This window comes from Triturus cristatus, chromosome 8, assembly GCF_964204655.1.
Source record: "Triturus cristatus chromosome 8, aTriCri1.1, whole genome shotgun sequence".
Taxonomy (NCBI): Eukaryota; Metazoa; Chordata; class Amphibia; order Caudata; family Salamandridae; genus Triturus; species Triturus cristatus.
The window spans coordinates 1,384,797,692-1,384,869,780 of NC_140591.1; the positions used below are offsets into that span (position 1 = coordinate 1,384,797,692).

General features: G+C 46.4%; 1 protein-coding gene across 1 annotated transcript; it reads right to left on the bottom strand.

Moving 5' to 3' along the window:
- Positions 1–8,836: 8,836 nt before the first annotated feature.
- Positions 8,837–11,340, bottom strand: LOC146805798 (claudin-8-like). The gene has a single exon (XM_085620549.1). The coding sequence runs from the start codon at positions 11,186–11,188 to the stop codon at positions 10,472–10,474; it is 717 nt and encodes a 238-aa protein (XP_085476675.1). The 5' UTR covers positions 11,189–11,340; the 3' UTR covers positions 8,837–10,471.
- Between the last annotated feature and the right edge of the window lie 60,749 nt (positions 11,341–72,089).

Below are 72,089 nucleotides of genomic sequence, written 5' to 3' on the forward strand. Positions count from 1 at the left end.
CTTCGAGCAGTAGCCACCGCTGCTGTCTCTATCCGACAAAGTGAGGGGATCGTGCTCTCGAACCCCCTCACGGTATTGGTACCCCATGCTGTTGACACCCTCCTGAACCAAACCAAGACTCAACACCTGACTAGCGCACGACTGACTGGTTATGAACTGACTCTGCTTGCACCCCACATCACATTGAAACGATGCACCACTCTGAATCCAGCTACACTACTGCCTCTCCCTGACGCTGACCCCAATGCATCCCCTATACATGATTGCGTGACCCTCACCGACGAACAAACCAAGAGTAGGGTTGACCTCCGGGATACTGCCTTCCCGGACCCTGACGGAGAACTGTGGGTGGATGGCTCATGCATCAAGCTCCCCGATGGCACCACCTCAGCTGCCTATGCAGTCACCACAGCCCGAACAGTTGTTGAGACAGCCCGCATCACACAGCGATCCGCACAGGCGGCGGAACTAATTGCTCTTACACGAGCCTGCATCCTGGCAGCAGGGACAACCGCAAACATTTACACAGACAGTCAGTACGCCTTCGGGGTAGTTCACCACTTTGGGCTCTTATGGAAAGAGAGGGGATTCTTGACTTCTCATGGCACACCCATCCTGCATGGAGATCTAGTCTCTGCCCTGACCGAAGCAGTCCTCCTCCCCACACGGTTAGCTGTGATCAAATGCCAGGCACACAAGAAGGTGACAGACATTATAGGACAGGGAAATGCACTGGCTGACATTACTGCCCGAACCACAGCCGAGAATAGGTCCACGACCCGTATGTACGTGACCAGGTCACAAACTGAGAAATGGAAGGATGCTAGGGAAACAATTAGGGATATCCAACTAGCCAGCACACCACACGAGTTAACTGAATGGGCCCGGGTGGGATTGAAGGACGATGACGGTTGCTGGCGAACCAAAGACTTGAACAAATGGTTGTTACCAGATTCATACTTGATCCCCATGCTGACCATGGCACACTCCCCCGCACACATAGGGTCTGCCCCCATGATCGAACTCATCTCTAAAGTCTGGCACAACGACAAAATACCAGACTCAGCCAAACGTCTAGTCCAACAATGCCTAGCATGCCTCCAACACAACCCTGGGAAAGGAACTGCTGTACCCCGGGGAGGGTTTGGGGTCCCCAATCACCCCTTTGAAGTCCTACAAATGGACTATGTCCAGCTAGAAAGGTGCCAAGGTTTGAAGTATGTACTTGTCATTGTGTGTGCCTTCAGCAAGTGGGTGGAAGCCTACCCAACCCATGACACCGCTATGACTACCGCAAAAGTACTACTGAAGGAATTCTTCCCCCGATACGGCCTTTGTCGAATTTTGTGGAGCGACAATGGCCCCCACTTCGTAGCCGAAGTTATCCAACTCATCTTAAAAGGGTTGGGTGTAAAACAGAAGTTCCATGCGGTCTTCCATCCCCAATCTGCAGGCCTGGTTGAGCGACACAATGCCACATTGAAGCTTAAGATAGCTAAAATAGTCGCCACCACAGGGCTAAGATGGCCAGACGCTCTCCCACCAAACACCACTTAACCCCCTACGAGGTCGTCTTCGGGCGGCCCATGAACCTTTGGACTGCACCAAAACCGACATCCATCCACGACGTCCCGGACGTCCTCATGTCTGATTATCTGTACAATCTAACTAAAACGTTGTCTATCATCCATCAGCAGGTGCTGCACGCCATTCCCGATGTTTCCAGGGGCCCCGGGCACGACATCCAACCTGGTGACTTCGTCTTAGTGCGTAACTTCCAGCGCACCAAGAGTCTGGAGCCCCGGTGGACGGGCCCCCTGCAAGTCCTGATCACCACCCGAACAGCTCTTCGAGTGGAGGGGAAACGCAATTGGCTGCATGCACACCACTGCAAGAAGGTATCACCGACCCTGACAACCACGGACAACGTCACCGCCCAAGAGGAACTTCTGGACAAAGACCGACCATCCCTGAGCCGCTGCCCGGATACAGAGACACTTGAATTGATTGAATATCCCGATCCCACTGTGCCATCCAAAGAAGGGTATAACTTGCGACGAAAGGAGAGGACTTCGGCTAAGCAGACCACAGGCTAAGTGGAAATCTCAGAGCGGTAGCCTAGTCACCTCAAAGGCCACCAGGAGAGAAACTAAGCAAAGTCTGTGGTTCTGCCCGCTACCGAGTCTCTCGAAGGTGATGGAAGCGCCCGACATGAAGGTGATGGAAGCAACCGGACGTCCGAAGATCCCCTACAAAAACCCAAAGACTGACCGAATGCACAGCTTTAAGACTATAACACTTTTTATTACCCTTCTCTTTTGCCTTTTCCTCATGGTCACCTTCTGGATCATGGAGGAGAACACACCCGCTCATAAGACATTGCTGACCACCGTTCAACCTACCACCACGAAGGAGCACCATCTGATCTCACTTTCACCCCAACTCCGAGAAAGGCGTAAGGAGTTCTGGAATAACTCTTTTGTGCAGTTGCTCCACCAACACAATCTTGCCACCAACGCCACTAACTGCTGGATCTGTGGATTGCTACCACATGCCACTGGGCACTCAATCCCTTTCATCCCTTCACCTTTTTCTGTCCATGGTTCCTGCCTCGCCTGGCTGATCCTTCTGCAGGAGAGCTACAAGGACAATGCCACTTCCGGCAGAACCATGTCACACTTCTACCATGGGTTCTGGATGAACAAAACTGGTAGAACTTCCGCCCTCTTCTGCCCTCTGAGATCGAACGCTTCCTTTCACATGGACATCCCTGCCAAAGAACGAGTTGAAAGGCAAGTGTTCAACAATCCAGCCAGACCCACCTTCTCTTACCTCCGAAAACGGACGGCCGCCACCCTAACAGTGGCCCTGTCCGTCATCAACATCACTGGATCTGTATGCCTCGAAGGCCTGGGGACACAGCTGGTGGGCCACAGCTCCTGCCTCATCACCCGAACATTGGATTCAGTTGACCCACCCTCCTTTGTTGCCTCCCCGAATATGTACTTCGTCTGTGGTACTAAGGCCTACACCTGGCTCCCGAAAGGTTGGGGAGGCACCTGCTACATCGCCTTTGTCCTTCCTCCGACGTATGTGGCTCCAGCAAACCATCACCGACAGAAACGGGCCAAAGACATTGTGCAGGCCGACTCCACCGGAGCACAGTTCATGGACGCAGTCAAAGGCCTTGTTCCACTCTGGGGCCCAATGGCAAACAGCCGTGCCATCCGCCACTTAACCCAGGCAGTCGAAACGGCAATGAACATTACGGCTGGCGCCCTCGCCAACAACACCGCCGAGCTCCAGGCCGTCCGCTTAGTGGCCCTTCAGAACCGCCTCGTTCTAGATGTGGTTCTGGCTGATCGTGGAGGAGCATGCCGCATCATTGGGTCCAGCTGTTGTACCTACGTACCAGACAACTCACCCTCAGTCTACAAAGCAATTGAACACCTCCACAGACTGTCCACAGAGGTCCATCAAGAGCAAGAAGAATGGTCGCTGGGGAGTTGGTTTTGGGACGCTATTAAAAGTTGGGGATGGAGGCTGTTTTCATTTATCCTAATACCGATTGTGATACTATGTGGATGTTGCTTGGAGATTCAGTGTCTGCCACCTTTATGTTCGCTTTTTATGAACTGCATCTGCCCTAAGACTTTGAACTTTGAAACAGAGCGGATGAAAGCCCTTTATGAGGTGGAGGTCCGTAGTATTATGGGGATAAATCCGAACTAGACAAGCTGGCGAGATATGTTAAAAGGGAGGACTGTGGAAATTTAGCTTGCAAACTGAACATTATCTGCGCCATCTTGCCTCTCCCCAGCGCCACGCACAGCGAATGCACGGCCGCCATTTTAGGCACCCCACTCTCTCCCCGCTCATTGTCAATCGCCAGCGCGGTCCCCTTGGCGCTGCGAGCATCCCCCGCGCGCTGGCCACCCCCACTCTCTCATACAGGCCATAAACCCTCTCTTTCTGCGCGACCCTGCTACGGAACCACTTCCGACCGACATCCCATACATGGTCATGCCTCTCCTTTGATAACCCCCTTCCTCTGCGCCCCATTGTCTGAATTGGTCCCAGGCCATCACCTAGCCCTGCGGATGCAGTTTATTGCCCCTACTGTAAGGGAAACACCCCACATCAAAGGGATTACAGTAGATCAAAGCCCCTACTCCCTGAGACCCGACCGGTCACACACACCCCCCAGGAATTGGCGGAATACCCTACTGCGCAATAGCCATCTCCTACTGTGGGTGGGGTGGGAACTTCTACTGTATCTATGTGTGGGATCGGATCTGAACCGGGGCTTCAGGGGATATTCCCCCATGCATCAAGGGAATCTCAAGAATGTACTATGTGTAATAAAGCAATAAACCAGTGTATAAGAGACTAGGTCTCAGAGATGCAGTTAGAGCACCTCGTGACGATACCTTGCTGTCTGATCTGATGTGTTCTGCTCCGACGGAATAAAACTTTGTTTCCTGCCTTCCAGTCTCCGGCGCCTGCCTCTTTCATTGGTAAATTATCGAGTGGTATAAGAGGCGATTACCGCCGGGCAAATACTTGAAAGGTTATCGACTGAAACTGCCGCTACCAATTAACATCGCGATCTAAGTTTTGGGGTCAGGAGAACAGTGGAACCATAAGGACACGCAGAGTTAATTTCTGAGATTTCACCTGCTGTGAACTCTGCGATGGTCTATGAATATAAGTAAAGAGCGACAGTAGTGCACACTGACATTCGTCCTGAAAACCCACTGGAAGGAAAGGATAAAGTCTCAGTTCTAGAGTAGAACAAGCATTTACAACGCAATAGGTCTCACAATGAAATTATTTTGAGCTATTGACATTGTGTATGGCAATGCCGTTAAAAAAATTAAAAGGCATTGTTATTTACAATACCAAAAGTAACACCTATTGCATTGCATAGCCAGGGCTGGACTGGGAACAGAAACAGGCCCTGGCAAACTGTTCAGCCGGCTCTCCCTGGGGTGAGAGGGAGGGCAGCCGAGCAGTTTGTGAGGGCCTGTTTTGGCTGATTTTGTTACAGGGGGCCAATATTGCCGGCCCCCGGTAACATAAACAGCCCCCCAGGCACCCAAAACCGGCCCCCATTCTAGCGGCCTACCGGGGAAACGCCCGGTGCCCGCAATGGCCAGTCCAGCCCTGTGCATAGCGCGGTGTCCATGAAGACGGCGCCGCGCTTATTAAAGTAAAAAAAAAAAAGAGTGTGTTGGGGGCAGAGAGAGAGGAAGAAATGACGAGACTTGTGAGATGGGGAAATAAGGCACGGAAAAGACAGTACGAGGAAGGTCTCAAAATCTGGCAACACTGCACAACAGGTACACAGTTTCACCCTGCACCCCCCTGCTGCCCAGAATGACCCATCCGAGTCCTCCTTCGTCCACACCTCACTCCGGGGTACTCACTGAGGCACACCAGATGCCCTGCCACTCCATAGGATAGTCGGGAAATGCAGCACCGCTGCCAAGCACTATGATGACACACAATAAGGGTGGTGTTAATTTGTTAACCACCATCAACAGGTACCTAAAAATATGACTCCATGTTTGCTTGCATCTTTCCGGTAGGTGCCAAAACCCACTGACGTGCTTCCAGTGTGCAAGAAGTGGAGAAGCAAGGGAATGTGCCAAGATGGAGGGGAACAAAGTTAAAATGCTTACTTCAGGGGCAGAGGACATGAACGTATAATTAAAAATGTTGACAGAATGGATCCCTCTCATCCTCAAGAAGACTTCAAAGTGCGCCACCAAAAAAAAAAAAGTATTGCAGAAAGCTCCCGCTCCCGCCCCAGCGGTGATTGCTTGTGCACTTGATAGTTCTTTGTTTGATCTCTTGCATGAACTCCCAATCTCCCGTTTGGACTTTGGCCACCCCAGTGATTAAATGTAATAATTTAATTACACAAATGGCTGCTCAATTGCAATCTGCACCTTAGCGCGGCGAGATGAAATGCATGAGTCAGCCAGGCCAGGCCTGGCAGCAGGGCCACTCAGGTTGGAACAGGCCTCCACGGCCAGCAGGGCTCGGCGCATGCCGTGCAGACTTCTACAAGCCCAGAACATGAGCTGGGCCTCCGGCTTCACCGAAATCCTCAGTCCATGTTGTCGAATTCAGAGCCACAGATTCAGGGCTTCGGGATAAAACTGATAAATGGCATGGGTGTGGGTGAAAGCGGGCCGGATTGGCCTATATGGCAATCTTTACAGGTACGATTTGCTGACCCATTCCATTGCCTGCCTTTGCATACAAGTACTTGTAGGTCCGAAAGGGGACTGATTGTATTCCAGCCCCACTAACCTGGCAAAGATTGCCCTGTGAAATACTGTGTGCACATTAATGAATTTTTGTTAGTATTAGCCTGTTCACACAGCTTGGCCTTGAATCTCGGCTACTTTTTTTGAGTTCTCAACTGAATGCAACTTTGCTCCCAGTTTCTTACTCCACCTCCATCTTAAGACACTGGTCATAAAAACTTGAAACTGTCGGACCAAATGACGTTCCAGGACTCCACGACTTTCCTTATCAGAAATCAGCGCTGTCATAGACGTTAAAACAAACAAACCCCCTCCTAATTTCAACTCTTTCGTATCTTCCCAGACAAGTTTAAAGTGCCAATTATATACGGAACTGCCCTCAAGGTGCTTGGGAGGAATCAGAATGTGAATTTGACTATAACATGCCTAGAAGGGTGAAGTTTACTGTCCATGGACATTCGTTCTTGGGCTTTATGGGGGCTGGCAACAGAGGTGCACATTGTAATTGTCGATCACTTACAGCATTTGGAACAAGCTGTCGCTACGCAATGGAATCAGAAAGTGAAAGCGCGCCATGCACGTTGTGCCTGCCTGCAGCCCTTCCTCCTTTTGGGACGGCCCATCTGGACTGGATCCTTTGCTTCACGGCTTGTTTAGATAACACGCCTCCTTTAGATAAGAAATTGCTTCACGACAGCTGTGAAGCAAACGATCCAGTTCGCATGGGCCGTCCCAAAAGGAGAAAGGGCGGTAACAAAGAAGCCTCATTTACAATGGGAAGCCACCGTTTACCAAAAACGATGATGCCATCCAATGAAAATGAGGGGCGGGGCTTCAAACCCCCTTCTGAAATCTCCTCTCTCACAATATGTCTCGCAGAGCGGGCAGCGCATGCGCGCTGCAACGCTAAGCGAGACCTAAAAAATAGTGACCTTTACAAACCTATCTACAGTGAAGTTGTACAAAGCCAATCTGATCTGGGGGAGTGTTGGTTGCATAATTTCAGGTGATAGCTACTGTTACGGATTAAAGTCCTCAAAAACACATATGGCTCAAAAGAATTTTGTTTTCTGTGTTAAACCTCCAAGCCCCATCACACTGAATGCACTTGCGAGTCATTCTAATTTTGGCCCTGTATCAGGTCAAATAAACCACAGAAATGCCTTTATATTTTCCCGATTCTTCCACTATTTGTAATAAACCTGTATTGCTTTCTGCTGATGCTTATGGTAACGATTACCCGCATTGAAGTTATTTTGAAATGGTTAAATGTATGCTTCCGGTGTATTAATCGTTAGTTTCTCTCATATTTTTGTGGTAGCCAGATAATACATGTTTGCATTTTCTTTCCCTTTGCTTGTTTTAAAGGGCGTTTTGACTATTTGAACGTTCAGTTAAATCTGAGGTCACGTTATAACTTTAAATATGGATGTATTCTAAGTGATTTTGAGATAGCGTTTCTATATTTTGGTTCCCCACTACCGATTCTTCTAATGTCTGCTGCCACCTTCTTATTCATTAGATATTCAAGTCACAGAATCCTTCTTTGGGCCCTTATGCTAAAAACAAGCCTGGGTGAAACTTCAATTATGCCGGAAAATGTCCTGGAATTTATTAACTTCATGTAACGTGAAAATCGCTAATTTCCTTGAAATGTCACATTACATGATTTTGAGAAACTTTTGCACCTCACTTAAAAAAGCAGACTCAAAAGACTCCAGCAGGAGACTGGTTTATTAAGCTCAAAGCTGTATCCTGCTTGTGGCCGGTAGAGCGTTTTTTCTTCGCAAGATGCTTAGGGTAAAAAAAGTGACACAAGATAAAGGCAAACCACATGTTGCTTCATAAGAGTGAATGCACGCAATTTCCATGGATTTTTAAACAATTTCACCCCCTTCCCCCTCCCAAAAAAAACTACACGATTTCAAACACACAAGATGAAAAAAAGAGAAATGTAAGACTAGGATGGAAAATGTAGGTGGAGAACAGGCAATAGATGGACAAGATAGAAGAGAGAAGTGAAATAAAGTATGAGAAACTGGAATGGCAATGAGAATTGTATGAGTGGAGGCAGGCCGAGAGAAAGGAATGAAAGACAGTGAAGAGGGGAAAACTTGAAGGTTAACCTCACCTTGACTTTTAAGTTGTGGAACTTCCACCGTCGAGTACTTTCTCTTTCCTATGTCAACCTGTATGGAACACCAGGTTCCCAAATGAATAAATGTCTCACTGTCCTGTGATCTCAACTCGTTTTTCACTCTCAAGCATGAAGCATTCATCACTGCCTACCTTTGAAGGTTCCTTAATCTGTCACTCTGAAGATGCCACGTGGCGTGGGGTAGTGAGGGGGTTTCTTCACATTCGCCGAGAATTCTGTTTTCACAGAAAACTCCAAATCTCTGTCTTCCTAAACAAACAAGCACTGCTGACAAGAAGGGTAACTCAAAATATGGTTTTCCAAAAATATAATGTTTGGAACAGGACTGCAGGCTATCTGAAAAGGTACTGCAGTCTTAAATCAGACCAGAGAAAGTGTCAAACATGAACGGACACATCAATGAATGCAAACATTTTAATGCAGTTTATTTCAAAAACGTAAAATATATATAAACGATTCGATCGATAAGAGAAAACATTCCCAAAATAATTTTTTCACTTGTTCACACTCTTCAGAATAACACAGTTAACTTATTTGCCAGTCAATAAAAATAAACATACATGTGTAATATTTTAAGGCTTACAGTACATATATATTCTGCGAAACATTGTAAACATGTGTTCCTGAGCACTGAACTCACAATTACGAGACAAAGCATCGTTTGAAATTAAGTCGATAGTAAAAAAAAATGCCAGTGTTTTCCCAACACTAAAGTTCACAGTTTTGAAATCAGTCACAAAAATTTACATACTAGATTTGGCAAATGAGCCATTGCCTACATTTTACATTTGAAAGAATGAACAGAAAATATGTTGTTCGAAACAAATGTGTCCTTACATAACATTATATTCTCCTATCCTATTGCAATTTTTAGAATGAAAAAGCAATTTGAAATGTATACTGTACGCTGCTTTTGGTCAGGGCCACTGGAATCATGTAATTGTGCAGCGAATTTTGGAGAAGTGTAGCTCACTGGTTAGAGGAGGCATACCCTGAAGCAGAGGTCAGACCCGGGACCAGGGTTCAATTCCCGACGCGGCAGGGTCCGGAGCCCAATTGTCCACGGACTCGATAATTCTCGCTTTGGTGCCCGAGTTCACACTATGCAGCTCTGGGCAACAAGCTTGCTTAATCTCCACAACGGCCCCCACGCGGCGGGATGCCTGGCTTTCCCCTTGGGGATGCCCAGTAGGGTTATCTCACAGGGAAAAACCAGGACGGGTTCCCAATGCAAGCGCCAAGATGCCCAAGGGTGAGTTGAGCGCTATATAAGAACTAATAATAATAATTTCACATAATAAGAGATGTGACGCATGTGCTACTTAATTCATCATCTGCCACATAATCTGCATATTTTAACAAAAAAATTGTTTCTAGCTCAAATGGTTAAAACTGTTTCTACAAATTCAGTAAAATGTGTTGCAGTTCAGTAAAAGGCCCTTTGCAAAGGTTGACTAGTTATATTTTTTGTTTCTTATTGCTATATTTGGGTGTTAAACTGCTACTAATGAGGTACAACCAATGCCCAGATAATGTTAACAAGTATGAAAATCACATAATAATGAAGTAATACCATCACAAAATGTGCCGCATGATGCTGCATAATTTGGCTTTTCTTGCCACATAATTTACACAATCCTTACTCATAATTGGCCCTCCCCTGTCGCATAATACTAGTGGCCCTGCTTATGGTTATTGAAATGCATCTCATGTGGTACCCAAGTACCCATTAAATTGAGGTAAGCTGTTGTGTGGTACCCAAGTACCCATTAAATTGAGGTGAGCTGTTATGTGGTACCCAAGTACCCTTGAGGTAAGCTGTTGTAAAATTCATTAGGCACTTTGTGAAATGGAAGAACAATATTCATAGTATATTTATCGTGTACTGTCTCTTTAAATCAATGGCTGCCCCTTAGAGCATTATTATTTCTTCTCACAGAAGGAGATTGGTCCCCACTACCAGACAGCACCTACCCATTTAAATCACTGCACTCAGGGGTCAGAGGCAGACCGTGGTGCCAACACATAAGTTCATCTAGATGTACTCCTCTTTGAGGTAGTTGATTGGTTCCTTTCTCTTCAGTGGGCGCAGTTCATAATCTTTCTCAGGCTGATACGGTTGTGGTTTGGAGAATGCGTTTTCTTCGTTGCTTTCACTGACTGTGTGGGGAAAAAACCAGCACAATATGGAGCCAGCTATGCAAAGAGACAGTGCCGTTGGCCAACCGAGGAACAAGGCCTCCCCCATCTCCTGTCGCTGAACTCTGCTGCACGATTCGCTGCAGGCTTGTCTGATGATGTTGGCCGCCGTCCAGGTCACAGGGATGAACACAAGAACCCCAGAGAGGATGTAGGCGATTCCCGCTATCAGAAGTAAGCAGTTCTTACCCACTTCGCTGTCACCATACCATCGCCTGAATAGCATGCCCACCATGGCGATGATGAAGGCACTGACGGAAAGCCCTACAGCGAATGACATCAGTATCCTCCCAGCCTTCAGGTCGGTGGTGATCGACACCATGGAGTTGTAGCTTTCACACTGCGTCACGATGTTGGCCTGTCGGACGCAGGTTGTCCAGAGTCCATCCCAGCGGCTCAACCAGTGTCCATCGATGCGCTTTTCAGAATTCAGTCCATCGTTTTCCACCAGTATGGATATCCTCCACTGGGACATCATTGTGAGGATGAAGGTGAGGAGCATCCCCAGAAACCCCAGGATCAGTCCGATCAGCTGAACGATGAGGGTCAGCATGCTGCTCACAGGTGCAGCGTGGAGTCCCAACTGGGGGTTCAGCCACAGGGTACCACACCGCGGTCAATGCACCTCTCTGCTGTCTCAGGAAGGGCAGGACTTCTGTCCTGGCAGGGGCACTGCTTGTTTTATATGCCTCTGGTTACAACTGTCCCGACAGCTGTCTGGAGGGAGGGACCTGCCCTCAGTGGGGCCCCAGGTACAATGGTGGCATTCTGATTGGAAGAGGTGAATTTATATATCCGTGCACGTGTGGCGACATGCACAGTACTGCGGGTGACAATTGCCACGTTCGTGCCCGAGGCTGCGTGGAAACGCGTGCTGGACACACTCCAAGTGCACGTCAGAGCAAAGGAATGGTTGTTGTACTCAGTGCCTGGCCCTGCTCGCCTGAAAACAAAGCATGCTGCCTTCCCCCGCCCAGAGCTGAACAAAGTAGCAACAGATGACAAACTAACACCTTCCACCTGCTCCCTGGGCCTGGGTGGAGAGAAATCTTTACGGATTCGCTCCACTCAGTTCATTCGGGCTTCCGTTGCTGTGTCCAGCCAGAGCCACGAACATGGAGGGAAAACACGCCACATAAGGAATAGCCTTTGTGCGAATTGTTTGCCATTCATTCAACTTTCTTGTCTATTGCACATGAAAGGATTGAAGTAAGTCATCTGTTCACCTATTGTGACCCACTTCTGAGAAAATATTCCACACATTTGACACGACCCGGAGATTCTGCACCAACTGCGTCTTGACCCATGAGGATAGATCCGTGGGTTAATCGCTTGCCGCAGAGGGCTGTCTGCAGCCTACATGTCACAAATAGCTGTTACTTACAGTACTGCGAAACTTCTAATAACATGCGTCAGGATCCTAGTATGAAAAACACATACATAAATCAGTTATCGACTATGGGTTCATATGTGATAATACTTTGAAGCGCTTTTCCGTCTGTAAATGCAGAGAAAATAAGTCTGATCAGAAAACACGTTTGACTGCTGCTGTTTTATGTCCTTGGCGGAAAGGTAAGGGTGTGCTTCGTGCTAACACCTTTTATCACTGAATTATGTAAGCAGGATTTTGTAAATCGTTAAGGTGGTTTGATGTATTCTTTTGGTATTTTTGCTACTGTGTTATTGCACTGCATGTAATGTGTTTCACTGTGTTTGTGGTGTAGCGTTGTTTTGGCCGTATTTGTTTTGCTTTGCACTGTTATGGTTTAGTTGTGTGGATATAGTGATGTTTATGTGTATATGTTATGGAGTTATGTTCTGATGTTTAATTTAGACATCTCAACAAATGCTGTAACATTTCCAGCCAAAAGCAGCACCTGGCTTTAAAGTTCGTGTGATAAGAAACCATTCACCGATGCCTCAAATTACTTAGGACATCAGCCACCCCAAACTTGAGGCAGGGTCTGTGTCTTAAATGAGCGCTCATAGTAATCCATTTAAAAGATATGTCCCAAGAGAACTAAACTCTTACCACAGTCACATGCTGAGCCTTGAAGAGCTCTCATTAGTTAGTAAGTCCCCATAAAAACAAATGAGGTAATTCTCCACCTGAAATTACAGATACTGCTGGTTAGGGATAAAGTCCACCTGCATTTCACTGGCAAAATATGTCTAGAAAAAAATCACTAGATGTGAGTTCTACTCTGACATTTGGGCAGAAACTCCTGTTTCCAAATCAAAAGTACCTCAACTGTTGAAAGACATGGCCCTAGTCTCAAATTTGAGTACCAGAAAGGCTTACTCAGCCGGATATTCTTCAGGTCATTAAATTGTCAACCTTTAAATTAGTAAATAGCAACTGTTGCTATATTCTAGGGGTCTCAAGCTGTGCATTTAAGTGGTATTAAAAATAGATTATTGCATCAATATTTCATTAACATTTTCTTTATTGTATCTGTACATACAGTCACAAGCCAGCTATTTATCATTCTTTCTTGTGTTATATAATGTACTGTAGAATTTTATAACAAAGTCACTGTTGTTTCCTATATTGTGAATCATCTTACTCATGTCTCTGAGCCTATTATTTGATGCAATCATTTCCATGATCGAACTCTTGCCACATTCACATGGTGTTCTCACTTCTGAGGAAGTGTCACTGTTGTGTAACATGATTCTGGCTTTCTTGCATCACTTAGAGCCTGATTACAAGTTGCACAGTACTGACGGGGTAATAAATCCACATGTGAAATGTATAATACAGAGCATTACCACCTCTCCAGTTCCATCCTTGCAATAGCTGAACCTCAGGAATACATGAATTAGAGCTTGATTATGACTCTGGCAAAAACGAGGACTGCCAAACTTGTGGTGGCGCATCAGTGGCGTTCCAGCCACCGACGAACCAGTGATTCGATCGCCCCATTAGGACTTGGGTGCTGCGACCGCCGTGAGATCACTGCCACCACCAGGAAACCACGTTCCCTGGTGGTGGCGCGGCAGTCTTGAGGCCACAATATTCTTGGCGGGACCGCCTCAGTCCCATAAAGCATATTATTAGTTTCCTTTCCGCCACAGTTTCTGTGGCTGTTCCACCGCCATGAAATCCGTGGCAGAGATGAAATAAAGGGGGCCCTACAGAGCCCCCTGGTGCCTGACACCATGTGGATGCCCACCGGGGGGCACAGCATGTGCCCCGCTGTGTGCATGCACCCCAGTTCCTGCACGGCATGCACGTTACAGTCCATGTCGTACAGGAACCTTGTGTGGTGTTCCCATTTTGGTGCCTTTTTCAAAGGCACTGCCACCTTTGAAAGAGGCACCGCCGCGGGACCGCCATGATACCTGTACACCAGACCACTTTTTAGTCATAATCTGGCAGACGGCAGTGAGTCTCGGCGGTGTGGGAGTGTGGCGGTGGCTCCCCACCTACTCCCGCACGTCTGAAACTCATTATTTTGCCCTTACTGTGTGGAACTGGATTTAACAGTCATCAAACCACAAGGAATTCTAAATGTCATGGGGTTTAAGACATACAATTACTACCTGTTCTGAGCAGGGATTAAATGTATAATCTATGGCTGAGGGGAACACAGAATGCTTCTTCTTGTCAGAAAAAATAAATTAGGAGACAAGGCTTGGCTGGTGCTGCTGCCAAAAATCCAATGCCATTTACAGGGTGGAATTACCACACATAAAACTGGAAACATAGTTACAACACCGAGGCGAACCAGGTGTGGGGCATCAGATCAAGCATGATCAGTGGGAGTTGAATTCCATATGATAATTCCACTCCACCCAACTCATAATCAAGGCTTATCACTTTGACATTTTACAGTGAAAGAACATGTTCTAGAACAACAGACACATTGGCCCTGGTTTGATCGTGATAGACTCCTTAGAGATGCTGATAAAGGCAGAAATCTTCTAAATCCCTGGGGCATAGCAAACTTTGTAAGCAACGTGGAATCTAGTATTAATGGAAGACCAGGCAGGTGTCATCAGTCTTTATTCATTGCTTAAATGGGTAAATGAATGAACAAACAACGATGTTCTGTGGACAAATAAAGGAGTGTACTCATAAAGTAAACTTCTGCAAACAGAAACTCTGTAAAGGGATTTATATCTTGAAGATGCATGTAGGATTTGAATTTTATCGTAAAGGAAAGTTCAAAGAGAACACACTCCATTGCTCATTTTCATGGGTTCAGAAGCACCTTCTTCCTTTTCAACTACAGTGCAATCAGACTATGGAGTGGTGGTCTCAGTGAGATGCACTCAAGAAGCTTCCTAGGGTTGTTTCTTTTTGCTCTTGCATTACCTTGTAAATTTCCCATTCATACATCTGTAGTCTGGGCAGTGGTTTTGAAGAGCCAGTGTAGGGTGGAATGGAAGGAGGGAGTGTGGAGAGTAGAGGAGGGGAAGGAGAGATAAGGTCTGGCTAAGGGGAACACAGAATTCTCCCACCACCAGAAAACAATTCAGGGGACAAAGCTTGGCTGTTGCTGCAGTCAAAGACCCATGCGATTTTAACAGGCGGAATTACCATCCGTAAAAGTGGATTCACATTTCCAACACCTAGGAAAACCAAAGCCTTTTGAACCACATAGTTGTTGAAAAATGAGTGTTTAGTGACCAGCTGATCTCTCTATTAATGGGCGCATATCATGTTCTTATATTTTGACATCAGGAAGTGCCCCTAATAAAAAGTAATGTTCTGGTACCAGTCCAACTCAAACTGCCAGTTTGACAGTGGTCCGCCACCCTTCCGCAACTGCACCCAAGGGAAGAAGTAGCCCTCTAGGACTTTTCTGCTTGCAGCAGGATGGTTGCGCATGCCGGCAGTAGACAAGCCACCTGCTGCAGGATTTTAGCAAGAACAAGGGCTAGGCAGGAGAAGGACAACACAGGTAGCTGTGCCCATCTTCCACTCACAGACTTTCACTGATGTGACAGTCACAACAGGGGAGGTTGGGCAAACCTTAGCAGAAAAATATCAGTGGGTTTGCCAGTTCTTGTACGTAAGAGAAAGACTAGAGGTTACGTTTTGTGTCTCACTCACCAGAACTGTGGCCTTAGAGTTGAAAATATATTGGGCACAGCCAGTTTAAAAAAGGAACAGTATATCCTGGCTCACCCCACCATCATTCCAAGTGACTGGACAGGGCCTACATTCACCTGACCAGGATTTCTCCCCCAAACTGAAGCAGACCTGAAGCTAAGGTCACCTGGCTACTAGAATTAACTTTCCCAATAGGCACAAGTCACCTGACTAGTTTGGTTTGGGCTCCCATTGGTCCTTGGAATTAGGACTGCCATGGGATCCAGGTCACCTGACAGCTAGGGTTTTACTTTATCTCCATCTTAAAAATAACTTTTGAGCATCAAGGCAGGCATACAGGTTAAACAAAAGCTGTCTTTTCAACCTTTTAGTGCCTGTAAAGGACCTAGAGCCAGAACCCTGCCACTGCTCCTGCACATATCCAGGTAAGCAAACACTCACTGCCACAGGGAACAGCTGGTAATGGTAGTAGAGTTCATGGGTAGAAACCTCATATGCATCTATAGGGTGAAGAAAACTATTACTGATCTCTAGGGAATAACTTAACTATCTAAGGGCTGGGAACAGTAGCGGCCCGTGGAGGGAGTTCGGTGGGGCAGTGAGGCGGGGCGGGGGAGGGGCAGGGTGGGGAAATGTAAACACCGGAATATGGATGAACGGAGGTAAGTACACATTTAAATAAATAAAACAAATTTAGTTGCGCGCGCTGCATCGCATTTTTCTGTTGCTTTTGGTGGAGTGGGAATAGTAAGTCTGACGCCTCCAAGTCCCGCACTTTGCCTATCATTGTTCAGGCGGAAGTCGGAGTAGTAAACTTTACTTCTCCAAGTCTATTTTTTTTAATTTTATTTCATTTAAAACTGTTTTAATATATATCATTTTGTTTTGAATTTAAATGTATTATTTATTACTATTTTACTGTTCATTTATTTTCTTGTCTTGTCATTGTATATTTTTTTACTTTTTTGTTTTAAAATTTTTGATAATATAATTTATTTTATTTGTATCTGTTTATTATTGATGTTTAAATAATTTTTATGTTATATTTATTATTTTTGCAATATTATTAAGTGTATATTTTTATTTTATGTTTGTAGTTTATACATATTTTAACTATGTTTTATATTCTAAGTATATTTTCAAACCTTTTAATGTTAATATATGTTTTAAACGTATTATAGCCTATAATGTTTAAAATTAAATAAATAATTACCCTTTCCTAGATAATATTATGGTCCTCTATATTTTTGTTGCCCATAATTTTGAGTTTACATGCAAAGCACATAAATTCACTATTTGTGTCCTTGATATTTGAGTGATATTTGTGTTGCCACTTCTTTTGATGGTGATATGTTGGTGATATGTCATCGGGCAAGACCCAACCCTCACCCCAGATCCCGGATCGCTTCTTCCCGCTACACCTACCCTCACCCCATCCAACCCACGATATAGCCCCACCCCTAATCCTAGGGTTCTGTAACCCACAAGCCAAACCTCTATTCTTACCTCAGGCTACAACCAGAGCAGACGATCATTTAACTCCTACCCATACCCCCATATCCTTTGTCCTCCTTCTACAGTGGCTTTCCTAGTCCACTAGTTCACTCACCAATTGCACCTAATACTAGAACAAAAAAAGTCTGCCCTTTGACCCTTGCCCATAGCTCCAATGCCCTCCCTTTCTCCTTCCACACCAGGGTTCCCCAAGCCTACAAGCCCAGACACCAATGCCACCAGAGAAGCCCACCCTTGAACATCTCCCATGGGTTGGTGGTCTATGGTTAACCTTAGACAGAACATCCCATTCTAGAGTGAGTTTAACACTTTACAATGTGAGCAGAGTCTTTCCTATTTATTTATGGGTTGATATTTCATAACCCAACAAGTGACATGATATGTTATGATCAAACAGTCCTGATGGTTGTGGAGCATGATTCTACCTATGCCTCATTATGACTCATCACAAGTCATTGTACTATTTTAAATTGAAATCTGTAAGTATATAATTTGAAAATTGCTTTGAAATGTATGTGACACTCAGATGTTTTCTCTAAACCACAAAAGACAGTCTTAAAGTTCAGTTTGGTTTGTTGCTGGTGCTGAAATAGCATATTACACCCTGCTCCTTAGAAAAAGGGTCCCATCCAGCATGGAGTGCCAAGCACTAAAGGACAGACCACAGTACTATTGGATTCACCCTTTGTTAAAAAGTGTTCATTGTGGTGAGGCCCCGATCATTGGCACTTACAGGGAGTGGTTCACTAGTCATTGTGGTTGGGGGTTTAGATAGTTTATAATCCCTAGCAGAGACCATCTTTAGTTTCTTTGTTCCTGTCTTTCTACAGTCACCTCTGGCACTTTGATCCTGCCATTTCTCTCTGTGTGGGGTCTATGGATGGCAAGTGGTGTGCTTTTTTCCCTCCCATCCTTTTCAGTTTTTAGGCAGTAGGAGAGACGTATTTTCAACCTAGGGGTAGTTTGTGTCCAATATTAGCTGGTGTGTATAGTCTACTATCAAAGTAGGTGTTATCTTTGTTGCATCTCAAACTAGGCAATTATTTGCTAAATTTAGTTTTCAGTCACATCATGGGGTGGAGCAAAAAAGACACATGATTGGTAGTGCCTGACCGATAATTACTAAATTGATTTTTCCCCAGGTGTGGGTTAAGAGATCCCAATGCTGGTCACAATTTATACACCATATTCCACCCTCAGTCCTTTGGGTTGCAGGATATTGTTCTCGGTCAGGTGCTGGCTCGCTTGCCCGCAGTCATACCCAAGTTCCTCCCCCCAAAGGTAGCAAGGAAAGGGGATCCCGTTGGCACTTTAGTCCACATGGACTGTGTAACCCGCTTTGTGGTACAACACATTGAGAATGTTCTTTAAATTACAGTTGGGTAGTTCATAACCTGACAGGTGTCATGGTATATGATGATCAGATAAGTTTGATGGTTATTGAACTTGGTTCTACTAATAGTTCATAATGACTCATTAATAATTGTAATATATTGAAGTCAATTCTGACAATGCTTAAAATGAAAATTGATGTTTATGTCTAAATCACAAATGGTTGCATGCTGAGATGTCTTGCTCTGGTACCGTCAGTGCTCACTGCATCCGGCTCCTGTCCACAGAGGAAAAGTCCAGGCAAAACATAGCCTGAAACCTGATGATCACTGTAATAGGTGACATGGCAAAGTTTGCAGGGGACTATATATGTGTGTGTGTGTAGGCAGAAGAAAACCAACCTGCGAGGCGAAGAATGAAATACTCACAATGCATGAAAGGAATACTGTTAGTAAAGACATTAAAACAAGTCTGCTGTGAGGATGAAAGAAGAGGTAGATGGTTGAACACCCCACGGCTGGGAAGTGATTGCATGTGCGGGAATTGAGGACACAAAGCAACAATGCGATAGGGGAGATTAAATATCTACTTTTTCGTTTTAATTATTCAATGAAGACATACCCCTGCAATGTACAAACAAATTGTCACTATGAAATCCATGCCTTTTTTTATTCATCCAGTTCCTTTTAAAGACATCAGTTAAGCCACATAAGTACATAAGTAGCCACATAATTTTCAGTATGAATTCAAAACTGTGATATTTTGCCTGAGGAGTATTATCTCCTTACTTTGAATGTTGTTATGAATAGTGTGACGTCTATGAAGGCTTTGTAGTAAGTCATCACAGTCTCATGGTAAAAGAAGCATTGCAAAGCCAGTATGTCTTACCTATTTAACCTATTGGCTTTGACAACTGTGTTTGCCAATGCTGTACAGCATCTGCAAAATCAAATGGTATTTCCCAGTGCTGTGTTGCATTGCCAAAAAAACTTCCGCATGTGCAAATACACATGACACTGCTAGCTGGTGTTTCATTTCATATGTGGTGATGCTAGCGCATGCATACAGTATGGCACAAGAGCCATTTTATTTATACATATATCTACCAATCCAAGATGGCGGGTTCCAGTTGTAGCAGTAATCATAAAAATGAATTTTTACGTGTAAGCATTTATTTTAAAAAGGGAGTGACTCAGTAACAAAGGCCAGCTGATGAGCTCTTGAAAAAATTTAACAAAATAAAGTGTGCAGCAGGATGAAAAGGATGGGGGAGCAGTGGAAGAGTGGATGGTGTGAGCTGCGGTGAGAAGTAGATGAGGGGTGCAAGTAAAGGAAAGTGGGCAGAGGTGCAACAGGAGAATTTGAAGTGGGCGGAGGGGGAAATAAAAGAGCATGCATAGGTGAATTAATGGATGAGCTTGGAGCATGGGGACTGGGCAAAATGAGGGGCGCCACCCCATGTAAGGGGCGTGGCGCCTTTAGTGGCATCAAAGCGCCCTAGAAAGCGTAGGAACCCCTTACGGGTCGCGAGACCCGGAAGGGGAAGGACACGAGCAAAGTGACCGGAAGTGCGCAGGCAGGAAGAGTCTTAGTTCGACCCAGGAAGCAATTAGTTTATGGCGGGGGGTTTAAAAGTGGAAGGGGGGGGGCGTGGCCAAGATGGCGGGGTGAGCGGACGCTTCCTCCCGTAGCTCCTCCGGCCCGGCCAAGCTAAAGCCCTTTTCTTATGCTTCTCTCCCCCCGCTGAGGCTCAGCGCGGGAGAGGAGCGTGGCGGAACATCAGGGGCATACACCGGTGCTGTTTTGGTCCGGATCGCCCCGGGGGAACCCCCCCAAAAGTTCGCCCGAGAGGAGCCTGGCGGGAAGGGGCCCGACGGTGTGGAAGGCTTGGGACGGGTGCCCCGGCACTCGGACTGGTGATGGCGACACCTTGCACTGCGGAAGCCCTGACCCCTAGCCGAGGTACGGCGGACTCTCTGATGGGGTCGGATCATCTGGCCCCCTGTGCGTGACAATCGGGGGCCGGTGGTGGAACTTATTTTACTGCGGGGTGCCTCGGAGGCCCCGGAGGTGTCGCCGGGCCTAGTCGTTTTGGCTTGCTCCGCCCGGCCGCCATTTTGTCCCCGAAGGAGCAGTGGTGGCGGCCTCCGCTGGAGTCCTGGCTGGTGGCGGCCTCCCGCTATTGCTGGATTGACTACCGGAGGGATGAGCTGCTGGGACCCCTCCGCTGCGGCCCCCTTGGTTGTCTCACGCTAGCTCTTGCGGCTGACGGTGACCGGACTAGGCCGCCATTTTGTCACCTGTGACGCAGCGACCTCACTTGTGGGGGATACCCGGGCCGAGTGCTTGCCGGCGGCTGAGCATCCCTGGGGCGCCTGGATCGGTGCCCGACTGCGGAGCTGGCGATGTCTGGAAAAGGAGGCCCGAAGAAAGGGGACCGTACTCTGCCGGACATGCTTGGCAGGGCCCAGCACCTGCGGGACAGGACACAGCCCTCACCGGGGCCCTCCCGGGCTCCGGCAGATGTGACTGGAGGGGAGCCACCTGTCACAAGGGCCTTTATGGAGGAACTGTTTAGCTCCCTCAGGGAGGACTTCCAGACACTGAAGCGGGAGGTGGCCAGCGAGGTCCGAGAAGTGCGAAGAGAGGTGGAGGGCCTAGGTGAGCGTGTGGAAGCGGCGGAGACGGAGGGCCAACAGCGAGCGGAGGAGATAGTCCATCTCCAGCAGGACGTTCTTCGCCTCCGGGAACAGTGTGTGGAGCTCCAGGCCCACTCTGAGGACCTTGAGAACAGATCTCGGAGGAACAACATCCGAGTGCGTGGCGTGCCGACTGCGGATGAGGGGTCCGATCTGGGGGGCTACCTGCGGGCCCTGTTCCGAGAGATCCTGGGGGAGGCCACGGACTTTCCCATCAGCATCGACAGGGCGCATAGGGTTGGCCGTCAGCGCCAGCCATCGGCACCCCCACCGGACATTCTGGCCTTCCTGCCCGACTTTCCACTAAAGGAGCGTATCATGGCTGAAGCCCGCAGGAAACAGCCCCTGACCTTTCGGGATCGGCCGGTGGCGCTTTACCAGGACCTCTCCGCCATCACTCTGCAGAAACGCAGGTCCTTTAGGATTGCCACTGACTTTTTGCGCGAGCATGAGACGCCGTACTCTTGGGGTCACCCCTTCCGCCTGATTTTTCGGTGGAACGGAGTATTACACCAGCTACGCTCCTTGCAAGACATTTGTGGTGTCCTGGGGCTCACGGCAGCGGAGGAGGAGGGAGCTACGCCGTCGTGGAGGTCCTCGGAAGGACGGAATCGGCGGAGGTCAACGAGGCGGCGCTCAGCGACCAGCGCAGGGCGCCCGGACTCCCCTACCATTAGGGCGGACAGGGCTGACGCCCTGAGGGCGGCGGCCGGGGACTCGACCGGCTCCTCTAGCGTGGCCTTGATGGCCTAACACACACTCCGGGGGGAGATGTCTTTAGCTTCTTAACATGCTTGGCACGGGGCGGGGGGGTTGGGGGGAGCGGGTGGAGGTGAGTGGCTGGACGTCCACTTTGCTCTTTTCTACGGACTTGCCCGTTTTGGGGCTTGACTGAGACTATGGGGTGTTTGAGTTTGGGGATGGCTAGTTGCCGAGGTTGTGTTTTGGGTGGGGGAGGGGGTTGTTTTGGGGTTGGGAAGGTCCCGTCCGATGTTGTCTACGCCCGCTTTGTTTTGGCTTGTCCCGCGCTGCGGCCCCGCGCGCCCCACCCGCTGATTCCCTACCCATTGCATGGCGCTCCCGATCCCTGCGAGGAATGCCGGGCCTAAAGGTAGTGACCCTTAATGTTCAGGGTCTGAATAACCCGGTGAAGCGCAGAGCGATCCTGTCGTTGCTGGAGGGGACGCAGGCGGACATTTGCCTTTTGCAGGAGACACACTTATTGCCCCGAGACTGCCATAGGATGCGCTCTGCTAAGTTCCCCACCCAGTTCTTTTCCTCGGCAGCGAACAAGACGGCGGGGGTGGCCATTCTCCTAGCGAGCTCCTTTCGGGGGGAGGTGTTGCATAAGTGTGCTGAACAGAAGGGGAGGCTCCTTGCGTATCGCCTGCGCCTGGGAGGCATAGCATTTACGGTTGGCTCCGTTTATAGCCCAAACGAGCATCAAGAGCGCTTCCTAGATTCCGCGCTGGTGGATGTCACTGCTTCCCCAGACCGACACATTATCTTGGGCGGAGACCTCAACATTGTCTTTGACTCTGGGATGGACAGATCGGCGCAGCGCTTTCCGCAGACGGGGGAACTGTCCCAGGCTGGGAAGGCCCGGATTGCGGAAATGGACTTGCACGATCTCTGGCGCTCCCTGCACCCCACGGATAGGGACTACTCTTTCTTCTCGCACGCACACCGCACCTACTCACGGCTGGACTACCTCCTGGTGAGTGGACCGATGCGTGCCGCTGCCACGGCGGCGGACATCGGGGTCCTGACCCTGTCTGACCACTCTCCAGTCACCGGCGTTTTCCGGTGGCCGGCGGCCTCCCCCTCTCGGGGGGCGTGGCGCCTCCGGGACACACTTCTACACAAAAAATCGGTGGTACAACGCGTCGGGGAGGTCATACAGGACTATCTCACTCACAACAGCAACACTGACACTTCGCAGGCGACACAGTGGGCGGCACTGAAGGCCGTCTTACGGGGGGAATTCATCTCTATCTCTGCAGCCGAGAATAAGGAGCGGCAACTGAAGAGGGATGAGTTGACAGCTCAAGTCCGGGAGCTTGAGCAGGTCCACCGCCGTACGGGAGCGCCGAGGGTATGGAGGCAGTTGAAGGCAGCGAGGAAGCTCCTCTCCGCTCTGGATCTTGATAGGGCGGAGTACGCCGCCTTACGCTTGAAACATGCCTACTACACTGGGGGGGACAGATGTGGCAAGCTCCTAGCACACCGGCTCCGGGTCGCGCAACAGCGCAGCGTGGTGAAAGAACTGGTGGGTGCGGACAGGGGGGTTGTCTCCGGGGACGCGGAGGTAGCGGAGACTTTCCGCGGCTTCTACGAGGCGCTGTATGCTGAGGAGCCCTCCTCGCCACGGGATGCCGATAGCTATTTGGAGTCGGTGACCCTCCCGGTGCTGGACCCGGCTCAGGCTGACCACCTGGAGCGGGACATCCATGTGGAGGAAGTGATTTCGGCTATCGCGCGGCTGAAACATGGCAAGGCCCCGGGCCCGGACGGGTACACGTCGCTATTCTACAAGACTTTTTGCACGACCGTGGCCCCTGTTCTTACGCGGCTGTTTAACTCTTTCTCCGAACCGGGAGCCATCCCTCCGGATCTCCTGAGGGCGACGGTCGCGGTAATCCCGAAGCCTGGGAAGGACCGGGCCCTCTGCGGCTCGTACCGGCCCATCTCGCTCCTAAATGTCGACCTCAAGTTGTACACGGGGATTCTCGCATCCAGGCTGGGTCCACACCTCCCCGACCTGGTGGAGGCGGACCAGGCTGGTTTTGTGCCCGGTAGACAGACGGTTGACAACACCAAGAGGGTGACGCATGTTCTGGAGAAGGCCTCAAGGATCTCGGGGGAGCGGATGTTGTTGTCCGTTGATGCGGAGAAGGCCTTCGACAGAGTTCACTGGCCGTATCTTGAGCGGGTCCTCAAAAAACTGGGAATCGGCGATAAGTTCCGCACCATGGTATTTAATTGCTATAAGCATCCTTCAGCGTCGGTGCGGGTAAACGGGTGTAGCTCTGGTGGCTTCGCCATCGAGCGCGGCACGCGGCAGGGCTGCCCTCTCTCGCCGCTCCTGTTTGCCCTCTACATGGAGCCGTTTGCTCAGAGGATCCGTAATAATCCGGATGCTGTCGGGGTCCGGGTGGGCCAGTACGTCCACACCGTCAGTCTCTACGCGGATGATGTCCTGCTGACTTTGGACGACCCTAGGAGGTCGCTGCCTGCTTGCCTCCGAGAGTTGGACGCCTTTGCGGGGGTGGCCGGCTTCAAAATGAATATGAGCAAGTCGATGGCATTAGACGTGTCCCTGGCTGCGGAAACCAGGAGGGATCTTCAACGGCTCTTCCCCATGCAGTGGTCCTCGTCCACGGTGCCGTATCTGGGGATTCTGCTGGCGCCTACATTATCGGAGATGGTTACGGCCAATTATGCCTCCCTCAGCAGGAAGATCAAGGACGAGCTTGGCCGATGGAACAAAGGCCTGCTGTCCTGGCTGGGGCGAATCGCGGCGGTCAAAATGACGGTGCTGCCCCAGATACTATATCTTTTCCGAGCCCTTCCGCTCCAACCCCCGGTGGGCTGGATCCGACAAATGCAGGCTGACATCTCCCGCTTTGTCTGGCAGGGCCGCAGGCCACGCATGAAGAGGGTCCTCTCCACGCTTGCTCCGGAAGCGGGGGGTCTCGGCATTCCGGACCTCCGTAAGTACTTTCAGGCGGCACAGCTTCGCTATCTGGTGGAGTGGAGCAGGTGGGAGTCCGACAAACATTGGCTCTTCCAAGACCAGGCAGTGGCGGGCCGCACCTTACAAGAGGTTCCATTCTTGCGCCGCACGCATCGCCCCCCTAATCTTTACGCTTCCTTTGTTACGCGGGTCCCCCTGCGTGTGTGGGACGCGGTCTGCGAGACCCGGGGCCTTACCACCTTCCCTTCGCCGCTCACGCCCATTACGGGCAACCCGGACTTCTCCCCAGGGATGGAGCCGGGGGTTTTCTCCCACTGGGTACGGGCGGGCTGCAGGGCACTCTTCCAGATCTATGGCCCGGAAGGCGTGGTTCCTTTTCAGCAACTCCGCCAGGAGTTCGGCCTGACGGAGCTGGACAGATTGCGCTACATGCAAGTTCGGCATTGGGCCCTCCAGCCTCAGGTGCGTGCCACCGCTGCCCGTCCAATTACACCGTACGAGCGGTGGTTGGCTACTCGGACCTCCGACGCTAAACTGATCACTGATCTGTACAAACACCTACAACCCCCGCCGTTTCACTACTACAACCCGGGGAGGGAGCGCTGGCACAGGGAATTGGGTAGGACACTCAGCCACAAGGAATGGGACAAAATTGCGTATCGGGCTCGGCACTCTGCATATCACACGGGCCTTACGGAGACATTCACTAAGGTGTCCACATACTGGTACTACACCCCGGAGAGACTGTATGAAATGCATAAACACACTGACAAGGGGTGCTGGCGGAGCTGCGGGCAGGAAGGTACCCTTACACACATTCTATGGGATTGCCCAGTGCTGACCGCCTACTGGAAAGAAGTCTTGGACGAGGTGGATGAGCACTTTGGGATAGAGCTGCCGCGACTCCCGGCGTATGTCCTGCTGGGCCTCCCCAATGACCTAATGTACCCACTGAAGTCCCGCAGGGGTAGGCAGATTGCAATAGCGCTGGGGTCTGCGGTTCAGAACATTCTAATCCACTGGCGCACATCCACCGTCCCCTCCATCACCGGTTGGTTGCATAGGCTCTGGCATGTGCTGGGGATGGAGAAGCTGTCGCTTACGGTTGCGGGGGAGATAGACCAATTTGAAGAGCTATGGCAACCCTTTCTAGCGCTGCTGTCCACTGAATTCCGGGAGCTCACCTGCCCGAGGTACCTTAGGCTTCTCAGGCTGAGGCCGCCGGTGACCCCGGCGGACTAGCTTACATGTGAGATGGGGACCCCCGGGGAGGGGGGGGGGAGCGGGGCTTCCTGGTTAGGGCTACTTTGATGCGGGACCATAGGACGGGGGGGAGGGGGGAGTGTTGTTGTTTTGTTACTGGGAGGAGGGGGGATGGGAGGGGGGGGATTGTGTTCTGTTGAGGTGTTGATGGGGGGGGATGCTCTTGCTCAGCTTTGGGGTGTCGGATACGCGCGTGGGACTCCACAGCTTGTAATTCTAGCGTTCAGTTACTGTGTTCTTCCCTCTGAGCCACCGCGCCACCTATTGCCAACCCTCTGGAGATGCATCCCTTCTTCTTTGACTGTATTCCATGTATCCTGCCTCCTATCCCCCTCCCCCATGGTTTGTTTTGTCTCAATAAAAAACGTTTTAAACATAAAAGTGGAAGGGGCGTGATCTTCGCCCTCTTTGTCCGCGATCCTGCTAGGTGGTCGGAGGTCGCGTCGGAGTTGCGGAGGTCGCGTCGGAGTTACGGAGTGGACGGCGACGTAGGCAACGAGAAAGGCGGCCGGAGCCCGATCGGCAGGTAAGCGGGCCTCACAGTGTGCAGTATAGTATTGTGATATCGTGTGCGAGCAAGGGACACGCGGGGCACGACTTTGAGCAAATGGGAGGCGCTAGGTAGAGGGTCAGGAGAAAGCGTGCCCGTTTTAAAAGCTCAAGCATGCGCTAGCAAGAGCGAACGAAAGCGAATGAATAGAGATAGGTTTCAGCGAGCCCATCGTAAGTCGGGGGCAGCGATCGATGAATCGATGCAAGTACCCCAAAGTTTAAAAGAGCGAAAACGCTTCTTTACGCATAGCGGATATAAGGGTCCCGGGTGGCGGCAATTATGGGGAGATTAGAGTAGCGCGCTGCGGAGTTCGAGAGCAACTAAATGAAAGCAGCTATCGGAAGGCAGCCTCTAAGGGAGCAAAGGCAGAGGGGCGAGCCATGTAATGATGTGAGCATCTAACGAAGGCTGGACATGCTTCAGCACGAAGGATAAGCATTAACGATGTGAGGTCACAGGGTTAGCTGGCAGAACACAACCTAGTCAGTAGTAGGTGGGGCAAATAAAGGGATGCAAAGAAGGGCGATAAATGCATGAAAGCGAAAGAAAGGGTGCGAACAGAAAGGAAGTGAGGAATTCCTTGGAACCCAACCCACGGGGGAATGAATAGTAAGAACATATGGTAACAAAATTTTGTCTCTTAAGTGCAGAATGCCTCCACGACGGGCGCAGAAAGGGAAAGGAGCTAAAGCGGCAAAGGACGAATACCTGGCATTGACTGAGCTGTTGGAGTTCACCAAAGAGAGGGGAGTCGATTGGGCTCTAAAGACTCTGAAAGAAGGGGCCGGTACAGGTACACAAGAACAAGCAGTGCGAGGCAAGCGGACGAGGCGTACACCGGAGAGGTTCAAAGATGCGCCAATGGACAAACGCAATAGAACAAATGACGCTCAAGACACATCCTCAGGTGAGGTAGAAGTTGTCGAAACAACAAGTTTGGGATCGAACGCTGCACAAGTAGGGACCGCGAAAGGGGGAGACGACAATATAAACAATGTGGCACAGGGGGCGAAGATACCGGCATTAATGGTGGAAGCGCCCAAAGAGCAAATGGTCCCTCAAAATACACCATCAGTGATCGCACAGCCAGGCAGTGGAATAGCGCAGGTATGGGTTCACTCAGGGGGCGTAGCGCAATCCCCAGGCGTAATAGCGGCAACGTCACAGGGACAGGCACTGAGTAATTGCGCCGTAGGTTCAATGATTCCCGCAATGGCTTATCCGGGGGGGTCAGGGCTAGTAGCTATGGGGCAATCCCCAATGGTAGTAACAGCGCCCGCACAAGGACAAATGCTCAGCAATGGCGCAGGAGCCACAGCAGGACCCTTCCCAGGCGCATTGGGGACAGGCGTGACTGGGCAACCATCGTTAGCATACAACCCTCTAATGTATGGATCTGCGTCCATGGCGTTATCGCCTTCGGCCGGGATCACATGGCATGTGCCGATAGAGACCAAAGAAAAGATTTTGAAAGGAGAATATATAGACGTTTTTGATCTCATAAATGCCGGGGTGGTGCCAGGAAAAGGCAGAGCAGGAAAGGAAGGCGACTATAGGCAGAAGAAGGTATGGGTAGATTGGTGTATAAAAAATTGGATTACGGGCTTTGCAAGTTACGCGGCTATTATTGCTGAGAAGTGCCCGGCAGTAGCTCCTCAATTAATCAGCTACATATCCTTAATACATGGGGCGGCGTCCGAATTCCCAGGGACAGGATGGCTCCAATACGACACCAAGTTCAGGCAGATGAAGGCAGTGCACCCAGGGATGGCATGGGATCAGCGGGAAATTAATGTATGGCACACAGTATTTTACTCAACATTAGCAGGGAATAAGTCCAATCAAACCTTTCCCAACCAGTCCTTTCGTGGGGACAAGGGTGCGGGAGACAAAAAACAGGCCTGCTGGCAGTTTAACAAGAATGAATGCAATCGGGGCACATCATGCAGATTCAAACACTGTTGCGCCTTCTGTGGAGTGCCAGGACACGCAGAAATTAGATGTTATAAGAAATTGGGAAAGCCGAAAGAACAACCTGCCCCCACACAACCTAAAGGTCGGCCCCCACAGTCCCCCTAAGGGCTTGCCGACACCTATCAAATTGCACGTGCTATCATACCTCCTTAGCAAATATGACAAATTACAAGATGCACAGTTTTTACATGATGGATTTCGTCTTGGATTTCGCATCCCATCTACGGCCACACCAACCGCCAATCCCCCACGCAACCAACGCTCCGTGCTTCAAAACATAGAGGTGACTAAGCAAAAAATCGCAAATGAGGTGGCGCTGGGGAGGGTGGCGGGACCATTCAAGCAATTACCTAAGCCTGACCTGGTATGTTCGCCATTGGGGTTGATTCCAAAGAAGGAGGCAGGGAAATTCCGTCTAATTCACAACTTATCAAGCCCCCCAGGGTTATCCGTCAATGACAAACTTGACCCAGACCTCTGCACTGTGCGCTACACCACTTTTGACACCGCAATTCAGAAATTGCAGAGGCTAGGCGAGGGAGCATTGATGGCTAAATCAGACATTGAGGCAGCCTTTCGGCTACTGCCGGTACATCCAGAAGACACCAAGTTCTTAGGTTTCACTTTCAGCGAGGAGTATTTCTTTGATCTATGCATGCCAATGGGGTGTTCGATCGCGTGCGCTGTATTTGAGACGTTTAGCAGGTTCCAGGAATGGGCTGTACAGCAATTCTTAACCTCAGTTAATTCTTACGAGGTGGTGCACTATTTGGACGATTTTTTATTCATGGGACCACAGGGCTCGCTAGCATGCAGGAAGGCCCTGCTGGGCTTCCAGCATCTGGCAAAAGCTTTGGGAGTACCATTGTCGGCAGAGAAGACAGAAGGGCCAACTACACTGCTAACATTCCTAGGCATAGAGATAGATACTCGAGAAGGGGTATGCAGGCTCCCGCAAGAGAAAGTGGTAGCTTTCAAGGCGGCTATTGAAACTTGCTTGTTGGCACGGAAAGTGACGTTACATCAATTGCAGGTATTAGTGGGGCAGTTGAACTTTGCGCTGCGAGTCATACCAATGGGCAGGACCTTTTCGAGGAGCATAGCAAGGGCAATGTCAGGGCTGCGCGCAAAACACCATCATACAAGGTTATCAACTGAGGTGAAGAAGGACTTAGCTATTTGGAAAGACTTCCTAGAAAATTTCAATGGCACAGTGTTCTGGCAAACGCCGAGTCGCCCCAATGGGGAATTGGAATTGTTCACAGATGCAGCCGGGAGTGTGGGTTTCGGAGCTATCTTAGGCCGCAAATGGTGCATGCAACACTGGCCGGAAGAATGGGCATTGTCAGGTCTCACAAGGAATATTACCTTTCTTGAATTGTTCCCAATCATTGTGGCTTTGCATCTGTGGGGGGGCAGTTTGGCGAACAAACATATTGTGTTTTGGTCAGACAGCATGTCAGTAGTGATGGCAATTAACAATCAGAGAGCAAAGTGCACCTGGGTTCTGCGCTTGCTGAAGGAGCTGGTGATGCAATGTTTGCGCCTGAATGTACACTTTACTGCCAGACACGTGCCAGGGATAGACAATTCAGTCGCTGATGCCTTGTCCCGTTTTAAGTTGACAGAGTTCCGCGCCCGATGGCCGCAAGCAGACATAGAGATGACGGAATTCCCGGCCGGACTATGGAAGCTTGGTGTCCCACAGCCCCCGAGTTGATAACAGCTTCTCTGGCTCCCAAGACAAAGAGTATGTATGAGAGGTCATGGCAGGCATATCAGGTTTTTGTCGAAAGAGCAGAAAGATTAGAAGATTTTGCACCGTTAAGTATCTTAGAATTCATAGTGCACCAGAAAGAGAGTGGGAAATCTCCAGCAATGATGAGAAGACAATTGTCAGCAATAGCATTCTATGCTGGGTTGAGCGGTGTGGCAGACCCGACGAAAGACCCAAGGGTGAGGAGAGCGATAAAGGGTTGGGAGCGATTGACACCAGGGGCAAAAGATGCTAGGAGACCCATAGATGCAAGCAGATTAACTAACATGCGGGAAATTTTGCCCAGAATTTGCTTTACACCATACGAGACACAATTATTTAGTGTGGCATATTCGCTGGCCTTTTTTGGGGCGTTCAGGGTATCCGAGTTACTGGCGGCCTCAAAAACAGACAAGGAAGGGGGCATACGAGTTGAGGATGTTATTCTGACAGACGATTCTTTGCAAGTCAGGGTGCGGAGATCAAAAACAGACCCACTAGGGAAAGGGAGTTGGATCCAGTTAAGGCCTATGGCAGGGGCGACATGTTGCCCAGTGAACCTTACAAGAACCTTCCTGCGCATCAGGCCAAATGGGGGCGACAGCAGATTGCTATTACATGACGATGGGTTACCCCTCACAAGATTTCAGTTCACTAGAGTGTGCAAGCTAGCGCTGGTAGGACTAGGGGTAGACACGGCGCATTATACCTCTCATTCATTCCGCATCGGCGCAGCCACAACAGCAGCGGCACTAGGCCTTCCAGATGAGATCATTAAGAGGTTGGGCCGATGGAAGTCGACATGCTTTGAACGATATATACGCCCCCAGCTAATATAGGTAGGCTGACTGTTCCCCCCTGTTTACGGCACCTCAAGTTGATTATGTCCATCTTCAATTTGCTCTAGGTACACCTACTCAGAGGTCGCAAATATGCTGGTGTGGTCATTCCTTTATACGCAGGGCAGGGCTCATTTTCAACGATTCTCAAGAAGAGAGAGATCAGAAGTCGAAAAGAATTGACCACCATTGGGTGGGGGTAGGCGGACAACGTTTAAGGGGCGTCCCCAAGGATCTGCAGGGCGCCATGGCTAGAGGCATGCCGGTCCCTGATATTTTAGTAATACACTCAGGGGGCAACAATATGATCCCGGCAGGGAGGAGGGGAGTCAAGGAGACTTTGTTCTCAGTGCTGGCAGAAGTTAAGAACATGTTACCCAAAACAATTTTATTTTGGTCCGAGATCATACCACGACAACGTTGGGCGGAAAGGGCGCCTCCGAAGGCGATAAATAAGTCGGTGAGGAGGCTGAATCAGTCTGTAGCGGGAATTTTAAAGGGATCCAGCATACGCAACATCAGACACAAGTTGATACAACCTGCAAGGTTAGACCTATACGCAGAAGATGGAGTACACCTTTCCAAGGCGGGTAACGTGTTGTTCATACAGACTATCTTAGGAGCTATCGAGGAGGTACTGGATTGAGCAGGGGGGAGGGCGAGCCCGCCAGTGAACGTCTCGCCCTGTGGCGGGGTCCTGGCCAAGAGAAATGACATGGACTCCGTTTTGCGGTGACTTTTTAGTACCAGAACAGGTCTTGAAGTCTATCCGGGCTCCGGGCTGGCGAGAGAGAGAGGGCTGACCTGCTGGTGGCTCCGTACTCTCTGGCTCTACCCCAGGAAGCCAGCGGTTGTCACAAGAGGTGGCAGACTATTTACCTGCGGCTCTGTTGACCGGGGGGCGGTCAGCTTAAGGACAGCAGGTTATCTTGGTTGGGGCCTACTGGCACAGCCCGAAGATCAAACCTAAATATGTACAATCTTACAGTCAGTTGGAGTGCTGTGGTGTGTTGAAAAATGTATTAAAAGATGTTCACGAGTAATTAAAGTGGCCAATGAGTACATGGCCGGATCTGTATTAATAAAAGTTACACTGTGAAGACCAAGAATGACTCAGGTGTTTCTATATGGGGAAGAAAGGAGGGAAGGTGGTTTAGTGCACTTTGTATGCCAGCTATGGAGCATGTGGGGAAGGTATGTATTTGAGGGGAGGAAGCAGCACATAAAGGAGATAGTAAGGAAACACGAAGTGCTCAAAGAAAAATATAAAATGTAGTTCCCTGAATGTAAGCAGCAGAAGAATACAGGTCATCCAGACAAAGGATGCTAAAGAAACTATGCTCCAGGGGAAGGGACAAACACAAGAAAAGGAAGGAAAGCCATTGAAAAAGAAGCAAGAAAATGAGAGTGAAAAGAAAGCCAACCAATGGTTAGGTTGGGTGCCTCTAAGCCCACTGAAGGTTTTTCGACAATAGACAGTCTGTAGGCAGACTAATGAAACTTTAGGTTCAGCCTCTCCCCTTGCAGCCAATAGAGCAAGGACCCCCTCCAAGCCCTAAACGGTGTTCCTACATTCCTTTTCGCTTAGTCTAAGTGACGGATGGATCCTGCATTTGGGAGATGCTTTTAGGCGGAGTTCCCTTTCTCTCTTGGCTAGATAATTATATAAGGCGTCTTTCCTAAAAATGCTTACTCACATGTGTATTTCATGTCTGCAATCTGCTGCAGGGCATTACGTCATTTCCTCTGAGCATAGAGCATAACTCAGGAATTCATATCCTGCATATTTCATAGATGGATGTTGAGTTTCTGCCAAAAGTGCACATTCACAGTCGGGCACCTTTTTATGTAACAAGGAACACAAATTTGCATCCTCGTTGCACAAGCAAAACGAGTCCTTCTGCAGTAATATTGCTTTTCAGAGGGTGTAACTGTGAAACAGTCTATTTTAGAGTCTCTGAGCAATGACGGGTGCCACTTCGAGAAAGCTGAGGTAGTACACTATGGGTGTAAAGCTGCCCTGCTGGTTAGTACGTGAGATGGGCGCACCGCAGAATCACTCATAGTGCCGTGGCCAGCGCGAGTCTCCCACCCACACACATTCAACCATTTTAGAGAAAGGGTGATCACACGTATTGTTTGGGCTTGAAGTGGGCCGGGACTAAGACCTGGTAATAAATGAATACGGACATTGAAACGGGTGCCGATTGGCGCCTAAATGTATGTAGTTAGCTTCACTGGCAAAACGCACATTGATTTCTGAACAATGTGTGTAAAAAACGTTGAATAATCTACGTAGGCGATTTAGTGCCTATTACGTTTTATTTTATTTTACATTGCCTAAGAGTGATGGCTATTCCCAGAATGTTGTGCTTCTGTATTATTTGGCATTTTAATTTTGTGTAGTCAATACAATGAGCTGACTCACCTCCAGGTGTTTATAATGGGCCACTATTGAGGCTCTGGAGTTGAGGCTAAAGACAGTGTGAGTTTCTCACAGTGCCTATCAGTGGGGTCAAAAGGGTGCAGAATACATGATCATCCAATCCTTGGCCTCTCTGCAGAGCAGCAAAGCAATGCTCACGTATTCCAATTGCAATTCTGATTCTGTGCAATGTGTGGAAAGGAGGTACAAGGTTTCAAAATATTGAAATGTCGGCTGTTATAGAAAATGCAATGCTTACAGTTGAATTAGTATGTTGTGTGTTTGTGGGGAGGTGAAGGAGAAGTGAGCAAGTACAATTAGGAGAGAGTGAAAAGAGGATGCTAAACAGGACAGAAATGAAGTGTATGATATGCAAATAGCAAAGATGTGACATGAAAAAGGGTGCACACGTCTAACACAGAGCGAACATAAGAGGAGTGATTGAGACACTCTGAAGACCACTACCCCTTCCACAGACTATATTAATATTTAAATTACAGACACACAATTTCAGAATTGTTGTTATTGATTTATCTCAAATAGCTAACAACCATTGACAAAGCCTATAGTTTTGGCAGGTTTTAGGTGTGTGCCAGTTTTTGTGTTATATAGCTGGATACAATAACAGAAAGCTCAGTGAGGAACCAAAATATTGATTAGGTGTCATAATATGAGAATCATAGGAATGTAGGGCCAAATTTATCAACAATTCACACATCACAATGCAGCAAGCCACCATGCTGCACTGCTCAGAGTGAAAGGGAGAAAGCAGGAATGTGCCTTATTGAACATACGGCACATTTGTGTTCTCTGGCAGCGCAGGCACAAAAACTGCTGCCTAGCGGCAATGCAGGCACCCTTGCCCCATGGTGCAAGTGTGCCTGCATTTTAGGCAAGATTTTTTTGTGCAGGAAGGGGCTCCTTCTTGCACAGAAACAATCCTTAGAGGCATTTGTTTTTTTCTAAGGGGCATATTATCAAGCCAGGCGATAAAATTATCACCGCTTTAGCAGCAGAAAACTGCCGCTAAAACGGCGATAATGAGCTTGATAATATGCTCTATGGAATTCCAATTGAAGCCCATGTTAGATGTGAAGGACGTCTAACATGGGCTTCAATTGGAATTCCATAGAGCATATTATCAAGCCCATTATCACCGTTTTAGCTGCAGTTTTCTGCCGCTAAAGCGACGATAATTTTATCGCCTGGCTTGATAATATGCCCCTAAGTGTGCTTACATAGCCCACTAAGAAAGAGGAAACAAAGAGGGGAAATAAACATAGTTCGCCTTGTTGCACCTCACCTGGGGAGGTATAGCATTTGGGCACATTACCAAGTTTACCAGTATTGGTAAGTTTGGGAATGCAGTAGCAATTAGTGGGGCCACTCACACCAATGGGACAGGGCACTGCACAACCAGTAGGGTAAAGACTCCCCTTGGAGAAACAATTTCACACACCAATGATATCTCAATCACTCACAGACCTCAACCAAATTGTTTCCATATGTGCTATAGATCCTCTTCCCCTGAGCAAGTACCACCAAAGATAAAAGTTACACAAAGCTTTAATGTCATATATATGCACCCACAATTACATCATATCAACATGGAGCATATCAGAATTTCCTATGCCAATGTGGTTAAAACAATTACACATCATTTAGATATAAAAAAAACAGTTTACTGCTTGAATCCCCCCCCCCACAATAGGGCACAGCATAAGACCCACAAATATACAAAAGAGGACAAAAAATTAAAAGCCAAATGGGAGCACATACAAAACAGTACTCATATATCTGTTGTGTATGCTGATCTGTTATCTGTATCGAACATGAGTCTCGATGAAGTACATATTCCTCCTCTATAGTCCTTTGTTGTAAACAGATTCTGTGTAAGAAGTACACAATTCGGTGGGTTAGGAAAGAATTTAACCCCTGTCTTCAGGACAGTGTAATTAGGTATACGTCTCCTGCAATAGACAGCTAATGTATTCAATATGTACAAAAAACATACATATATTAGAAAATGTAAACAGTGAAAGAATATCACAATATATACAAAACTTCATGTATACTCATCCTCAGTGGAACTCAAATGCTAATGCATCCCTTATTCTCTAAACAGCTGTTCCGCAAAAGGGGACTGGACTTGAAAGTTTATTTAATATGAACCCTCCCCCTTGGGGGTAGTTTTTGTTTATCCAATGAGCTTCCGAGGGGGGGAGTCCATTCCTACCGGGGAAGGGCCCAAGGAGTGTAAGTTTGGGCCCACCCTTTCATTTATACCACTCTCTTCTCTGCAATGGAACCTCTTGCCCCGTCCACTAACCACACTATCAAGTTCGAATGGTTTTCCAGTTCAAATTCCTTCACAACATTGGAACCCCACAGATCTGTGTGCACCCCCAGAGTTACAACGTTCAGTTAATTCTTGGAACTTTTCCTATGGAAAGAAAAGCATCCATGTATTACCAACCAGCAACCACATGTACAAAGGGCTACGCTATTTCATAGGATGCCCTCTCCCACCTTCTCTGGATCACGCAGTATATCCAGAGGAACGGATTTTTTGTTGCTGCTGTTAGTGCCAGTGTCTATGTGATCTGCAAAATGCTGAATGCTAGTTGTTCTGTATCTGCTTGTGGTAGCATCTTAGGGCTGATTTGAAGATGTCTTTATCAGTGGTATCTTGACTGATTCTCCATTTGTGCTGCAGTTGCTTGCAGTGGTGTTTCATCAGCCTGACTTCCTCTGTGTACCAACTGGCCTGTGGTTGGGCTTTTTGCATTGGGTAGCTCTTGAAGGAAGCTAAAATGTTGATGCATTGAGCTATTAAGGTTCTTGATGGATTTGCCAAGTTGCTGGTAGACTTAGGCCGGTACACGGAGAGGGTAGAATTCCATTCCTCGTCTGTGAAGCTTTTACAGCTGCAGCGGGTGGCTTCTGTGGTGGCACATCTGTGGTGGTGCGGGATGAATAAGCTGAAACTGATGAGGGCATGGTCTGTCCTGGCCTTAGTTTATGGTTTATCAACTATGATGGTTCTGATTGCGAAGAAAATCAAGTCCAATAGGAGTCCCACAGTGTGGGTAGGTTCAGTAGTGTGCTGGGTGAGGCCAAGGTTTACTGAGGTTTTGTAGAAGGGCCATAGAGTTTGGATCAGTGCTGTCTTCTAGATAAAAGTTAAGGTCACCGAGTAGGATGAAGGTGCTGGTGTTGATGAAGAATCTTATAATGAAGTCCATAATGTTGCTAGTGAAATTGGTGCAGCGTCCTGGTGGTCTGTGTATGAGGGTTATGCCTAGGGAGAAGTTGGCTGTGCAGCATTTATTTAACATGTGGTCTTCCATGTAGCTGGAGGTGGTGTCCATGTGGGTCATGCAGTTGATGGTATCTTTAAATATGATGGTAACTCCACCTCTGGGCATGTGTTGATGGTCTTGCCTGGTGATTTTGTACCTGGCAGGCGTGGCTGTAGTAATATCTGGTACAGAGATTGGGTTTAGCCATGTTTCCGTGAGGAAGAGCCGGTCTGGAGCATGGTTGTGCAGTTGGTCCCATATCAATGTGGCATGTTGGTGAGCAAGCGGGTGTTGAGGAGCATGCATGCAAGAGTGGCGTGTTCTGTGGGTGATCTATGGACCTTACAGCTTGCTCTTGATGACCGCTAGGTTGTATGTGTGCAGAGCGTAGTATTTAGACCCTCACGACGCTTCCCGCGCTAATCGCGCGTTTTTTAATCTACCTGTTATTATATTTAATTTTATTTTAGTTTCTTTGCCCTGGTTTTAAAACAGCCCCTTACCTGCACTATAAATGTGATTTCACCGCACTTGGCGGGTCCCTGTCCTGTCACTTAGGATTTCGGCGGCCATCTTGGGTTGGTCGGACGCCGGACGGCGCCATTGGGGTCTGATGGTCTAGACGTCATAAGGACGCTAGACCTCTACTTAAGGGGGACTAACCAGGCTGTTTTCCATCTATGGACCTTACAGCTTGCTCTTGATGACCGCTAGGTTGTATGTGTGCAGAGCGTAGTATTTAGACCCTTACGACGCTTCCCGCGCTAATCGTGCGTTTTTTAATCTACCTGTTATTATATTTAATTTTATTTTAGTTTCTTTGCCCTGGTTTTAAAACAGCCCCTTACCTGCACTATAAATGTGATTTCACCGCACTTGGCGGGTCCCTGTCCTGTCACTTAGGATTTCGGCGGCCATCTTGGGTTGGTCGGACGCCGGACGGCGCCATTGGGGTCTGATGGTCTAGACGTCATAAGGACGCTAGACCTCTACTTAAGAGGGCCCTGCCTCCGTGCAGCGGACACGTGCAGCGGACCGCCGTACTTCCGCCGGAGTTACGCCAGAGTTCAGCCCGTCTGTGCCCGTCCGTGCCAGACCGGGGCCTGGGGCTATGACTACTTCTGCGAACTCCTGCGGTAGAGTTATTTACTCAGGTGAGGACTTAAAATCTCTTCGTCCTATTCATCCCACAAAATGCACCGTTTGTCGTTTTTTGATCTCTAGGTTTGTGTGTGCCGGCTTTGGCTATTCTCTTGGTAAAGGGTCCCTGGCCAAAACTACACATCAGTCCTATATTCGGGGTAGGAGAAGGCGGAGAAGGTCTCAACATCCTAGTAACCCCCCACTTCAGTTTTGGAGTATTAATTGCCGATCCCTTCCGAAACATAGACATCATATATACGACTTTATTATCGAAGAGCAGCCTGATGCATTGTTTCTTACCGAGACCTGGCTTCAGGAATGTTCTGGTCCTGATGTCGCTGTTGCTGTCCCCAACAACTATGTCATGGTAAGACTTGATAGGAAGTCCGGACAGGGGGGAGGGATTGCCATTATTTTTAAGGCAATATACACATGCAAGTTTGAAGTCCTTCCTATGTCTGGAAGTGAGACTGCATTCTTCAAATTAGTGATCAATCCTCAATTCACCTTGTCGGGCCTGTTGATATATCGCCCTCCAGGGAATGCCTCCTCTTGGATTTCTTCATTTGCTGATATTATAACTCCTCTATTTCTCAGGGCAGCTAATTTCACCATTCTTGGTGATCTTAATTTACATCTTGAAGACCCTCAGTGTACAAATAGCAAACGTTTTCTATCTGACCTGGAGGCTTTCAATCTGCCCCTGTTGAATATTGGTCCTACCCATTCTGCTGGACATTTACTGGATCCCATTCTTTCTAATGTTTCTTTTGATTGCTCTCAGAACGCCCGTCCTCTGGAGTGGTCAGATCATTTTGCGGTTCATTTCTCTTTATTGTACCCTAAACATCAGATAAATAGAATCCTAGATAAGGGTGCTCCAACTTATCGTTGGGGGAAACTCGACATCAATCGGTTTAATCACCATCTTTCCAATACTTGCCCTAAGGAATGTATGGCTTCAGTTGCTGAGATGAACACAGTTGTCTCCCATTGGCTCATAAACGCTGTGACTACTCTCCTTCCGCCTTCTTCCATACACGTTAGGTCACATCGTCCCCCGGCGCCTTGGTTTTCAATTGACTTGAAAGTCCTGCGCACTAAGTGCAAGGCCCTGGAGCGGAAATGGCGACAATCTTATTCAGTCTCTCAGAAGACTGTCTATAAAGAGGCTTTAAGAGATTACCATAAAAAATGTAAAACCGCCAAAGCGGCTTACATTGCGGATACTGTTACACAAGCTCAGAACTGTCCTCGTACTCTCTTCTCTGTCGTTAAAAAACTGACAGGAGCTGATACCATCCCAACACCCCCAGCATTAGATGAGGCCCAGTGTAACTCTATCGCAAAATTTTTTATAGCTAAGGTTGAACGTATTTACGACTCCATGAGCCCCCCTTTGAATACAGAAGAATTGTGTTCTGAACAGACCGGAGATATTGAACTGCCTTCTTCTAGGGTGAAACTGACACATTGGGAACTGTTTGACGACACTTCGTTCTCCATCTGTCTAAACAGTATACGATCGGGCTCACCGCGTGATCCTGTACCTGTAAAATTTCTTAAATTACTAGATCTTGCACCTCGGAGGGTTCTTATGAGACTCTTAAACGCCTCATTATGTGAATCCCAGGTGCTACGGGACTGGAAACACGCAATGGTTGTTCCCCTTCTAAAAAAAGCTGGAGCTGATGTGTCCAATCTTGCCAACTTCAGACCAATATCATTGCTACCCGTACTTTCTAAAGTGCTGGAGAGGCATGTCAACACCCAATTATACAATCTAGTGGAATCGTCGGGATTTTTGCATCCATCCCAGTCTGGTTTTCGTGCTAATTATTCCACTAAGACCGCCCTTCTTGGGGTAACAGAGAGTTTAAGACACAGTGTCGACCGCGGTGAAACATCAGCGCTTATCCTTTTGGATTTAAGTGCGGCGTTCGATACCGTGTCTCATTCCATTCTTTTAAACTCTCTTTGCTCCCTGGGATTGGACGGTCCGGCTTTAGCATGGGTTGCCTCCTTTTTAAGTGAGCGCACCTTCCAGGTCTTTTCCACGAAAGCCACTTCTTCCACTTATACATCGGCATATGGCGTTCCTCAGGGGTCTATACTCAGCCCTCTGCTGTTTAATATCTATATAAGACCCCTCGCTTCTATAGCAGAAGACGCTGGGCTGACCATTTTTTCATATGCTGATGACACTCAGATTGTTTTTTCCCTCTCCAGCTGTGAAAGCAATGATATATCGGTTTTGAAAACTGGGTTGTCACGTATAGCTAAGTGGATGCAAAGGCATCTCCTTAAGCTAAACGGTGACAAAACCGAAATTCTTATTTTCGGGAAACAGAAAGATCAATGGGGCCCACAACATTGGCCTAGTGAGATGGGACCTCTCCCTCAGCCATCTTCAGTGGCCCGTAATCTCGGCTTCCTTATAGACGACAAACTCTCCATGAGACAGCAGGCCACTCAGGTGGCCGCCATCTGTTTTACTACCCTACGATGGCTCCAGAAAATTCTATGGATGCTGCCTCTATCCACCAGGAGAACCGTTGTTCAGGCGTTGGTAACCTCTCGCCTAGACTACGGAAATGTCCTCTACCTTGGTGCTGATGTGGCCACTGTTAATAAACTTCAGGTTGTTCAGAATTCTGCAGCCCGTCTTCTTTGTAACATCCCGAGAAGACAATCAGCTATGCAGGCTTTACGCGATTTACATTGGCTTAGGATTCCTAGCCGTATTAACTTTAAAGCCTTATGCTATCTTTTTAAAATCAAGCAGGGCTCGGCCCCGATGTATCTGCGTAACCTTGTCCAACCTTATAAGCGAAATCGAACACTCAGATCGTCCGCTAATTGTGACTTTGTCATTCCTCGATTTAAACTTGTAAAAATGGGAGGGCGGGCCTTCACCCACCGTGCCCCTAAATACTGGAATGCGCTACCTTCCTCCTTGAAAACTGAGACTAATTTTCTCGCCTTTAGGAAAAGACTCAAAACATTATTATTCCGGTGATTTGCATGTTGATCCAGTTGTCTCATGGTGCTGCTTACATTGGTCCGTTTTTCTTCTTTAGTCTGTCCCTTCGCGCCGGGAAACCCACTGTGGGTAGCTGTTGCGCGTTATAAGTTCAAATAAATTAATAAATACATAAATAAATGTCTGTTCTGTGTGAGCGTGAGTGGGTGGCTCACTTGTGTGAGTGTAAGCAAGTGGCTGTTGTTGGTGTAGGAGTGGTGTGTTTAGGGTGTGGGAGAGTTCATGAGAACTTGCAGGAGGTGCATATGAGGTGCAGTGTGGTGCAATACGGCAGCTGTACATCGAGTGGTGGCCGGTGTTGAGATCATGGAGGAGAATGTTAAGGTAACAGTGGGTTACTTGCACTGGGAGTGGTCTAGGTGCAGATGAGCACTGACAGGCTTGCCTTTGACAAGACTTTTGCACATCAGCGGTGCACTCGATGCATGCAACCCATGCACCCGCCAATAAGCATTCCCTTTTATTCTGTTACCTAACTGCTGCTGACATTCCCATCAGAAAAATTCTGTCATCCAAAATGATATTTAAAATACAATGTTTACTTTAATTACCTGCAAAAGATGCAGCGTTGTAATTTCCCATGTCAATGTATAATACCCAATGATTTTCTGGCGTGCTATTTGCAAATTAGTGTTTTCATGCAGAGCCAGTTCCCCTCCTTATTTAAATATCAAAGGCATACCGTTCATTACTATTGTCATCATGTCCCTTCATAATTAGAATCTAGTGCATTTCATAATACTTAACCATTAATGCAAAAAACAAAACTTGAAATCCAAAATACGCAAAAAAATTAAACGTGATAATTACCCAACACTAAGCCTTAGCTCCTCAAACCATGAGCTAAAGACTAAGATTAGTCATATGCCATGAACGTGACCAACAATAACCAAAAGTCCCAAACCTAAGCCTAATACTTCTAAACTTAAGTATAGCCCTGTGCTCTGAGCTTTAGATTAAAATTAAACAAACATTGACAAAGCCAATAATTCGGCTCTTTTTGTTTTGAAAGTGAATTGACAGCCGATCGTGTATGTGCGGCTGTGTGGAGTGGAGTCTGAGCGAATGTGATAAATAAAAGGGTGGATTTATAGTTGAGTGTGTAGATGAATGACTGGATGACTGAGTGCCTGCAAGGATGCTGACTGTGTGAATGGATGAAAGGGTAACTGAATACTTTGATGATGGCTGGTAGATTGAATAGATTGAGCAAGCACATAGGCAGATGAAAGGCTGATGAATCCACACAAATATGGGAATGAGTAAGATGATCAACCACATGGATGCCTGAAGCCAGGAATGATGCTGGTACTTGTGGTCCTTGTTTGTAGCCTGTGCTTCACTTGATACTCTTTAGAAGTGCTTAGATCCTTTGCTAAAGCTGATCTGAATGTCGATGGCCCTTTCCATAATGGCACGGACAAACTATTAAACTATGCCTTTGGAATAAGCACAGAGTAATTAACAGTGGTTGAAAACAATATCAGCCATTAGGAATACTTTTTGCAAAACTAATGGGCCTAATTAAGAAAGGTAATGTATACTTTATGTTCATTCACAAAATCTGAGAGTAAAATACAGCAAAACAAAGTAGTAAGTCTAGCCCCATCCAATAGAAAATAATGGAGGTAGGGAATAAAATTAAAACCCCATGGGAAATAATGTTAAATTGAATTGAATTATTTAAAATAGCTAAAATATAAATGAACATAACTTATTGTTAAAAAATACAAATAGTCCATATTTATTAATTAAATATATAATATGTTTTAATACTCTATTTGTAATAACAAAAAATTGTGTTAACAATATTTTTTATTAAAATATAAGTAGACTAATTTTAATATGCATCACTTTTAATAAGTATCAAAGAATACTATTAAACGTTTTTTCTGTAGGTAGCGATTTATTTTTCAATGTTAACTTTGGGAAAAAACTTTTAATTTAATGCAATATTTTTCTATCAATTAAAGATGTATTTCAAAATTAAATTACCAGGCTGTTGTTCTACATTTAAAATTCATAAATAGAATTTATTTATTTAAATATTTAATTTAAAAAAAATGTAATTTTTTATCTAGGCAATTTAAAAAAATCCCTATGATTTCCCATGTGGAAACTTCGCAGTCGGGGCAGAGATCTACACATGCTACAATATAGGAAAAATATAAAAGTTTACTTAACTTGAAAACAACCTTCATAAACTTCACACAATTGTAGTAGTGCAGGGCTGCTGCCCCTATGCCCTAGACCCCTATGACGTTTGTTCTCCTGCTCTTCACTGTGCAACACATTGACACATCTGCCAGTAATCAGTTTGGAGGATGGAGTGGGACAGGTAGTGAAATACATACTTGGCAAGTCAACTAGTGGTGGGGTGGTGGTAACAGCAATTATTTGCGGTCTAGGTATGATGGAAAAAATGTGGTAACTCCTGGCAGTGGACGGTACAGAAATACAGATTGAACAGTTCCTGCAAGGTGAATGCATGTACGTTTATATATAATGGGATTTATAATGCACAAATTGAGGAAGGAAGGAACAAAGTGCTAAATCATAAGGCTGATTGAGGACTGCTGGAGGTTGTACTTGATGATTTGCTCATGTAGTTGCTTGATTACTAAGTGATTTTTCCAATGAAAGAGAGGTGACTGACAGATTGATAGTTGCTGTGGTTGCCTATGTCCCGGATGTGTTGTTTTTAGCAACTTTAGTATCTTTCATGTTTTAGGTCATCCAAAAACTGTGCTTGAATGAAGGAGGGTGTTGCCAATGTTGAAGATAGGTGTTAAAGAATCTTCTTGGAGATTTCAAGATGGATGATGGCAGCATGTCTTCTTCATGAGTGCATTGAAGATGCCAGTTAGATCGACATTAGCTTGAGCATTGAGCAATACATGAATGTGGGTGACATTGACTTCTGACTTGAGTCTGGTTTCTGAGTATGCTTATTTTCTCCAACTAGAAGTGCTTGATGGTGTTGCATCTATCAGCAGACTATGGATTAGAGAGTCTGAGAGTGAGACGACGTAATGCTTAACAATCTTCAAAATAACTTTTTTCCAGTTGGTTGCCTTGTGGTTGGTGGGTTGGTAGTAGGAGGCTTTGGAAGAGTTAATAAGAAATGTGGGCAAAGTGGAGTGTGATGGAGCGGGGGTTTACCAGCTAAAAGATACACACAATCCACTTAGTCACCTGGGCCCTTAAACATCCATACATAAGCTAGTATGCGCCGCTCGGATCAATTTTGTGTGCTAATACCTGCGAGATGAGCTTACCTAACCAATTCTTACCATCCCTTTCATCCGAATATAATTTCCTCTAATCAATGGACCTAGTTGTTAGCAGTATAGGTGTAATATCATCAAGTAAGTACTTTAAATGACCACAGACTCGAGAGAGTTTTAAATGTTTATATAGTAAATTTTATGTGAACCAAAGAATGCAAAGAACAGCTCGAACACCGTTTTCTTCAAGGAAGGAAAATTCAAATTAATTCAGAAACTTTAGACTAAGTTATAATAATGACAGTCCCTGAAAAAGGAGAAAACTGAGAGAGCAGTATAATGACATACTACACAGAATTATCGTTACCTAGAATAGTGTGGAAACCAACCCCTTGGCCTAAGAGCTGGAAAGGGTCCCCTGAGACAGGTCAGGAGACCAAAGGATTCAGGACAGGATTCAGGACAGGATAGGTGACCTCTTCTAGATCCGATGCCTGCGCCGCACCCCTCTCTGATACTCTCTTCCTCCTCGATTCTTCCGCGATCTTCTTCTAGCCCTTTGCCTAATTCCCTCCTCGATTCTTCCGCGATGTTCTTCTAATTTAGCTTTGGTTCTAAGTTCTGAAATTTAGTTCTGCTTTCCGATCTGTTAAATTTTCGGACAGCATCTCAGTCTCTCAGCATCTCTGCAGCACGAGCTCTAGTTAACTAACTAAACTACCTCAATTATACTCCTCTAATGGTAACCACCACCCCCAAATGTTTCAATGTTCATGAAACACCTAATTCTGATTGGACAAGCAAGGGGGAATGATCATCACACCACGCTAAGTTTTAATATTTTCTTAAAGCCTATTGTTCAATGTTCCCACCCCTTAATTTACTTTCCCAAGCTTTATTTCCCACCCGTATTCACATTTTAATCAATACATTGTATGCAATTCGGTTCCGTTCACAGGACATCATGCTTGTTCCCAGGACATGTTGCTGTCTTCTTTTGGATGGCATTCAAGGCTTTGCATCGCGGCTCTTGTCTTGTTATGACTGCGCATGTTGAACAATCACATGGTACACAATCTTCAGTCCCACTCAGAGGCCCAAATCCGAACTAATAGAGAGGTCAAAGAAAAAGAATATTAAAATAAAAAATAATTGATTTCACTCTACACCACCTATTACTTTCGCATTAGCATTTTAGTAATTTTGCATGTTTTAGTTTCAGAAAAGCATGCGCATTATCAAGGGGGTTTCAAGCGGCCATTTTAAGAGCAACTGCGCAGCTGCAAAGATTTCCCTCCAAGCGATAGTATGTCATATTACATAGCTGCAGTAGACGCATGCGCAATGCAGAATCTCGCGTTTAGCAGCCATTTTAGTGACTCTTGGGTTACTTGTTAGTAAAACATGTATGCAAGCTGCCCCTAGATTTGAATGTACGAACATATGGTGCGAATTAGTATTTACAAACACAATTATTAAGGGGTTACGAGTCATATGAGAGAATGGCTTTCAAGCAAGTCTCTTTTATACGAGACCTTGCTCCATCAAGTGCTGAGGTCACTGAGGGTCTTTGGTCATATATTTGTTTTGGTTCACTATGCTGTTTATTGAGTTTGACTTGGTTTTACAAGGTTTAGTTGTAATATATGAGTAAAATGTTGACATCAGATGAGGGCTAGTTGATTTTTGTAATTCTGATTAAATTCATATACAGGGCATCCTTGAGAAAATATTTGATTCATTGGTCTATTTTTCTCATTCAGTTCAATAGAAAGCATGGTTTAAGAAACTGAACTATTAATTAGATAGATGAAAGTCCACTACCAGTAATAAAGTCACTAACCTATAAGGTCCAGTCAAAGGTTTCAGTAATTTAAACCTGAACCCAACCTTGATACTAATGGCACAGAGCAGACAGGCTTAATTTCAAGAAATTGTGAATAGTATTTAGAAGTATCAAATAGTTAGGGCCAGATTATGAGTTTGGGGGTTAGAGGACCACCAGACTCACCCACCTCTCCACTGGCAGTCCGACCGCCCCATTAAGACTTGGGCGGTTGGACTGCCATGGGACCGCCGCCAGGGAACCACCGTTCCCTGGCAATGGCATGGCGGTCCTAAGACTGCAGTATTCTTGGCGGGACCACCGCGGTCCCACCGAGCATGTTGCGAGTTTCCTCTCTGCCATGGTTTTTTATGGTGGTTCCACCACCAGGAAAATCGTGGCAGAGGAGAAACCAAGAGGGGGCCCTACAAGGTCACCTGGTGCCTCGCGTCATGTGGATGCACACAGGTGGCACAACATGTGCCCCCCTTTGTGCATGCACACAAGTTCCTGCATAGCATGGACTTTATTGTGCATGCTGTGCAGGAATTGTTTTTGGCGTTCCCATTGTTGTGCCTATTTTTAGAAGCACCTCCTTGGGAAGCCCAAAAACCAGCCCGCCAGATAGGCGGAATCTCCTAACCTGGCGGACAGCCTAACCATGGCTTTGGCGCATCGGTAGCGTGGCAGTGGTGTACCACCCACTCCCACTGCACCAAAAGTGATAATCATACCCTTAGTCACCAAGACAACACAAAAAAAACATTCCTATGTGGAAAAAGAGAGTAAAAATATAATAAACAAAATGACACCCAAAAAGGCAAAAATTCAACATGGGTAACCAAAGATGTGAATTTTAGAAGATTAAAGGAAAAGTAATGCAAAAAAGCACTTAGGCCCAGATTCTCGAAAGAACAAAATGCAACACATTAGCAAAAAATGCTGCGCTGCGTTGTGTACAACAAGAAACAATTTTCAACAGGTAACATTTAAAGGCAGAGCATGCATAACATTTGCAAGAAAGAAGTGGAAACAAGGAGGCATCGATTTATGCAATGATTGCTAAGAGCAGTTTATATTAAACACTAGGGGCCTCATGTAGGTAGCATACCAGTTACCACTTCTAAAATACCGAACGATACCGAATCGGTATTTTAGAAGTGGTAACTCGTATGTAGGTAATGAGTCGGTATTTTTTACCGATTCGTTACAATTCGGTAATTACCGAATCGGTATTTACCGATTCGGTAATGAGGCATACCTTCCCATTGATGGGAAGGTATGCCTCATTACCGAATCGGTAAATACCGATTCGGTAATGGGGGGAACACATGAAAGGGTGGCAGGGTGTCACATTGACACCCTGTTGCACCCCTGATTCTGCCATGTGTGCACATGTGGCACACATACATGCCCTAAGGGCATGTATGTATGCCACATTGCACACTGCTACGCGCGTAAAAATGCATAAACACATACATTGATTATTTACCACCAACTTTAAGTTGGTGGTAAATACCGACTCGTAAACACACCCACACACTCCCCCTACATCTCGATTTTGGTTTCGGAATTTACCGAATCGGTAAAATTACCGATTCGGAAAAGTTACCGATTCGGTAACATTACTGATTCGGTATTATTACCGAATCGGTAATTTTACCGATTCGGTAAATTCCGAAACCAATAATTGTCCCCCTACATACCAATAGCCAAAATACCGGTCGGTAACGGTATAATTACCGAAAATCAGCCGTTACCGACCGGTATTTGGCTACCTACATGAGGCCCTAGATGTAGAAAGGTAGCACTTTATTACATTAAATGATCATGTAACCTGTACAACTTATGCACAATTGTGCTTGTGAAGAAAGTGGACGGCGTAAAGTGACAAGTGAAACCAGCGAAAAAACGGCGTGTTACTTTTAGGGTACTTTCCACAATAAAACAAGTTTTGCACTGTAATGTGAATCAGATTAGCATCACATTTGTGAAGCTAACCCAGTGCAAAATGTTTGAGAATCTCCCCCTAAGTGTCAATGATAATTTATTGTCGAAGAAGACTGGGGCCTAAGCATGATTTCATGCTGGCTGTGATGGAGTGTAGGTCAGATACACCGACCAGGTTAGTCAGTCTCAGAGGTTTTACCTTGGGTCCAATTTATATGTTACTGAAAAGGCTGTTCATTTACAACAGCGATGGAGTACCCTTACTACCAACATAATAGTCTGCCCACCAAATTTAAAAGCGGTCAGGTCATAGGTTGACAACAATGGAGGCAACTCCATATCAGCCGTGGCCAAACTTCTTCTTCAGCTCTATGGAGTAAGGACCGTTGGAAAATTGGCTATATGTCCAGCCACCTAATTTAGATGGGCAGACATATAGCCATTTTTTACTACCCTGGTGGCAAGGGGCAATAAAAACATAAATATGCCCCCTTGCCATGGGAGATGAGTTCCACGGCAAGGGGCACATTGTTTTTTTATTTTCAAAAACAAAATCCAACCCTGTAACTTTGTCGTACATCATGGTTAAAGAAGCCATACATCAAAGTTACAATACATGCATTGCATTCAGTTACAATGCATGACCTTACCATGCATTCAGCGGCTTGATGGAAATTCCTGTGAATGCTAGAGATGTCTGTCGGACGACTGACATTTCTAAATTTGGCTATCTTGGCCTCTGCTAAGGCGATATAATATAATGCTCCATCGCTCTGGCTGAGAAGGGCCCAACCGCCTATTTATATAAATGAGGCACTTAGTCTGTGAAATGGAAGTCCAAATCTTCAAGTGGGGCAAAGTTGCAAGCTGTATTCGAGGATGTCCTCTCAAAGTCAGATAGCCAGATGAGGCTGCACTGAAGCTGGTGGTTTGTGGCCAGGAAAGTTTCAAGCAGGAAAGTTCAAATTTTATGGCAGGACACGGAGGCCAACATTATGCAAATCTCCTTTATTGCGCAGCTCACAGCAGCAACAATGAAGAGATCTAGAACTTCATAAACATTCCAACATAGTATATAGTCCATGTGCACGTGTTCATCACCCTTCTTTGTTGCTGCTGCTCACAAGATAAGTGTCACTTTTTTATGCTCTTTGTATACCTGTCCATGTTATAGTTTGTTTGATTATCTGGGGTGATTGTGCCCCCCCCACTCCCCCCTCTCAAAGTCAGATAGCCAGATGAGGCTCCACTGAAGCTGGTGGTTTGTGGCCAGGAAAGTTTCAAGCAGGAATGTTCAAATTTTGCGCCCACAAAAGGCCTTGCATCAGGCATATACTTTTAGCGCCTTCACCCGGTCATGATTTTTACAATTGTAATTAGTTTCTTTTTTAGAGCTCAACATCCTCCAGAGGAACAAAGTTGCGATCTCTGTATTAGGCGATTAGTTTCACAAGACTGGATACCTTCCTTCTTGCTGAGGGCTCGCTGAAATGGGTTTGCTGCTACAGCGAAGCTCCAAGCAGAAGAAACGTATTTCTTCAGCCCAGTGAAAATGTACCTAAGGCTTATTAGCTTGGGTGGTTGATCCCCGTCCTCCAGAGGTCTGGAAGTCCAAAAAATTTCTAACCGTCCTCTTTTCAGAGTTGGTAGGAGAAGTCCACTTAGATATACCCAAGGGTCCCAGGAACCCAGGAGCAGCACTTGGAGTTGAAGACTCACTCTAGCTAAAGCCACGAACAGGGTCCAGTCGATATCAAGGTGTAACTGGTGGGTTGGGGGTGTCAGGGAAAATCATGTTGCAGCTTGTTGTGCCCCTGTAGACACACATGAGGTCAGCCAAATGACCCTTGGAGTTCACTTCTTTGTCCTGGATCCAAGTGGGAGCAGGTCTAGCCCTTCAGGTCTCCTCACAGGTCTCAAACAACAGGCACAGTCCTTCTTCTGTTCTTACAGAGGCCAGGGAGTAGGCAAATAATTAAAATACCCCCCACTTCGAACCAAAGCTTTTATGGCTCCAAGCAAAGGAAGCAAGTCATCATGACCCTCCCCAGAAGAGCTCTCTTGTCTCTTCCATCCAGGCATTGATCCATTCATCTTTTCATCCTTCCATCCACCTGTCTGTCTGTCTGTCTGTCTGTCTGTCTGTCTGTCTGTCTGTCTGTCTGTCTGTCTGTCTGTCTGTCTGTCTGTCTGTCTGTCTGTCTGTCTGTCTGTCTGTCTGTCTGTCTGTCTGTCTATCTATCTATCTATCTATCTATCTATCTATCTATCTATCTATCTATCTATCTATCTATCTATCTATCTATCTATCTATCTATCTATCTATCTATCTATCTATCTATCTATCTATCTATCTATCTATCTATCTATCTATCTATCTATCTATCTACTGGGTAGACCTGGGATCCTTGGCATGGTTTCCCTTGACTTTTTGCCTCTATCTCCTGTATTTTCGACTGTGTGCTGGACTTTGTTTTTGCTGGTTTAGGTACTCTGAGCACTTTGCCACCGCTGATCAGTGCCAGAGTGCAAGTGCTTCAGGTATAAATTGTGATTATGCTTGGTTATCCATGATTTATAAATTTGATTTACTGGTAAGTCCCTAGTAAAGTGCACTGAGTGTGCCAGGGCCTGTAAATTAAATGCTACTAGTGAACTTGCAGCACTGGGTGTGCCACCCACATGAGTCACCCTGTAAATGTGACTCAAACATGCCACTGCAGTGTCTGCACGCGCAGATTTTAACTGCTCTGTGTACCTGGCATGTGCACCCACTTGCCAGGCTCTTACCTTCCTTTTTCATACATGTAAAGCATCCCTCGGGTAGGCCCAAGGTAGCCCTGTTGCCAGGGTGCTGTGTATGTGAAAAGTGGGACATGCACTGGTATGCGTTATATGTCCTGATAGTGAAATACTGTGTATTTCATTTTTAACTATTGGAAGGCTGTCTGGCCCATAGGTTAACTTAGGAGCTGCCTTGTAACATCTTACAAGCATAACTTTCCATTGGGACAAGATAGAGAAATGGAGTTTAGGCTCTCTGAACTCAGAATTAAATAGCACACCTTATAGAAAAGGTGTTTTTTAAATTGTGAGTTTGAAAATGCGACTTTTAGAAAGTGCCCATTTGCTGCGTGTTGCTTTGCTGGGTTTGCCTGAAGTTGTAGCTTCTGCCAAGGAGAGGATAAAGACTGGACTTTGCTGTGAACCTGCTTGAGAAGAATGTCCAATGGCTTGTGTGTGCTTGCCTTCTGTTCTGAAGTCTCAGGGACCTAAAGACTTCACCAACAGCTTCCTTGAATTCCATGTCTGGGAGTGCTCACCTACCAGGACGTTCCTATTCCAGTTCTGGTCCTCTGGAAGTTGTTCCTGCTACATGAAGCTACCAAGAACAAAAGCTCTGAAGAAAATTGACGCTTCGCTCTCCTTGCGGCTGAATTTTCCAACGCTGCACCGCCATGTGGGAGAAATTCCCAATGATCAGCCCTGTGCGGCTGAAATAAAATGCAGCACCCCCCAGCGGCCGGAGAAACCACTGCATGCTACGTCCCATACACTGATCTCCGATGCCAAAGATCACCACACCAACTCCACCAGAGGCCCTGCTGGCTGGCAAGAAGAATTGATGCATCGCTGGCTGGAGAAATTAACGCAGCATCTGGTTTGCTGCCTCGCCTCCAGCGCATACGGATCTTTCACGCATTGCACCTGGGAGCTGAATCTACAATAGTGCTTGGGCTTCAATAAGGAACCGACGCATCACTTCCCTGCACATTTATTTATTTATTTATTTTATTTAGGTCATTTATATCGCGCACGAATCATCCCCAAGGGGATCTCTCGGCACTAGAGAAAAAGACAGGCAGGCAGTGAGGGGCGGCTTAAAAGAGTCATGTTTTGAGCAATTTTTTTAATTGGGACAGATTCGGACATTCCCGGATTTCTTCAGGGAGGCCGTTCCATAGTTTGGGAGCCTGATGGGAGAAGGAACGACCCCCCCATTTTTACCTTCCTGATTCTTTGGCAGCACAGCAGCTTACGATTACTAGATCTGAGCTGATGTGTAGGTTGATACCATTTAAGTTTGTTGGTCAGATAGACCGGACCCAGCCCGTGCAGGGCCCTAAAGACCAGACGCAACATTTTAAAGGTGGCCCGTTTCTTGACTGGAAGCCAGTGTAATTGCCGTAGGAGAGGCAAAGAAGGGGTTAGGGCTGGTTTGTCAATGGCAAGGCGGGCAGCTGTATTTTGCACAACCTGTAATTTGGATAAAAGGTCCTCCCTAATTCCTACCAATAAGGAATTTTCATAATCAAGGCGGCTTATTTACAGCGCCTGAATGAGAGTCTTTCTGGCGCGGAGCGGGATCCATGGGAAGATCTTACTCAACATCCGCATGGGCCCAAAACAGGAGGCTGCAAGCGTTTTCACCTGTATCTCCATTGAGAGCTGGTTATCTAACTTTATAGCAATATGAGCGGTGTCAGTTCCTAAGGAGGAGGGGGAGGATATAAACAGCCAGGTAGGCTGTAAGACAATGTCAGGTGTCTCCAAAAAGTTTGAGTGTGCCAAGAAAGAGAAAAAGTACTCCTGTGGGGATCTAGACGTGCCCTCACACACCCTTGCGGGTGTTTAGCATCATCATCGGGCAGGTGCTCCTCGTGGGGGTGGCGCTGCAGTCCCTCACGGGCCCGTTTTACGGGGCTCTCTGGTGGAGATCTTTTAGGAGTTTGACACACTTGTGCATGGGGGTGTTTGGGTCAAAAAAGTGGTGATGAGTGAAATATAAAAAGAGCCAAAGGACACTAACAGTTTATTAAGAGGTCCTTTGAGTCTGAATAAAAGAGATCACGGGGATGGAGACGCAAAATTTTTGCCTATTTGAGAGGGGAAATTGAACAAATAGGATCCCACTTCTCTCAACCCGTGTAGTGAATATCAGAAAAAGTGTGTAGCTGTATCATGGGGTCGACATGTTTCGCGCTAATTAGTGGTCCCTAGTGGATCCTAGAGCGCTTCATCAGGACCAAAGAAAAGGGTATAAGAAATGGGAATGGGGAAAAGACGCCCTATATTCCCATGAGTCCTACTTAAAGGGTAAGGACTAGAGGTATTAGATGTGGGACACGTCGTTATGCGTGTCCCTATGTGTGGCCTGTAGGAGATAAAAAAACACAGAAGGGAGGGGGGGAAAGAAAAAAAGACAAAAGCGAGAAAGCGTCATGTCAAGGCTGTAGAGTAAATTTCACTCTAATCTGTGCAGTACGTGAAAATACCAGTGCCCCTTTAGGGGGATGCTAGCTGGGAGCATGCACAAACGTAATAAGGGTGGTGCAGCTAAAACTACGTGTGTAGAAATAACATGCTCGGCATGATTAGTGGCAAGCACTGGAAAGAATTAAAAATAAGGGTGGTCCATAAATCACCAGAGTAATACTCGTAAAATGAGGTGAGAGAACCAAGCTCCTGTTCCAAAGTCACCATCCAAAAGCACTCAGGAACAACCTACCTGTTGGCCGATTCCTTCGTCTTTGGAGAAATTGCAACACTAAGAAAGAATTTGAGAAAGAGGCTGAGATTCTATCTGTCAATCTGATCAAAAGAGATTACCCATCAAGAATCATAAGACAGGCTCGGAAGAGAGCCAGAAACAACCACAGAGGAGCACTAATAGAAGTCAGAGAGAAGTCGAAAACTGATACACTAACCTGTGTCACATCGTTCACTCCTAACTCCAACAGAATTCAAAGAATCATAGAGAAACACTGGAGGATCCTGGAGACTGGGCACTTCTTACCAGGCCCACCACCTCTATTCGCATTCAAAAGAACTGAGAATCTGAGAGACATCTTGGTGCACACACGCCCAAAGAATAAGATTAACCAACAATCCACCCTATGGACGCTACCCCCTGTTGTGGGCCACTATCCGTGTGGCTCATGTGCTGTCTGTCCCCAGACTAGTATGACAAAAGAACTAGATCTGGGACTCACCAAGCCTTGGCAGCTAAGACGCCACACGAATTGCAACACCAAAAACTGCATCTGTCTGATCACATGTCCCTGTGGTTCCTACTACATAGGGATGACAGCTCGACCAGTGAAGATACGCATCGGAGAACACAAGAGTACTATCCAATGCAAACGGTCAACAACCAGATTACAGAGTCATTTCCTGGAGAAAAACCAACCCCCAGAAAGTCTGCGATGGACTGTTATAGAATCAAACCCCCAGTGGACCGCGTCCACTCTGTTTAAACGTGAACAACAATGGGTTTTCAGACTTAAAAGTAACAATGGTGGTCTCAACGATGAGATACCTTGGGTCGATCTGAGCACTTAACTCTACTTCACACATGACAGAGATCTTTCCCACTCGCTGTACACATGGTATTATACTTATGTGTATTTTCTGCCCCTATGTCTATTTACAGGGCAATAACATATAGTACGGAGGTATAGAGGTATAGGGCATATTTTATCATTCCCGTTGGAATGAATTAAACCACGCTGTTATTATTATCTGAAGCCAGCCCCTACTTCATCTCTTACTCTAATTACATTTTTTGTGACTTTATTGGCACACTTTCCCCCTTCTTTTGCCAACACGCTGTTTTTGCCAGTAACCTTTAGGCCACAGATCAATGACACTGTGGTTGAGTTGATATCAGGTTACAACATTCGGCAGAGGCCCGCACAAACGGGCACGCTTGTCCTTTTTCGATGCAGCTACTTTGCATATACGCAGTGTTTTTTTCCCCCCCTGCAACCTCTCACTATTGAATGCAGCACATCGGCCTCTCCTTTGCACTCTACCCCATTCACTAGTCCAAGGTGGGCCTGTATGTACACTTTGACTCGCGTTGTGACATCGACGTCAGTCCTTTCTTTAGGTCTCCTTCTCATTCCTATCCAACATGGCCGCCACTCCACCACCGGTGGTGTTTCCCTCACCACGCACAATACGCGTGTCATGCTGACAACACCCAGCCAGACCAATCAACTGATCTGTATTTAACAGGGAGAGCTTTACATCACGTTGTCCAGCAGCCGTGGTAACCGGGTAGGTTATCCCGCACTCATAGGAAGAGCACTAAGTAAGTTTCCCCATCATCGCCGGATACCTACTAGATTCAACTTCAAGGTAACCTCTGCTCAATTATTGTCTCAGCTGACCGGCCATGCCGTTCCCTGTTTTTCGTTTTTTCCAGCTGTCTCTACCTTCCCACGGCCACGCTGAGGAGGTCCATCCTTCAGCGAGGGAGGGTGCGATTCGACATGTCTCTCAGTTAATAATGCATTGTAGCGATGTGTGCATGGTCTTACGTGTCTTTAGATAAAGATTTAGAATCACTATTTGTTTCGCCACACGCTGTACGGTAGTTTTTCCCATTCCCCTGTTGTTTACAACACACCTTCGCCCACACATAGTTGTGTTTACGCATATCATCTGGGCTCCCGTGTGCACTACATGCATCTGGCGCCTGATAGGGATGGACTGCGTCTCACGGTCCTTTGCGAATAACCTGCACCCCGGCTCACCTCGAGACTCCCACGCATAGTTGATTACGCCTTATCTCTCAGCTTAGCTCACATCGTCCGCTGAGGAGCTTGGTTCTCTCACCTCATTTTACGAGTATTACTCTGGTGATTTATGGACCACCCTTATTTTTAATTCTTTCCAGTGCTTGCCACTAATCGTGCCGAGCATGTTATTTCTACACACGTAGTTTTAGCTGCACCACCCTTATTATGTTTGTGCATGCTCCCAGCTAGCATCCCCCTAAAGGGGCACTGGTATTTTCACGTCCTGCACAGATTAGAGTGAAATTTACTCTACAGCCTTGACATGACGCTTTCTCGCTTTTGTCTTTTTTTCTTTCCCCCCCTCCCTTCTGTGTTTTTTTGTCTCCTACAGGCCACACATAGGGACACGCATAATGACGTGTCCCACATCTAATACCTCTAGTCCTTACCCTTTAAGTAGGACTCATGGGAATATAGGGCGTCTTTTCCCCATTCCCATTTCTTATACCCTTTTCTTTGGTCCTGATGAAGCGCTCTAGGATCCACTAGGGACCACTAATTAGCGCGAAACATGTCGACCCCATGATACATCTACACACTTTTTCTGATATTCATTACACGGGTTGAGAGAAGTGGGATCTTATTTGTTCAATTTCTCCTCTCAAATAGGCAAACATTTTGCGTCTCCATCCCCGTGATCTCTTTTATTCAGACTCAAAGAACCTCTTAATAAACTGTTAGTGTCCTTTGGCTCTTTTTATATTTCACTCATCACCACTTTTTTGACCCACACACCCCCATGCACAAGTGCGGCAAACTCATAAAAGATCTCCACCAGAGAGCCCCGTAAAACGGGCCCGTGAGGGACTGCAGTGCCACCCCCACGAGGAGCACCTGCCCGATGATGATCCTAAACACCCGCAAGGGTGTGTGAGGGCACTTCTAGATCTACACAGGAGTACTTTTTCTCTTTCTTGGCACACTCAAACTTTTTTTTGGAGACATCTGACATTGTCTTACAGCCTACCTGGCTGTTTATATCCTCCCCCTCCTCCTTAGGAACTGACACCACTCATATTGCTGTTGCTTTAACCTTAGGAGCATTTGTGCAGGACCTTTTTCTAACTAGCTCCCCGTCCCCCCCTTCTTTTGTTTGGTCAGTATCTAACTTTATACCCAGGTTCTTCGCCCAGCTTCTCGGGGAGGGGGCCTCTCCCAGTTCAGATGGCCACCAGTCTGGGAACCACAGATCAACAGCCTTACCAAACAAGAGTATCTCAGTTTTAGAGGAATTGTGTTGTAAAAAATGTCTCCTCATCCAATCTGCTATATTGATCATGCACTTTGAAAACTTAGCTTTCATTTCGGCAGGGTCCTTATCTATATGTACAATCAGACCCACAGTTCCTGATGATTGAGGCCAGGGGGGCCACATATAGATTAAATAATGTGGGACTCAATATTAGGGGTGGGCTGAATTTGCGTAATCGCGTTACGCAAATCTCCGCGAAACGGTAGAAAATCTCCGCGAACATGCAGAAATTCCGCGAACACGCGGAATTGCTTGTTCGCGATGCTTTTTTCCTGTTCACAGTTGCTGTTTGCGTGCTCGGGGAGAAATATCTCGCGAACACGCATTTTGAGAACGCGAACAAGAAAAAATTTCGCGAAGTCGCGGAAAACAGAATTTTGGGCAATTTCGTGTTCTCCGCGGAACGCGAAATTACCGAAATTCCGCAAATTCCGCGAGCGGAGCGGAATCTACCGCCCAGGCCTACTCAATATAGAGCCCTGTGGTACCCCCTTGTCCACCGCAGCTGAAGATGACACATAGGACCCTAATTGGACAGATTGGGTTCTATCAGAGAGATAGCTCTGAAACCAATTGAGGGCTGAGCCACTGACACCAATCTCCCGCAGCCTGTTTAACAAGATATTGTGGGAGATGGTGTCGAAAGCCGTCGACAGGTCCAGCAGCACCAACATAACTGGAGAGTCCCCATCAAGCGACATCCTAACGGTTTCCGTGACTTCAAGCAAAGCTGCCTCCGTGCTATATGATGCACGAAAACCTGACTGAGAGGGGTCCAATATCTTGTTCTCTTCTAAATAATTAGAGAGGTGTCAATTTATTATAGTTTCCATGATTTTAGATCAACATGGGAGAAGAGAAATAGGTCTATAGTTTTGCGCAGGATCTGCTAATGCCTTTTTCAGCAGATGTTTAACGCGCAATACTTTCCAATTGCGGGGAAAGGTAGCTGTAGCTAGGGAGATATTACATATGTCTGCCAAAATATCTGCTAGGATAGGGGTAAGCTCGTTCATAACCCTAGGTGGCAGTGGGTCTAAAGTCGATCCTGACTTGGCCTTGGCCAGTAAGGCACCCACCTGTTCTCCCGTGATAATAGGAAAGTCATTTAGGCTGGGTGAGCCGGGGATTGCCTTAGGAGCCTGACTGTCGTAAATATCCTCTGTTGTCCCGAAGGAGCGATATATGGTGTCGATCTTATTGGTGAAATGGGACGCTAAATGATTACAAAACTCCTGTGTTGCTGGCGGGAGCGGGTTATTGACCCGCGAATAGTAAATTCTCTTAAAATATTGAAAAGCTTCTGTGATGAATCTTTAGCCTCCATAATCCGGGTACCTAGATGAGCTCTCCTGGCAGTATTGCAGCTATTTAGATACCTTCTATGGGCTTCACAATAACAGCGTTCGTCTGCTGCTGATTTGGACTTTCTCCACCTTCTTTCTAGTGATCTACATACAGCCTTCTCCTTTTTTAGTGTGGTGGTGTACCATGGCGCATGGGCTACTCTGGCCTGAGTTCTTACCCTCTTCACAGGTGCAATCACATCGAGAACCTCTATAATAGAGGCTTCAAATAGCTCTAAGGCTAAATCACAGTCATTCTCGCTAAGTAATACCGGGGGTGGGGGGGGGAATAGAGCCTGCTGAACGCTGAGGCTGTTACTCCTTTCCAGGCTCTACATGATTCTATGCGGGGTTTTGGATGTTCAGATGACCTCAACGGGGTCCAATAAAAACGTAGTGCTGAGTGATCTGTCCAGTCCACCTCTAACGGAGGGTCTGCACTTAGGTCTGGCATATTTGAAAAATAGTGTCCAGTACATGTCCTGCCCGATGGGTTGGGCTTGCAACTCTAGAAAAAAGCTCAAAAGATTCCATAGTTGCAAGCAGACTGGCTGAATCACTATTTGTCTGAACCTCCAGATGGTGGTTAAAATCCCCTACTAATAAGGATGTAATTGCTTGCAGTATGAAAGGGGCCAGTCTTTCTGAAAGAGATGTGTAGAATTCTCTTTTCTCACTACCCGGAGGATGGTACACTAGAGCTCCTGTCAATTCAGTGATATTTGCTTTCTGCAATCTGAAAATCAGTAGCACAAGATTGGGGGAAGAGACCTTGTCCAAAATTGTGACATGGTACGGAGGGCATATTTCAATTGCCAGACCTCCACCTCTCTTCCCTACTCTGTCTAAGCGCACGACAGAGTAGTCTGCCAGAAAGGCCATTGCTAGCGTAGGAGTATTCTCATTATTTAGCTGTGGCTCCTTAAATAGACATATGTCTGGTTTGGTGTCATCCAATAACTCCCAAATGTCAGCCACGTGTTTGGGAAGAGATCGCACATTGAGGTAGAGTCCTTGTAGGGGGGCTGATAATTCCCCCCAACTGCTTCCACAACTCCACCGCATGGGCGTGTCCCACCTGGACATTAAGAAACTGATGCATCAGCTCCTCTCAGTGAGGAATCAACACATCACCTCCCCAGCGTGTCAGTAAGGAACCGACACATTCCCGCTCCTGGAGTAAGGAACCAAAGCATCACCTTCTCTGCACATAAGGAACCAATGCATCACCTTCCTTGTGGCTGTCTTTCCTTGTGATTTTAGCGCACCAGAGTGTTTGTGCTAAAAGTGTCGCATCCATAGTTTCCTATGCACAGAACTGTTTTTACCTCCTTAACGTCATATTTTGCTATCTGTATGTTGGATTTTTGCCTTTTTGGTCTTGTTTGGTTTAGATATTAAACCAGTGTGCTGTCCATTTGTGGTGTTTTCATTGTGTTGCTGTTAGTTATATACAAATGCTTTACACATTGCCTCTGTAGTTTAGCCAGACTGCTCTGTGCCAAGCTACAGAGGGTGAGCACAGACAAACTTAGGTGTGTACTTTACTCATCCTCACTAGAAGGAATTGTCCCTACTTGGACAAGGTGCATACCTCTGCCAACTAGAAACGCCCATTTCTAACTCTGTCTATCTATCTATTGATCTATCTATCTAACCTTTCCTTCATCCATCCACTCTTTCGCTCCTCCTTCCGCTCTCTCACATCTCTACTCATCCATACCTCCATCCCTCTTACCCTTTCACTCATACATCCATCCACTCACTCATCCATCCATGCTTTCACTCATCTATTCCTCCACCCTTTCATCCATCAATCCATCAACCCTCCCTTTCACTCATCCAATTTTTTCACTCATCCATCCATCCTTTCACTCATCAAGCCATCCTTTTGCTCATCCATCCATCCACCCTTTTGCTCCATTCATCCATCCTTTCACTCCATCTATCCATCCACCCTTTCACTAATCCCATCCATCCACACTTCCTTTCACTCAGCCATCCATACTTTCACTCACTCACTCATCCATCCACCCTCTCATCATCCATCCACCCTCCCTTTCAATTAGCCATCCATCCTTTCATTCACTCACTCATCCATCGATCCACCCATCCTTTCATCATCCATTCATCCTTTCACTCATCCCTCCATCCTTTAATCCATCTATCACCTCTTTCACTCATCCATCCATTCTTTCAGTCCTTCATCCATCCATCCATTTACCATCCCTTTTACTCATTCATCCTCACATCCATCCATCCTTTCACTCATTCATCTATTCACCTACTCATCTATCCACACATTCACTCACACACACATCCATCCATCCATCCATCCAACCTGCACTCACTAATTCACCTTTGTTTGCCAATTTGCAGACAAAAGAGGCCAATCAATAATTCTACCCCCACTGTAGCTGGTAAAGTTGGAGGTTTATGATGCCACAGCTCCATCATTTGACTCCTCCATCCATCCATGCATCAATCCACCCATCCAGCTTTGACTCATCCATCTATCCACCCTTTCATTCCGTCCATCCATCCACAAATTCACTCCACCCATCCATCCCCCTTTCACTCTTTCTCATCATCCATCCACCCTAACACTCATCCATCCATTCACCCTTTCATTCATCCATCCATTCTTTCACTTATCCATCCATCCACCCTTTCACCCATCCATCCATCCTCCCTTTCTCTAATCCATCCATTCTTACATTCATTCTTTCACTCATCCATCCACCCATTGGTCTACCCATCCACCCTTTAACTCACCCATCCACTTTTTCACTCACACATCCACCCACCAGTCCTTTCACTCATTCATCCACCCACCCACTTATCCTTTCATACAAATTCAGACTCTTTTTCTGCCGATTTGCAAACAGAAAAGGTCAATCAAGGACTCCACTCCCATTGGACACCCTTGTCCATAGTTCCAGAGAGTGTGACTAGAAAGCTGCCTTGGGGTTCCACATTTTTGAGTGGCACCATCTAGTGGGTGTTTGAGATGCTTAGATCCTCCCTACCCAATGGGATTGAAGTTCCCATGAGCAACCCTACCCATGTTTGCAGCCATTCCTGTTTGCCTTGATGTAAACAATCCCACAGAGCCCCTTACTCCCAAAATCCAAATCGGGGGAACCCTTCCTTACTTGTGCAGAGCCTGTACAACCCAGAGGCATGGCCAGGGAAGCAGTCAGTCCCTTCTTCTGTTCCTCTGTGGTCACTCAAAACTGGTTCTGGGAGCAGCTCCACTCCCACTGGCTTTGGTACAAGCCTGACAGGGGAAATAAAGGTATGCCTTCTCCAGGTTTCACCAAACATTTGCTTTTGAGAAGGCAGGCCCCTTTCAAAGTTAATGAAGTTGCTGGATCCACCCTAACTGGTCTTCCTGCAAGTGGAAGAAAAACACCTTCCCAAACCCAGTCCATCGTTTTGGCCCTGGGAGCAGTTTTCACAACTCATTAGGGTCAGGCACTGGGTGGCCAGCTTCTGGAAAGCTAATGCAAAGTAGCCTTCAGGAGCTTCAGACACAGAAAGACAATTTTCTATAAGTTATTTTCCCTAAATAGTTATTAAAAATCCAACTTCACCATTGAAATGGGCTTTTGATACTCATTCAAAATAATGGTTGAACTTTTTTTTGCAGGTTCCAAAGCTGAGATAGCAGAATATATATTTTAATCTGTACTCTAGTTTTCCTTGTAGGACAGCCAGATCGCTCCACAACCACAATGAAATTAGCTTTTATGACTTTGCCACTGCAGGGACATAGTTACATTAAATATGTACATGTGCCCCTTTTAAATACCATGCACTCTACCTCGTGGGCTACAAGGTTTAACTAGGGATGACTTAATAATTAAAAGAGAGGTTTTTCCCTGTCATAAATGATTATCTTGATTGGTTGGACTGCAGGTTTAAATTGCCGTGGGCAGTCTACACTGGCAAGCATGAATCAATATTTTCCTGTTTCATACTAGTAAATGGCGGAAGAAGTGCTGAAGTCCACAGGTGACAGTTAACTTTCCATACTATGGGTGCAGTTTATACACCATATACTATGGCCTTACAGGAGACCTAAATATGCCAGTTAGGGGTTAGGCACTTTCTCAATTTTGGGGGGGTCACAACACATACACTTGGCACTGGACAGCAGTGCTTCAGTGTGCAGAGACTAAAAACTCATGGTGGACCCAATGCGCTTTGCGATTCTCAAATAAGTAAATGCTACTTAAAGTTGATTTTTTCAATTAACTTCTTTTCACGTGGATGAAGTGTTTCAGTGTTGCATTTCCACACATATATTACATGCATACAAAATACCCTCAACCATACATGAAATATATTACACGTCACGTCGAAGATATTTGTTGGTCTTAAGGCAATCAATGCAGGTCTCTTGTACTACATATTTTCAAAGACCTCCTCTGTGAATTAAAATAGACTTAAAAAGGTACATTATTCTATACATTATACCTAACTAGCTTCGTTCTTCCTCTGATATCCTTCAGAAAGAAGGGGCAGATTTACAAACCCCTTGCGCCACTTTTGCGTCACTTTTAACATGGTAAAAGTGACGCAAAAGTGGCGCAAGGGGCTTGTAAATCTGCCCCGAAGTATTTAGGATGTGGTACACTTCTGAATGGAAAGTAAGCACAGAATCTCATACTCATCTGAAAATTAAAAGATTCTTGAATTTGAAGCTTGAAGCATCGATGAGTTGCTGAGGTTCAAAGAGAATTACAAGCGATTTCTAAAGCGTCCTCTTGAAGACGCACTGGACATCCAAATGCTACACTGCTGACATCCACATATCCCACTGGGTCTCGAGATTTCGCCTAGACCCCATATTTGTGACCATGGAATATTATGTTTCATATTGGTTTTAAAGTGGACATCACAAATGACGTTAGTCAGACTTTTGAAATTAAAATGAACCCTAAACCTGAGAGAAATTTAAACCTTAAGGACTGTAACACTGAACAACGTAGGGGGGCAGGGGTTTCCTGAATACAGTTTTTGGGACAGGGGTTCCCCGAACATACATGAAGAACTCACGTTGTTTTGGTAATAAAACAATATAGAGCTGCCATCATAGAAGGCACACTGCCCGTTCCGCTAACTCGGTACTAGCAGCATGAGCAATGCCACAGAGCGACTGAAGAATGAGGCCAGGGCACTAGGCGAGATATTTGCATTAGACTAATGTGTTTCCTGTTTTGAATGTGCCAGCTTTGTATGTGAGGAAGATGCCACAGGCTGCAGGAATGTGCGCTGCACGTGGCTCACCGGAAGGAAGCTTTTCGCTGCTGCTGCTGACGCGCTTGTCGGCTGGAGCGGCAGCCCTGGTAATTTGCTGTGCGTCACACATCTTGACGGCCTCGTGAGGTTAAGAACACACATACCAAGCATCCATGCATTCGTTCGCCTCCCGATCTGCTGATATCTGACGTTTATCGTGTCACAGGGCGTAAAATCGGTTTCATGGGTGGACAGCGAAAACAGGATGAAAATTTTAAACGCAAACCAGGAAAATTAAACTGACTTGCAATTTGAAGTGTTTCTAAACTGTAGAGACGCGCTATGTACGTAATCAACATGTTCACAGAATCTTTATTCCACTGTACCTGCATAGCAGTACGGTAATAAGGGACAGAAAGAAAATGAAGACATTTATTTAGTGGGTCTAGAAAAACGCGAGTAAGCATGCAACATCATAAACAAGCATTGACAAATCCAATAACATTGCTTTATGAAACTAGGGCATGGTTTTTCAGTGATTAGCACGTTTCTTTGTGTAGATGGCTACATCAGCAAATGTGAACATGCGTTGATGGGTGAATGAGTGAGTGAATGTATAGATAGATGAGTGACTAAGTCCATGGTTGGACATATTGTTGAGCCACTGTGAGCGTGGGTGGAAGATTGGCACAGCATTATGCATACCCTCAGAGTACTCAGACCAGAATATCAAAGGATCAACGCTTTTAAGATTAAGGGTGGGCGTAAATTGCATAATTCTGAGCAGCATAATAATGCGGAATTACCCAACAATTAAGTGGGATTACACATATTTATGCGAGAAGAGTAATTCTACATTTAACACTATTTTCTTGGTCCAAAAATGTCCCCTTGTGTCCAAAATGGACTTGAGGGTGTATTTTGCAGTAAATAGCACTAAATACAACAGAAAATAAATAGCAAGCAGCGACTCACACTCACTAAATGTGCACTTGGAGTAGAATTCCCCCAAACATACTCCGGGCACTTAGCGCTAGTTTCTTAGTGCAATATGCACCTTTTGTTTCTATTTTGGGCACAAGGATACATTTAAATAGTGCTAAATGCAAAAGAACATGAATAGTGAGTGCAAGTGGCTGCTCACGCTCTCTAAATGTGCTCCAGTGGTGGGATTGTACCCCCAAATGACTCTTAATTACATGAACAGGCGTAATCACGTTAATATTCAAATGACCGAAAATACTCAGATTACTCATAGGCATACTAGGATGAAAATTGCTGGCTGAACCTACTCCTGCTGTTGTGTGACCTCTGTAAAGGTGACAATCTCAGCATGAGCAGGGATGAAGGGTATCTTGTTGAGCCGGTAGACCATCAACTGCTCCTGCCACACAGAGTCCATGATGCAGCTGTGTTTGGAAATCTCCTCCTATTTTGGAGAGAACTGGCCATCATAAATCACTGGTGAGGTTCACAGCACTGCAGGAATCATCAACATTGACTCCCTGGAACCTCTGTAGAACGGCACCGCACACCTCACCTCACAGAGTACTGCTCCTTCAATGTCCCGCGCCCTGTGCCATGAACCACCTCCTTTCCTATTCACCTATATGACCTTGTCCTCTGAGTGCTTCCTTTTGCCTGTATCTCTTCCTTCAGAATGTTCATCATAGTGCTGCTTGCATACAGCATGGACATTTCATAGGAAGCCCCGATGTACCATGATCCAAACAAATGCATAAACATGGCCAGAGGAATGAATAATCCAGTGGCAGTTACTCCATTAGGGTGGAGGAGCGTTGCCCCACTCCTTCTCGCAGTGCGAGAAGAAGAAACATAAAATGATATTTTAAATGCCATTTTATGTTTCTGCTTCTCACACTGCGAGAAAGTAGAAGGGTATGCCTGGTTGGGGGCGGGTGGGTTGGGGAGGAGTGGCTTGCCCAGTGCTGTGTGCCCTGATTGTTTGGTCGGCCCTCTGGGGCCATCCAAACCAGTCATGCGCACTCTGGATTTTCTCTATGTAGGCTGCATGCAGCCTACATAGAGAAAATGGCCTCCCCATAGGTGCCCGGCTGGGAACTATCCTCACCAATCACAACGCTGCCATGGCAGCATTGTGATTGGCTTAGGGGAGGGGAGGGGTGGGGAGGGAGGCTGCCTTCTTCCTGTTACTGCTGGAGGCAGGAGAGCAGGAAAGAAGCAGGAAAACACGGGACACGGCCAGGAGCGGAGACGGCGTGGGACCTGGTAAGGTACTTTTTTTATGTTTAAATTCCCCCCTGCATAAACCCCTGTGTGACACCCCAACCGCGAGTTATGCAAGCCGCGACTTGAATAATCTACTACATTTGAAACTGTATATACCACATGAGAAATCTCCGCACTCTCTCGTAGTAGGGTCTGTGGTGTGTATTGTTCAGGGTTCACTGAGTGCATGCAGTGTTTGTTGTAGAGTGTAGGATGTTAAAAGTAAACTTGACATTCAGTGAACAAAAATGGTTTAAAAAACCTACCAGAATAAGGAAAGCATCCGAAGGGCATGTGTACAGATAGTCCACATTTCCAACATTTTATGGAGCATCAATCTGAAAACGTTGCATACAATTGTCTGTCTATGTCTGTGTTTCTTTTGCTCACTCTCTTAATTTTAGGACTTAACCATTTATGCAAAAGGCAGACAGGCAGCCTGTCTATTCACAAAGAAGAAAACATTAATAAATAATAATAATACATACTTGTGAAGCGCAAACATATCACCTCTTAAGGTTTCAAGGTGCTGGGGGCCATTGGGGAGATTAAGTGAGCTATTGCCCAGAGTCACATGTTGCTGAGTAGAGCTGCCGCTGGCTCTGGGGATCAAACTGTGATCCCCGTGCTCCAGAGTCAGCCACTCTGGCCGCTGCGCCACACCTCTCTCTTAGGATCCTCCAATGGGAGGCAGATACTTCAAGGCTGTGGCTTGGTAATTGAGGAAGGTCTTTAATCTTTGTCCTTTGTGAAATCAAAATGGTACGTTGCACAGCCTCAGAATAGAAGAGCAAAGGTCCAGTTCACGTAGTAAGCATTAGTGGCTGAAGCCATAACCTGATGGCCTGGGAGCAAAGTTCGCCAAATGCACCCTGTAGTCTGCTTGCTCCAAGGACAAAAGAACACAAAGTTGGAGGAATGATGCATTCCTAGTGAAGTACTGGAAGTGGGGAAGAGGCGCTGCCCACATAGGTGGAAGGGTGCCAAAGGGTTATAGTCTCACAGATTGGCCAGCTGATGGGTTTGGTCAAAAATGGGGTAATCAACTCCTGGCAAACAGTGAAAAATTACAGATACAGAATCTTTAGGTGGGTTAACCAAAAATAGAACTAAAGGCAAAGATACTCCCAGCAATGGTCCACATGGTAAACAATGATTGTTATTAATACATTTTGAATTCACCTAATAGTTTGCTGGAAATTATTAGTAATGTCTATCATCCTGCTCCAATAAATCTGTGGCCATTCCTCTCCAACAATTTGCCTCAGTGATTGTGTTGATTGGTAAATAGGGTTTCTTGGCCATGAGTGGTGTGAATGTTCAGAATATTCAGGTTAATGGAAAGTAGCCGTGGGAATAACTAGGGGTGGCATAATTCTTTTTAGCAAAGATTACCCGTAAATCTGCATATTTAAGTTAGAGCATGATCCAGCATTTAGTGCAAAATACACCCTCATGCTCAAAATGAGCCAGAGGATGTATTTTGTGCTAAGAATTTAGCATTAATTGCTACAGGACATGAACAGCAGTATCCAGCAGCCACTCCCCATCTCTTAGTTCATTTTTCCTTCACTCCTCCAGTAGGCTTTTCCCCCTAAATTACTCTTAATTACTCATCTGGCGTAATTGCAGTAATTTCACATCACAACAGTAATGCGTAATTGCTGAAATTACTCTGATTACTCGGGTGCAATACCATTTTCTCCCAGGCCTAGGTTAAACCTCTCCCAGCTGCAGAATGCTGCGACCTGAATGGGTCAATTGGGGTTTGCTTGCGGCATGGTAGCCCACCTTGATCTGAAAGAAACTGCTAGCCTGCAGTCTATCAGGGAAACGGCACAGTGAAGAATGGCCAGTCCAGCCCTGTTGGCCACTCAGTGCTGAAATGAAAGTAGAGTTTAGCCATTCTAGGATCAATGGAGGTATCCGTCAGTGCTAGACAGGCAGTCAAGGATAATGGGAAGCCTGGCCTCGGCATCCAGTCTGGTGCTAGTAGCATGTCCCTCAGTCCTAGGATGAGGCTTTGGCTCTGCTCTCTGCCTCCATCAAGTTTCTTGCTCCCTGACCATCTCAATGAAGGTTGACACTTTTATTCAGCCACTGTTTGAAAACGTCAAGAATACCATCAACACTGCGACACCCCTGCCTACTGTCCAAAAGAGGAAGTGTAGTAAGCTCTACCACCACATGGCCCTGGTGTGACCCTAAGGCAAAAGTACTGGCTCCTACTGCACTCCCATCTATGGGTCCAGTAAGTGTTTACCCCACACACCAACTCCCACCTCTACAGATGGAGTAAGAAGAGCATTCAAGAAAAGTGTGCCTGCATCTATGTGGACTCGTACACAGACTGCACCAATTGAACAGCAGCTGGAGTTAACAATGAAAAATGCCCCCCTCCATAGCTCCACCGTCCAGTGGCCATGTGTGAACTCATCCAAAATGTGAATGACGCTTCCAAAAAACCAATGACGAAGTGTCAGTCCTTAATTTGTGCTGGTGTTTGCCAGTGCTCTGCACTTATTTCTTAGCACCAGCACTTATTTATGACAGCTCCCCACATGGTGATGCTGTGAAAAAGAGCACATGAGAAAAGTATTTAACAATCTGATATGCCATTAAATATAGTAATAATAATTTCTGCTTGTCCACGCCATTCTTAAAACTTTAGGTCACCTGGTATATTCCAAACTGTAACATTTCTAGGAGTGTGCTGGTTATTTGGTTGTGGTAATACTTGTATTTGACAGCTTGAAAGGGCCTGTTGGTTGTGTAAGCTGCAATAGCTTTCTGAGGGGAAACATCATTAACAATGCAGGCCCAGCCACGCGTGCCGTTTCCCAGCAAGTCAAACCATGCATGCCTTAGCCACGCATATGAATGGCTAAGGCAATGCGCAGTCTAGTTGCAGAGCAGATGAGCGGGCGAAGGAAGACAGGAAGAGGAAGGATCCGGGACGGGTCTTAGGGGGTGGGGTGTAGGTTTTTGCAGTGGGGCAGTGTTTAGGACTCTGGAGGGGGTTGGGGTTGTTTATAGGGCAGGGAGCAGTTTTAAGGCTCAGGAGGGATGGGGGCTGGGATCCTGTACAGGTGTAGGGGACAGTTTTTAGGGCTCGGGGGGCTAGGGTCAGGATAGACTTTAGGGCATGGAGGCAGTTTTTAGGGCTCAGGGCAGGGAGAAGGGACAGTTTGAAGGGCTGGTGGCAGTTTTGGGCCTGAGGGCGCGAGGGGGCTGGGTCAGGGTACTTTAGGGATGTAGGGGACAGTTCTTAGGGCTCATGGCAAGGACGGCTGAGGTCGGGATAGTTTTTGGGGCGCTGGGTTAATTTTAAGATCTTAGGGCTGGGGGAAAGGGACAGTTTACAGAGTGGCGGCAGTTTTAGGCCTCAGAGCAGGAGGAGTGGAGTTTGGGTACTTTAGTGAGGTAGGGGACAGTTTTTGGGGCCCAGGGTGGGGGAGGCTGGGTTCGGGTAGTTTTTTGGGCATGAAGTACATTTTTAGGGCTCTAGGCAAGTGGGAAAAGGGACAGTTCACAGGGCAAGGGACAGTATTAGGCCTAAGGGCGGGGACGTGGTTGAGATCACATGGTACAGGCATGCATTGTTCAGGCATGCGTTGTACCATCGTATTGTGGTAAGGCTTATAGGTCCATCGTCGACATTTGCTAAGTTAGCATGAGTTTCGCTGTCATGAGGCTGCTTTTGAGCACTACACTGCAAGCATATATTTTGCAAGACTCTGTTTGTGCCCCTTTCAAATGAGAACTGTCTTCCTTGCACGTTCTTTGCTGTGCTCTGAGGTTGAGTCTGCACACGATGTTCAAGGTTAAATAACAATACCCCTTGTTATTCTGTTCTGGTCAGTCCCTCACACGTAGACATAACATGTTACACACAGCTGCACTCCTGGAAATCGCGTACTTTAATATTGCAAGCGCAACATGTTTAGAAACACTTGGAGAGACCCCTTTCCAGAGAGAAGAGCTGTGCTTGTCCTGCAATGTGAACATTGCATCTAGGCCTTGAGGTATGGGGGTCTGCTGACAAAGCCCAGAGGTCTTCTTTTTTTTATATTAAACTATCTCTTGTCACAGGGAGGGTGGTTAGGTCGCTTAGTCCTTTTCCACTGTTGTTTATAACATGATATCCCCATTTGTATTCTATAGTATCAATGCTGACTATATTGTGTTTATGCATTTTGCTCCTAATATTGGCTCGTGTACTGCACCATAGAGTGCGTTAGTTGAAATAAACATTTTGAAACTATACCGCGTCTCTGATTACTCGCTTTGTGGACAGGTATGATTGAGTGAGCGAAAGAGTGTCTGGCTTCCGCGATTCCCAAGATAGAGTGACGTGTTCCGGGTTGTCTAATCATTGGTAGCTTCGCAGTAGACGAAGAACGAATTAGACACTATAGCTAGTCGGTTTGGGATTTGGGGTACTAATGTGCTAGGTTAGTACACCCCCTATTCACTGAGGTCCTGTTTTCCTGTGCATTGTTCTGTATATGTGCAGAATCCCCGCAACAGTACAACCCTTTCTGAGGAATATCTTGGGGCCCTGGCACTTATTGTTTAACAAATTTAGCATTGCCAATAGTGGTAGGTACATCCCCCAACTTGGTGTACAAGTTTATTACCTCTGTCTGGAAGACAGCGAAATCTGTCTCTACACCTGACCTCCAAATAATAATTAGTCACCCCCTGGATTAAAAGTGAAGCTATTTAAAAAGAGGGGCTTGCCTTTACTTTCCCGATTCACCTCTTCAATTTCTGTGGCGAGGCAAAAGGAGCCATTTTTTAAAACTGACTGGGAAGTTAATTATACCAACTACTAGAGAAAATCAAACAAATCCGTCATAATAAGTAGTTTATTAGGTTAAACTAGGGCATGAACTTATCTGATGTCATACATTATAAGCAACAGCACATCCTAAGCACAGCTTGACTAACAAAACAAGCATGAACAAAGTAAATAAACATATAAGTTACAATATACAATAGTGCTAGTACAGGATAATTACAGGAGGAAGGGTTTTGCAGCATTTATTTATACAGTCATGATCAAAGGCGGTTAGTGAGTCAAAACATAAAAAGCGTTGGCAAAGACAATGTGTTTGGCCGTTTGTTGTAAAGTCATCGTGTGCCCTGGGCACCCCCAACATTTTTGCTGACTGGTACTAGTGGTAACTGACTCTGACTGACCCTGGGATCTGCGTAACCAGGCCTAGGGCCAGTGCAATGCTGAAGACATACTTAGAATACAGTGAAAACACCTACATACACTAGGGTACACTATGGGTTAGGATACCCCTATGATTGGCATGACCTGCCCTATAAGGCTCTAGTACATAATAGGGCAGGGGGATTGAAACTACCTTTACAGCCCCAGTATATAATAGGGCATGGCAGTTTAGTGGCCGTCAGCCCTTTGTGCACTTGCATGTGTGCACTGAGCCTGGGGTCAGTTTAAAAGCAGCCCTGTATTGCAGTACTGCTTTTAAAATGCAAATTGTGCCCAAACTTGACTTTGGTGTTTGGGGCACTTACTTAAAAATTAATAAACTGCAAGTCAAGTCAAGTCAAAGATAGCTTTATTCGATTTCAGTATAAAAATCTTAAAAGCACAATAGAATTAAAAACATACAATAAAAGACAATTTCTAGAAATCGAAATACATTAAGATCTTTGTACATCATAGTCGGACTGTATGATTCAAAACAAAATTAAGAATTAAGCCATAGAAGATCTACAGCTAATTGCAAATTTTAAAAACTTGGATACAGCGTTTATAGTCATTTCATCTTCTAATAAAAGTAGCTTAAAGAAAGCATGTCTACACTGCCTCAGGCCCCAGATCTTTAAAAGGGGTGTCAAATGTCTCTTCCTCCCCCATGCAAAAAATTTGCAAAACAATACACAATGTATTGATGATTGAGTTGAAAGATCGTCACACGGACATTTAATTAAATTTAACGACCAATCATTAATATCTGGGAAGGTTAGCAGCCTAAAAAAACTACCAGTTCTCAGTCGTGCTAATAACATTCTATTGTAGCTAGAATGCTCGGGAGATAAATAAAGCTGCAAACCAGGACTCTGTAAAAGTAAGTGATGTTGCATAACGGATACCTTCCTCCTCTCCTCGAACCACCGCTGGTTCTCCAG

What these genes read in the sequence shown, in the direction of transcription:
- LOC146805798 (XM_085620549.1), bottom strand. Translation starts at nt 11,188, where the DNA reads ATGCTGACCCTCATCGTTCAGCTGATCGGACTGATCCTGGGGTTTCTG.